Source organism: Uloborus diversus, chromosome 5, assembly GCF_026930045.1.
Source record: "Uloborus diversus isolate 005 chromosome 5, Udiv.v.3.1, whole genome shotgun sequence".
Taxonomy (NCBI): Eukaryota; Metazoa; Arthropoda; class Arachnida; order Araneae; family Uloboridae; genus Uloborus; species Uloborus diversus.
The window spans coordinates 100,723,480-100,795,568 of record NC_072735.1 but is presented as its reverse complement, the minus strand read 5'-3'; the positions used below and the strand labels follow the sequence as shown (position 1 = coordinate 100,795,568).

Sequence of the window (72,089 nt, the reverse complement as noted above, 5' to 3'; positions counted from 1 at the left end):
ACCGGTTTTTGTGTCATTTTGTTACATTCCCGTTGAACCGACGGTAATTTTTAATTTTTCGATATTTGTAATATGAATCACAGTAATGCAGTCTTTTCTGTATCGCTTCGGCGGAGTTACAAGTTTGGGGCCCTATTTCTCTATCACAGAAGTTGTAAAACATTTATCATAAGCATTTTTGTAACTCCTACGGCCTCTCGCGCAATTGTAACATTTGCTATATTTTAAATCCGCCACTGCACGTCAAAACAAACTCGGGTGCAAGTTTTGAAAGGTTTTTTTCTGCTCAATGTTTGTAATGATTTTGAACTCTATTTTTTACGACTATTTCTTGAACTTCCGAGAACACTTGCATGCCTTTCCTCCCACTCCCTCAATTTCTAAAATTAAACTCTAGTTATACTTCTGAGTTGTTTAAAACTAACACCATTCATAAAATTAGAGATTTTTTCTTTCAAACTTTATCTATTGTTTAGAAAGAATTTAGAGCATTTACGTAAGAAATTGATTAAAGACGTTTTGAATGGTGACATAATTCGGAAATCAAAGAGATTTTTGAATTTTTTTTCAGAAGTGTTGAAGTAGATTCAGAAATTCTTCCGAGGCGTTGGTGGTCGCGGATCTGTACTAAAAAAAAGCGATTATTTATTTTGGTCAAGAAATGTAATTTTGCGTATTTCTCATATTTGTTTCATCTATATTTCGTAATGCGCCATCTTTTTTGCATTATTAATAGCGATCGATTTTTTTTCTGTTGTAAGTTATACGATTTTGATGTATTTATATAAAATCAATGAATAAGGTTTTTTCGTTTTTATAGAAAAGTTTCAAGGATTTTCTATTATGCAATTTTTTTAATTTCAGAAAATTATTGTTAAATTTAAAAAAATAATAATAATTTGAACTTGTTTGTAAAGCTTCATAAAAGATCAAACAATCAAATGGTTCAATATTATGTGTGCTAACATCAGATCAAGTAGTATATGTGTTCAGTTATTAACTTGATGTAAATATTGAGTTTGTTTGTTGTAGCTGCGTTTTAAGAACTTCACTCTTTTAATAACTATTTCCTTTTTCAGCAAAACTTATGTCACTGTTATAGCTTTTAGGAAAATTGGGAACTTTTCTATTCATAAATTTTAAATAAGTATAAAAAATATTCCTATTATGATTTAATATTGCAATTTATCTGTTACCTTTTTTGTTTAATTTGATGACTCAAAATGTCTACGTGCAATCTTTCCACTTTAATTGCATAATTTGTGGACGGTTTCATAGTTTTATTCTTAATGTTTTTTTTTGAATGATTGAACAACATAGTTTAAGATTTTTTAACTATGTTTAGTGTACCTAAATCCATGCATTATTACAATATTACTGAAATCTTAGTTATATGTTCAATTTAAAAAAAAAATCAATTGGTTATTAAACAGTCTCTTTGTTTTTCTTCCTTTTCTTTCTTTCTTTTTTTTTTTGGCTGTTGTTCTTTCTCTTTCATCATACAACAGTCAAAAAAGGAGAAGCATAACTACACCCTATACAGATTGAACGCAGTACGACCCAAAAGTTCGGGGACAAGCTGTATAAAACTTTACCCAGAATAGTTCGCATTACCGAAGCACATCCACCTTCAAAAGGTCACTTTGAGGGACTATGTACTTCTGCCAGTGTTCACATAACGTTTGGAAACACTAACGTCTGGAAGCCATTTTTCGCTACCTTCTATGATGCAGCTTTATCTTCTCCTGAAGGAAGAAAGCGGTGTCCATGCAAATGTTTTTTTTTTTTGCTGGGAACAGGTAAAAGTCACACGGAGCTAAGTCCGACGAAACGTTATGTTATTTCTTTGTCATATCAGAGTATTGACAAATCGAACCTTGCTTCCTCAACATGACAGACAAGGAGGTGCTTACAGGAGGTTGCGAAAAAATGTCTTCCAGGAGTGCTTCTAAGGCTATACGAACATTGGCCTGGTGCATAGTCGTTCAAGGTGACTATTTTGTAGATAGATGTACTTCAGTAATGTGAACTATTAGGATAAGGTTTTATACAACTTGTCCTCGAACTTTTAAATCATACTACGTACGTATGAGTTTTCAACTTACTATTTCATAACGTTTTTGAGTGATGCAAGTTTACGCGCATGAAGACATCACAAGAGAATTTGCGATAATTAACTGAGGAGGCGTTCAAAATGGATATTTCGGTCATCTACATGTTCTTAGGTACATATGCATATACAGATGTGCCGGTAAAACTTGTGAAGTTTAAATTGGGTAATCGTAAAATAGAAATTTAGGTCGAAATCTGATTTTTTTTGTGATTAAAATTTCTTATTCGTAGAAAGTAAGTAAAGTGAAATGAATCAATCATCCTTTAAATCCCTGACAATCTTATCAATTTATTTCTGTTTGATTTTTTTTTTTTTTGCCATCGGCCAACGGCATCGGCCATCGGCCATCGGCAATCGGCCATTTGGAGGAAAACAATCGGCCATCGGCCATCTTTGAACAATCGGCCAACAATCGGCATCGGCCCATCGGCCAAAAAATGCCATCGGTCGAGCCCTATCAGGTATATTGCATGTAGTTCTGCCTTAGCCCTGGCTTAGGGGAGCGATAACTTACTATTAAAACTAACGTCCACTAGACACTAAAAGCAGGTCTTAAATGAATATTGATTTAAGGAATTCAGACTTTATTACAGAATGTTTAAAAACATAAACATATAATAATTTGCCTTATTTCAATTTAGGATTTGATATTTTGGTAGCCATTTTCAATGTAATGGTTACTTTTTGCCAACTGGATACAGCAATTTAAGAGCGTTACGCGTTTGTTTGTCTGAAGTTAGGAAAAGGAATTCTGCTGAGATGGGGCACGGCGAACGCTATAACTGAAAAAAAAAGAAAAAAAAAAGACAGACATTATTTCTGACTCTCTAGAAATCTAACTCAAGACCCAACAGTTAATTCTTAAATTTCTGTAAATAGTTGAAATAAATGTATGTTAATAAAGATGGTTAAGTTTACCCCTGGTAACTACTTGCTTGACCACTCAGCTTGCCATGCAAATGACCTATAAATTACGCCATCTAATCCATCAAAATTTCTGAGCACAAAAATATATTTACACGAACTGACCCGGCAGACCTTGTTCTGCCACATAAATTACACTGTGCGTCAAAAAAAAAAAAAAAAAAAACTTCAAAATGCTTCTGACATTTTGTCGGCGGATTCTTATTCCGAATATGACCTCCGTCCCCCCCCCCTCCTTTACGTACCAATATTTTTTAGAGATGCCCCAAGTTTTTTTTTTTTCAATTTTCCTTAGTTTCAGAGTAATTATTATTATTAATTTTTTTTTTGGAGGTCAAAGGAGCCTTATATTAACTGCTAACATAGTTTTGGCAGGCAAGAGAGGTTCAAAGTTCAAGATTAGGGACACCTATAGCAAATGGGGGGACTTGGGGGGTATGCCCCCCAAAATATTAGAAAAATCACGAAAAACGATCTTTTTATTCTGCTTTTTTCAAAAAGATGTTTATAAAAAAATTTCGGTGCAGAAAGAGAGTATAAGCTTTGATTCAATGACTACCATGTCAAAAAAGTTTTTCGCGATGTAAAAAAAATTAAAAAAAAAAATTATCTTGTGAATGTCGCACGTTGTATACGAGTTGAATCGCATGTCTTCATTCAAAAAGACATTCTTTTGGCTGATTCTTATGGAAAATGACCCCTTGTTTCTAAATACGACCATCTTCCCCCATCAAGCCCCCCTTTATAATAGTGGGTGTATATTCCCCCCCCCCCCAAAAAAAAATAATCTTCCCAAATCTTCCTTTTTGTTATCAGTGTTCATGATTTTGAACATTGAACAATGACTTAATATAATCTCCTTTCTCCCCCAAAAGGAAAATAACATCTAAAATTTAAGAATATTATTTAAAAAAAAGAGCGGAGGAGCTTTTCTACAAAAATTGGTGCGTGTAGGGGGAAAACGGAAATTGTATTCGGATTCAGGGGTCAATTTGCAGGAGAATCTGCCGGAATAGCCTCAGAAGCATTTGAGAGTTTTTTTTTGCTGCTCAGTGTGTTTGGGGGGGGGGGGGGAGATATCCCCTCAAGTTTTCCTTTTTACCACATATGCACAAGATTTTGAGCTTTGCACATCTCTAGTCATTCAGAATAATGTTTATATTTATTGTAATTCTCTTTTTCCCCACCAAATTTAAAAAAAGGCTCTGAATCAAAGGAGGGAGGGGGTTCTAAAAAGGGGGCGTGATTAGAGAGAAAGGTAATCATATTTGGAAACAAGGGGTCGTTTCACACAAGAATCAGCCAGAAGAATGTCTTTTTGAATGAAGACCTGCGATTCAGCTCGTATGCAACGTGCGACATTCACATGATTTTTTTTTTCTTTTTTTTTAATTTTTTTTACATCGCGAATTTTTTTTTTTTTTTTTTTTTTTTTTGACATGGGAATCATAGAATCAAGTCTTATACTCTCATTCTGCACCGACATTTTTTTACAAGCATCTTTTTTAAAAGAGCAGAATAAAAAGATCGTTTTTCGCGATTTTTCTAATATTTTGGTGGGGTATACTCCTCAAGCCCCCCTTTTGCTTTCAGTGTCCAGATCTTGAACTTTGAACCTCTCTTACCCGCCAAAACTATGTTAGCAGTTAATATAAAGCTCTTTTAACCTCCAATAATAATAATAATAATAATAATTGCTCTGAAACTAAGGAAAATTGAAAAAACTTGGGGGGGGGGGACTTAAAAAAAGGTATGTATGGTAGGAAAATGGAGGTCATATTCGGATTCAGGGAATCATTTTACATAAAAATCAGTCGACGAAATGTCAGAAGCAATTTGAAGAGGTTTCTGCTTTTGCTGCACAGTGTTATTTCTAGGATTCAAAAACTCTGTTGGATTATTTTCAGCTTCGTCAGCCTCGCAAACGGTATCGATCGATTTGTATGATGCCAGGTCGTTATCTTGAATTTTTAATTGTCAACCTACACATTTTTTGCTGCCCAAAGGCTCTTTCTGCCAGCCACGCATGATGTATGTATTGTGTGCGTACATCGGGAAACATGCTGTTGATGAGAACATTGTTTCAAATCAACGATGGTCCAGAAATTAGTGGGCAATTTTATGCATTTAGTATTTTCAAAGATAGCAAATTTTCCATCGTCAATATCTAACAATGAGTCTGAGAATTTGCCAGCAAATGAATCTTGTAGCATTTGGACGTACTTGTTTTTAGTTGGACCTTTTCAACGTTACGATACAGTGGTGATTAACGTTTACTTGAGTAAACGTGAATCTCATCAGCGACTTTTGAACGTAGAATGACGGAAATGTTTGTCTGAAATTACTTGAAGAGAGTAACAAAGTGCCGCCGAATAGCTTTTCGCTGTTTTTTAAATCTTTCAGTATTCTGTTCACGCCCCCATAGAATGTTTGTGTGCCATAGTGCATTCATTACAGGTAATAATTTTGCATTGTTTCGGTACCGTAACCATGAACAATTGTTATCTTTTGATGCATACTGCGCCTGGGTTATTTTGAATATTCAATGGCAGCTTGCATGCTGAATGAGCTGTTCTACTTCCATATAGTAAAGTTACTAAAATGCCAAATGATGCAACGGCCAATGCAAGATCGTATTTCGGCATGGATTGGCAAAATGGGAAATGTTTAGCTAGTTTCACATGGTGCATCCCCCCTCCCCCCCCCCCCAAAAAAAAGCACTTTGTCCCGCTGAAACTGTCAAACGAGTAATCGGGATGTCACTATCTTGTTTTTTTTTTTAATTAAAAAAAATACTTATAACCCCAAACTTTTACCCTTCTATTTTTTAAACGCAAATTTCAAAATTATCAAAATACCCCTGTAAAAGAATCAAAGAGTAAAATTGAAAATCATCGCAAAACCTCGCCTAAATTATTCAAATATTTTATTTATTAACAAATAGCAGATGGCAACAAATCAAAAATTGAAATCTTTGAGAGCCTTTTCCGATTCCAATATTTTGCCCGAGGGCCGCGTCATTTGACATTTAGTAGGCAAAAAAAAAAAATCTAGATGGGGACACACTAATTACCTATCGGTATGATAGAGTAAGTGCTCCAGTAGTCGGCCAGTCTCCAGTAGTCTTCCACAAGGAAATTAAAATTGCACATAAAATTGCTTATAAATAGAATATATATAACTCAAAATCGAATATGATACATTCCCACATTCCATTAATTGTCCCCACTTATCATCCAGCAACAGTGAAGTTGTAATTACTTTTCATTAAGTAGTAATGAGTCATTTTATTTTAAATGGTGTGCACATCATCCTAGTTTGCGATTCTGCTTATTTTTTTGTTAAGAAGACACATCGTCTTTAAATGTTAAGTACTTTTCCTTTATTCGTTCTACTGTAAATTTGCTTTTACTTATGTTTTTATGGATTGTATAACATAATGTTTCAATTAAAAAATAAACTCCTTCTTAGACTCAATTATTTTTAGAGGGGTGGCCGACCACTGGTTACTGAATTTTTATGCATTTCCAGTAGTCGGCCATGGCAGATTGACCATTGGTTCTATACTGTTTGGTTGATGTACGCAGTAGTCGATTACGTACTTAATATGGATTTTCTAAAGTTCATCAAATAGTAATTAAAATAAAGTATTGACGCAGTGGCAACTTAGCTGCTTTGAGTAAAAATTCCTTTTCTAACGTTATTTCTTCAAAAGAAAATGTTTAAATGATGTGCCTTAACTTGTTTTTGATAAATAGAGTCGTTTCATCATTTTACTGCTTCTAATGTTGATTTTAGTGATGACTTCTGGAAAGAGGGTTGAAAACAGATTGTAAATTCAGTCCGTCGTTGCGTTTAGAGCATAAGCTCTAATACTTAACTTGTCATTACCAAATGGTAATTTATCGTTTTTTTCTTTGTTTTTTTTTTTTTAAACAAATTATGATGCGTTGATGAAAGTGATAGATATAATGATCTGTCTAAAATTGGTATTTAATCGGCAATAAATAAACATTCCCATTGTAAAGAATTAAGAAGCAATACTTCAATAGTTACGTTAGCTCAAATCGTTACAATGAGCTTTAAACCTATGGTTATTCTTTTTATTGCTCATTTTGCTAAACTATTTACGTCACTAAAAGTTCAAGAAACTTGTATTCTATTCAAACTAATCATTCCAAATGTGGGTACCACTTCCTATTACTGCTTCTAACCAAATATTTGATTCATTGGGTTTTCTTTACAAGGAAATCAAAATCTACTTCTTGTTTAAAAGTATGCCGAATTTGTGAATTTGTTTTAAAATAACATGGTTTCAAAGCTGCATTGCTAACCACTCCATTTTAGTTTATTTATTGTTTACTAATATTCTGCAAAAATCTGTAAGAAAGCTGTAAGACAACCTTCATGACATCCCCCATTTCTCAATTTCAATTTACCAACATACGGGACCGTCATTTGAGCAATAAGGGATGGGAGGAAGTTGACCCTCTGTATTTTCAAAGCATAGTTTAAATGAATTTTTGCTTGTATTTTGATGTTTTTTTCCTATAAAATGCAATGAGTTTATAACCTTTGCCCCTCCCCCCAGAAACCAGAAAATACGGGCCTGCCAACATAATTCGTCTTACTGCAGTTCGTTCACAATAAAGGAATTTTTTTAACGATAAATTTTGTTTTAAATGTGCCTACGATCGCCAGTCTATTAAGTGCTTTTTGAGCAGATTTTTACTTGCTTTGTTTTAAGGTGAAATTGTTTCCTAAACTACAATTTTAATTTTATGTACTGTATGTTCAATATTCACTCTAATGAACATGGACCAATCAAGTGCCAATCATATTGATCATTACTTCACTCGTTATCGAGAATTCTATCAACTCTTTTATTCAGTCTGTATCTTAGCATATACACAGTTAAAACTTTTGCGCCAGGAGCGAGGGGGAGGAGGGAGAATCTAAGTTTTCACGTTTTCAAAATTCCTTCTTCAAAAAATCTGTGTCTTTTCCATTCTTTAATTTTTATTTTCGTAGTATAAGATACGCAGTATATGATTTAGTAAGTGATATGTATAGAAGATAAATAATGAAAAAATTATTGCATGTGATGTATATTCAAACTGACTGCAAATTGAAAAACAATACAAAGGTGGATGTCACGAAGACATCAAGAATGCAGAATTCTTTCGTAGTTATTGTTATAATTAATTTTGTTAAGTACAATGCTGTACTGTAAGTTTCGCATTAAATTTTGTTTAAATTTATTCACTCATACCCCATAAGAGTAATGAAAATGAAACGGCCGACTATTAGGCTCATACATGGCCGAGAACTGGATCTCTATGACCGACTACTGGAGCATTTTCTCGTGTTAACAATAGGCTAGTTTTAAAATAAAAATGTTTTTATTTCTCAAACAAATTAGTGAATTATTATCAAAAAGGTATAGCCTTACAATGTTTTTGTTGTTGTATTGATTGCTGAAATTTATAGGTTAACAAAAAACAGCAATCGCTGTCTTAAATGGCCGACTACTGGAGCTCTTACCCTATATACTTTACAACCTATTTTTATACCTGCCAAATACACATAAAAAATTTCATAAAAATCGGTCGAGCCACTTCGAAGGAGTTCAAACACAAGCATCGTGACATGAGAGTTTAATAGGAAAGATTTTTTAACCTATTTTTTTTTGTATTCCTTTTATTTGGCGTCAAAAGTGCCTATATTCTCAAAATTTCACTTGCCTACCCCCGTTTCCATTTTTAATCGCGAATCCCCCTATAATCAAAATATTTCCGCAGAAGAATCAAGCAGCGTAACTGAAGTGAAAGAATTGCTTAAATTAATTTCAAACATTTTATTTGTTGCAAATGGCAATAAACAAAATTTTAAACCATTGAGAGTTTCCGATAATTTGTGGAGAACCCCGAAAAAAAAATCTGGGCAGAGACACCCTGATTACTTAGCGACATGAAATATACTTCATGTCCTATTCTCATACCTAGCAAATACACATAAAATTTTTTATAAAAATCGGTCGAGCGGTTTTGGAGGAGATCAAACACTAACACCGTGACAGGAGATTTTTATATATTAGATTTGTTTCATTGCCATTTTTTTAAATATCAGTAAACTTTATTTTAAAAGCAGATAATCGTTCTAAAAAATAATTTTCACAAAAAAAAAAAAAAAAAAAAAAATCATCCAAAAAGCATAACAAAAGAAAAGTAGGATTTGAAATGAAGTATAAATGAGATTCTCGCAGATGTTTTTTCGTATAGTAGATCAGGTTTTAGTTAGTTATTTATTATAATAATTTTTATTTTTTTGCATTTGTAAAATATTCATGTTATGTGTTTCGGCCTTGTAGTTCTGGGGTTAATGATTTTTAATCGGTCATGAATGAATGAAGAAGTGGATAGTAATTCCATTTGTGTGACACAATTAATTTATGACTTCTTTCAAAATCTATCAGTAATTTTTTGATCGATGTTTTTAAAACAACATTTGCTCTATTCACATGCTTTAACTCTAAACAAGAAAAAAAACCCATTCCATTCATGAGTAAAAATCAATAAATGTATCGAAACAAATTTTGGTTGCATAATTACAAGTGAATTAATTGTTGTTTTAGAATTTGTTTATTTTATAAAATGTAATATTTTGAACACAGTCTTGATAAAATTTCTTGTTTGTGCCAAAAATACCTCCGTCATTGAAATAATTAAATTTTCGTCGTGAAAAAGAAGTTAAAATAGAAACTAAAATAATTTTTCTGCGTAAATTTTATAAATTTTTCCTGGGGTTATGGACTACCGTGAAAATATATAATCAAAATACAATGGTGTTTCATAGTGGATCCAACTAAAACTGTATAGAATGCATTTTATAATTGAAATGCAGCTGATAAATTTTTTTCTGAGCAAGAACTTTTAATACTCGTAGTTCTTGATTCATATTCAAAATAAATAAAGATATAACTAAAATAATGGTCTTTACTCATTTGTAGAGAATAATTTTAATAATTACGTACTAAGTACAGCCCTCTATATCTTACTTGAATCGATTATTTCAGAAAGGGCGTAATTCCAATGGATTTCCTTAGGACTTATGCTCACTGAAATAGGCTTGTCAGACGTCCCGGTTTGACCGGGTCAGTCCCGGTTTTCAGCCAAAATCCCGGTGTCCCGGTCAGTTTACTTCACGTCCCGGAAAAGATAAATTTGATTACAGATGATCAAAAATGTCCAAAAATAATAAACTGTGGAGGATATTAGGATAGGAGGATTATTTAGGATAATTACTTTCATTTGAAACATAGACTTGTAAAATTACTATACGATCTGCTTGTGAGGATTTTTACAAGATAAAAACCAAAAAAAGACTTTCTAAAAAAAGTCTTAGCGAATAAAAAATACATGTAAAAATGTTCAAAATTTTATTTCTCATTCAAATTACTCTTCTTACAAAAGTAAGAAGAAATATTTAAACATGTAGGAAATAAAATGTTTGAATTTATCTGCTTGTGCCATTTATTGCTACCCCTGGTTGAGGCTCATAACTCGTTACCATTTATTCTTAGCATTAAGAATGAAACACTCGAAAACTCGCTAAAAATCAGCCAGGGGTGTGTTCCCTTTTAAATACTTGCGACGGGGGTAAGGGGGAAGTATTCTGGAGTCCCGGTTGAACATTTCAGAAATCTGGCAAGCCTAACTGAAAGAATCGATTCACTTGGGTTCATTACAACATTTTTTTTATCAAGTTCATTTTGCTGTTGCAACAACATTATCAGAATGTTTCCTGATTCCTCAAGGAACAGAGTGAATTTTTCTGATGTTCAAATATTATTGCCAATTTTTGCTAAAGTATTGCTTCCTGTGATTATCATTTCACTTTTTTTTAAATTTCCATATTGTAACTTTTTAACTAATGACTTTGTTTTTAGCTTTCTAAACATCACTATCGAATATTCGAAAGTAGCAATGTTGAAATAGCGTTGAAATTCAGGTTTCCGGGCTCAAAGCAAACAAAAATGACAGTTTCGATTTTAACTGATACTTTTAAGGAAATAGGAAGAAGAGTGTTGCTCAGTTCAAAAGAACACATTTTTCTATCGGAACTATGTAAACGACTCTAAAAATATTCTTTACACATAGAGCACACGTTCAGTGTTTCGCCTGTGAGCCTCAAAATATAGGTCTGTGCCTCTTGATTGAACAGGAGGGTGACAAAGTAAGATCAAAATCATGTTCCCAGAGTTCGAAAGAAACTTGTGTCCGGGGCTCATTTCGTCGTTGCCATCAGCAACTGCTAACGGCGCAGAAGACGTGCCACGAGATAAAAAATCGCCTGCAGTCAGTCCCGATTACGTCGTTGATTGAGCGGAATAATGGAGCAAAGCGTCGACTTTTTTCTTTCCAAAGCGATTTTTTTTTCTGTCAAACTGATTTTTGAGAGAAGTTGTTCTTTAGTAGGAATGTTGTCTCCTAACTAATGGCGCGGTTTCGTTTAATGTGTACGGCTATTTCACATTTTAAGTGAATGAGATGGATCATTAATCTCATGTTAGAATTTTACTTTTGCTAGCCGAGTAAAAGAGATAACCGATTTCTCGGTCCAACAATATGTCTAACAGTTGAAATTGCGAAAAGTGTTTTTCTTTTCTTTTTTTTCTGCACTGAAGTCATTTCGCAAATTTTCTACTCTTATTTTCTTTATGTTTGTTTGATTTAAGAATCAATTCTTTAATTCTTCAATGTTTCAGTAATGAATATTATTCATTCTTGTATGATCAGTTAAAGTGCAATGTTTCGTCACCTAGCGTCATGCAAAAACTGTTTGAAACAATAAGAAACACTAATATAGATAAAAATTGTGAATTTACAACTACCACTAGTTTCGGTGCATTATATTCAAAGAGAAAACCGTTATTTTTTTTATTTATGTTTTACTTTTTGCCATTACTTCCTACCAGCGTGTAGTAGAAGGAGAACGCCGTTCTCCGCGAAACGTTTGCTTTATTATTTTCTTGAATCATTTTCGTTAATCAACTTGAGTCTTCAGATGCAGCGTTTTTTTTACCTTTTTTGACTTGCGGACCGGCAACAGCGTTTGAAAACAAATTGTGGTTCAATAATGTTTTCCTTCTTTTTTTCATTTTCTTTTTCAAAAAAAAAAAAAAAAATACTTGCATTTGAGAACCGTTAAAAAACATCTAATATATATATTTTTTAATTTTTAATTTAATTTATTTTTTTTTAGCAAACCGGTGAGGTTGTTTTTTTTTATCAGTTTTTTTTTCTTATGCAAGAAAAACTGCCTACTCGAAGACCATTAAATATTTGTGAAAAAAATTCCGCTCACGGCTGAAGTCTTTTTTTTTTTTGGTTTTTTGTTTTTGTCCTCCCCCTTCCCTTTTTTTTCTTTTTTACAACATAATAACAAAAACAAATGGATTAATAAATATATAAATAAAACTTTACTTGGTGTTAAAGAACTAACAAAAATTTTTAAATTTTGAGAATAAGATAAGTAGTTGTTGTAATAAGTATACATAAGCAATAAACATTTCTGAAAAACCATAGAAAAGTACGAAAATTGATTTAAAAAAATGCACGTAAAAGATGTCGTAGAGGTAATACTTTAATAATTATAGTGTTTTCTTTCTTTCTAGGTTTTTTTTTCAGTAAGGTTTTTTTTTTTTTACCTTGAACGAGTAAAAATCTCTGAGGACCGGTCAATTTTTTCCGCGGACCAGTAACAGTCTGCTGGACCACGGGTGAGAATCGCTGGTTTATTATATACGACTGAATTACACGTCAAGTGAATGCGATAGGTCATTAACCTTACGTTGGAGTTTTACTTTCGTAAGATAGCGCTAACCGACTCCTCAATTTAACAATGTTTCAAATGGTTGAATTTGCGAAAAGTTTTTTTTTTTTTTTTTTTAAAAGCTGCGTGCAAGTAGGCTTAAGTTATTCCACCAGTTCTTTACTCTTATCTTCGTAATGCGTATTTTATTTAAAAATTAATTCAACAATGTTTTAGATAGATGAATATTCATGCATGATCATCTAATAGCTCAGTTAAATCGGCACTTAATTTCACGTAAAAGGGAACAAAATAACGGAAGAAGGCCAATGTAAATGAAAATTGTAAATGGCATTCACTATCTTAAAAAAAAAATTAATAAATTGAATAAAATCTCTCATGATTTTTACTTTTTGCTTTTCTCCATATCTTCTATTGTATTCGTTTTATTAGAACATTTTACTACTTTTTTGGAAGAAGCACTTGAATGATGATTATTTACTGCTTTACTCACGCACACAAGCCGAGTTTTTTCACAAATCACTAAGGTAAGTTTTTAAACACGTACTGCATTAGGTTTTAAAAAGCTTATAGTCATTTCTAAAGGTATCAGAAGTTAAACTAAGTAAGTAGTGTGGGCATTGAACTGATGAGTATTCATTACCGAAAATAATGAAATGAGAAAATTATACATACATAGGTTTCAAAAAGAGGTTTTACAAAATGAGGGAGATGTAATTGTACGCATCAAGGAAGAAAGTTTGGAACATAACATGAAATTGCACTCTGCAATCAGCCTCACTGTAGTTTCCACTCTGTAAAACGACAAATGTTTTTACGTGCATGCCAATTGGAAAAGTGGTAAACAGACAAACAACGCTGCTTTACGAGAGAAAACTTGCTCCGTCAACGCTTAATTTTAACAACCTGATTTCTCTTGTTTTCAATCGGTTTTGGAGTAGATTATTCCGAAGACAAATGCCAACAATCATGAGGTGGAGGTGAACTATATAGTCCAAGAGTCTATGAGTGCCAGACCTACGTCATAGTATAAAGGCCTAAATTTTTTTTGCGTAAACACGTCATAGTTAGATAAGAAAGGTTCGCTATTATTTAAGCTGAGTCACTCTGGCTTTGGCATGAAGGGTGCGTAAAATTGCTGCAATAAACTAAATAACATAGATTCATTCACGTGACCTGGTGGTTCCCATCTAACCATCTCCGATTTAGTTGACGTTTAAAAGAAGTGCAGACATGCATTTGAAACTAACCTATGCAAAGTTTCAGCTTCCAAGACACAACTAGTGAGGGTCTAGGTTTTAGGATGTCTCAAAAAGAAAGAAAAAAGTGGGCTCCAAAATGGTCTCCAATGGGGGGCTTGCCTAAACATGTCAACTGGTTTGACGAAGCTGATCCGCCATTTTGGAGACCTTTTTTAAAAAAATTTTTATTAATACTAAATCTTTAAAATTTGGTTCTTAGAAGCTGAAAATTTTTAAAGGTTAATTTCAGAGGCATGTCTACACCACTATAAAATTTCGTTCAAATCGGAGATGATAGAGTGGACACGACAAGGTCACTTGACATAAAATGACTCAATGATGCTTGGCTTTCGACGCACTTTAGCTACCTGTTTCCCTCCAAAGCCAGAGCGACTTAGCTTAAATAACATCGAACCTTTCTTACCTGCTGTGATGTGCTTAAGCAGAACAATTTCGGGCCTTAGTACTAAGGATGTAAAATTCCCGGAGTCACGAGTCGGTCATTTTTCCAGGGTCGATAAGAGGCCATGTCGGCCTAGCCGGAAACTAGGCCCACGATCCTTGAGAGAGCCCAGCTAGTTTAAGTAGCAAAAATTTTATAAGTTTTAGGGGAGGGCGGAATCCCACAATAACAAGGAGCTCGCATCGACTTTCGACGGCCCTGCGTTTCTCCTCCGAAATTCGCAGCCCTGCTTCAACACCAGCGTGAATTTTTAAAATTTGTTTTTTATTTATGATGGTTTAAAAGACACTTTTGAACGTTGGGCAGTATGCATTGCAGAAAAGAGACTGCAGATACGTAATATTTATTCTATTCTGCGTCGTATTTCTGACTTTTCCAGGCTGGTTGCCGCTCCTTTGCACTCCTGACGACAGAAGACATTAATTATTTCAGACTGTTACAAATATTAAACTTCAAATTTGGCAAATTGGCTGATTATACACATTAAATTACTGAAGATAAATATAATCGACAGATTACTGATTAATCAGCAGTCGATTAATTACAATACCGTTTCAATTGCAGTACCACTTCACCGTTTCTTTCGCTCTTTTTAAATTAATAAGTTCGTCCCTTTCAGAATTAATTAATAGCCTTAATATTTCTGTGACTGATAATTCATTTTTCTCCATTTTCATACTTCTTTCAAGAATAATATTTAAAATGAATTTCAATTTCTATAAACTAATATTTAAAATTACTTTTACCAGACATGAATATTCAAACATTTATTTAGCCATGATCAATAGACATTTTAAATTTAGTAGCTTTTTTAAAATTTTTATTAGCCTACTTAATACAGGACTTTTATTTTTTATGATGATCATGAACTTTCGTTACAAAATTTTCGATAATCCCTTTTCAACAATCACGCTTAAAAGCCCGTCTGTAGCTTGAAAACAAACAAGAAGTTAGTCCATAGAGAAAAATACTAATCAACCAAATACAGAGCTGTAAATTAGGGAAAAAATACATTTCAAGTAATTATTTAAAATAATTTCCGTTACAAAGTTTTCGACAATCTCTTTGTTCAATATCTCACCTCAAAAGCCCGTCAACGCTTAAAATCAACCAAGACGTTAATCCAGAGAAAAAAGTATCAATAACACAATGGCAGGATTTAGATGTCACCTATATCCCGCTGTAAGCAGAGCCAATAAGCCATGAATCATCGTACCATACGAGCGAACAATTTGTGGAGTTAAACACCAGGTTCCTTTGTTCTCAGTGGAATTCTGTTATAACATTTTGCAACTGCAGTACGTGCTTTGAAAGAAAAAGAAACTCTTCATACTATTGTTGGTCACATACATCTCGCCATAAGCAAGCATAGCTCGATGAATCCGTATTACAGCGGCGTTCATCTAAAGAAAAAAAATGTATTATAAAAGAGAGCTTAAAAAAACTTCCGCTTGACCTCTTGTCTGAAAGCTGGCGTTGTAAACCGCGCTTTATTTTCTTTGTGAACTAACTTAAATTCTTGCTCGCGCCATTTTCAGAGCTGTCCAAACTTTCTCTTTTTTTTAGATTTGTATTATTTTTAAATGCGGGACCCGGTGAGTTTGGTGTACTTGATGGACTGCTCTTTCGACTTAAACGCGGTTCAGAAAATACTGTGAATGTGTTTGTTAAAATAAATTGCGTTACATATTTAATGTTACCGTTCGGGATTTTTCTTCTCTACCACGAAGAAAAATGTCTAATTCTCCCATTAAACTGTGATTTATTGAATTTAACAACTGAAAACTATTTTGAACTATTTATGATTTTCAATCCACTTTTTATTCCACAATAAGAAGATTACTGATCGTACAAAGAAGATACCAGAGACATGTAACATCCAAATTTTTTACAAGTTAACTTCGAAATTGCAACAAGTATTCTGCTCTGAAAGGATGCTAGGGGCAGTGGCAGCGTGGCGTGAAAATTGGTGGAGGAGGTGCTCAGGCGAAAGAGAAGGGAGGTTAACTTTCAAAATTTTACATTCATGAGAAAATGTTCTAATGAAATGGCATCATCCTGTGAGCACAGACATCGAGTCTGGTGGGTCGATAGTCAACGAAATCACGTCCCTCGAAATATTAAAAAAAATCATAAGAAATTTTCCAAATTCGATTTTAAATATTTTCATGTTTGGTGAAGTTCTTTTTTCAAACTAAGTTTTTATCCCTAACCCCCATTTCCGTTCAAAAATGACACTGATTATCCCCCCTCTACGAAAATGACCCTTTCAAAAATCAGAAGCTGGATCCACCCTTGCCCCAAGAGAGAGACTCCCCTCTCCCCCTCCCAAAAAAGAGAAAAAAAAACACTTAAAACAACCCCTCTAAAAATTTCTATGTCGCAGTGTGCGCCATGATCCTCCTAAGGGGACACCCCTAATATAGAGCAAAATATGCAATACAGGACAAAGCAAGTTGATTTCTCCTTAGAAAAGGAGAAATGGGGAAAGATGCAAATGATAATTAGTGTGCTCATTGCGTGAGGTCATCTTCCATTGTTCTGTTCGGAGCCTTCTAGAATGCCTTAGATAAGCTCATTAAAATTATTTACTTGAAGTGCATGAAACGCAAATGCTTGTTCTCGATTGTTATTTTTTGGCACCCCGTAGTAGGAGGTATAGCGTGTAAACAAACGAAAAATTGTTTTATCATCAAATTAAGCTAAATGAGGAGGTTTGGCCCGAGTCAAACCTCTTCTGGGGACTAAAAACTGATGGGGGTCAAACCTTTCTTTAGCAGATATTTTAGCAAAATCGAAAAGGAAAATAAAATAAAAAGTGAAAATAAAACATCTTCTTTAGCATATTAATACGAGTACGCAAATGCTTCAATTTAGTTTTGTGTTAGTTAGCGACAAATAGCACAGGAGAGAAAAACTGAAAGAATTTTTTTTTTTTGCCTGAAAACCTATGCCATGTGATGGCTCTTTGATTCTACTTAAAAAGAGTCAAAGAAATTGAAGCAATTTTTGATTATTCTTAATACCATGATGTCATCGGCTGCTCATCAATTTAATAAACGCTTAAAAGCGAAGTGGATAGAACCTTCATAGGGTCTCCAAAATTTGACCTAACATATAATAAAATAATAAATAAATTTAAAGAAAAAAAAACCGTGTTTTTTAAATACACACGATAGAAGTAACTTTTTCCCCCTTTTTTTTACATTCTGAACTGTTCCTTGACCCGCTTATTTTCTATCAAGCCACGCTCTTGTTCTTTTTTTGCCTGTCTTAGGCAGATTCACGACAACATTAAAGATTTTAACGAAGAAAATAAATTATAAACAAAGGAGAAAACTAAACAATACTCGAAATCCGCTTTTAAATTGTTGCCAAAATCAGTGAAAAATAATATTAATAAAAAATAATTTTGTTGACAATTTTTTTTTAATTTTATTTCCAATGGCACATTTAAAGACAGTTGAATATCAAAAGGATAACAACAAAACTATAAATGAAAACGAGCAATCCAATAGCGTTCTCAGATGGATGTCCGAGGGAGAGCAGGACATCTGGACAAATGAGGCATGTCCATTACTTCGTGGAGATCACACAAAGTGCAGAAAGGGTCAGGAACCACGTTGATACTACAGAGATGTTTTCGTAGGCAATCATGGCCAGATTATAAACGAAACATGGCGACAGATTTCATCCTAGGCCAATTAGGGACATTCAGAATCAGCTCAAACCATGGTTTATTGCTGATGCGATTTTTGAGTTCTTCGTGAAAAGTGTCTTTAAATATTTTCTTTATTAAGCTTTTGATGTTACTAAATGGAAGCTTAGGATTGGTTCTCTGAAGAACCGATGCTCCGTTTTTGGCCAAAAAATCGGCCATCTCATTACCTTGGATTCCACAGTGGGCCGGAATCCACTGAAGAGCAACTGTCTTATTATTTCTGGCAAGCCGGTTTAAGGAGCTTCAAACAATTATCGGTGGTTAAAGTTCGGGAGTGGCTAGGTGTATCGATAGCTTGGAGTGCAGCCTTTGAGTCCGTTAATACAACTGCTTTTGATAAAGAGTCTAAATGTGGCTGGAGCTGTGACAGGGCCTGGCAAATGGCAGCAATCTCGCCATCGAAAGCTGATCTATGGTTGCCAATGGGGGTGTAAAAGGAAAAAAAGTTCACTGTAAACACCAGCACCAGTATTAACACATCCATTCACTTTAGAGCCGTCAGTATATATTCTCAACCATTTCTCTCTGGGGTATCAGGATTCTATTGTTTCGAGAGCAAGAGCTCTTAACACTACATCATTTGTCTCCGCTTTGAACACATTCTTGATCAAATTAAGACGAATGGAGAAACCTTTTTCAGAAATGGGGTTTATGGAGGGAGGAAATTGTTCAGTCTCATATTTTAAATCTAGTTTAGAAGAAATATCAGCTACTCCCTGGAGAAAACCTTTTATGTTGACAAAAGTTGACAAACTAATTTCAAAGCTGGTTTTAAGCATAGCGGGTTAATCTTTTAAACAGATGACTTGACTTGATCAAAGAAATCTTCGAAAAACAATATTATTTTTAACTTAAAAAATGCCCAAAATCCATAAATAAGGAGTTTACTTTCAAAACGGATTATATCCACTTTTTTTTTCGTTTTCAGAATCTCTAATATAAGCCCTTTCCAACCCATGAATTTCTTTCTTCTTGAAGTGATTTACATCTACTGTTAAAAAATGTTTTAAACATTGGTTTCACCACCTAAATGGTGTATACAAATCCCCTTATTTCTCTCCAGGTCTTTTACAGCAAAGTGAACTTATCTCTCATTTGCCGGTACCCACCCATTCATTTTCATATCAAAAGGACACGCATCAAAATTTGAATTTGCCACTTTTAATTCAAAAGCAGTTTACAAAGCAGTTTTTCAAAAAAAAAAAAAAAAAAAAAAAGAAAAGAAAAGAAAAACAGCGGAGCGAAGCACTGGCTAAGCATTTCTAATCAAGGTGATACCCATCCGTATTAAGAGATCGCAGCACCTTACGCAGTGTGCAAGTCTGTTATTAGTTAGGCAAGCGCGACCTCATATTGTAATTTCTAAATTAATATTGAATAATTAACATTACTATTAAATTGTAGTTAATTAATGATTCAATTGTGATAAAAAATATGATCTATTAATACATACAACGTTGTCATTTGAATCGACTTGGGTGGTTTTATTGTTTGTACTTAATTGGATCAAAGGTTCTTTTTTTTTAATGTTCAAAGAAAAGAATGAAAAAAGTAGAAATTATAAAGTTGAGTTTAAAAAAAAAAATTTGTTAAAAAATGTTAAATATTTTGTTTTAATCTAAAAAAGTTTATTTCTGATGCAAATATATTTCTTGCAAAAATGATGATATCCACTGTTTCACACCAAAAAAGGAATATAATCCAAAATGAAATTGGTAATTCAGGTCTGGTAAAATTGAGGAAAAATTCCAACAATGTAACATTCTACACGATTTTCTTCCGTCTTATACCAACAAATACAACAAGACAAATTAAAATGTGAGAAAACAAGTATGGGCGTAGCCAGAGGGGCTCCTTTCTAGGGAGGGGCGATTGCCCCTCTCTAAAAGAGAACCTCTGACTCCCACGTCCTTTCCAAATGTCCCCAAAGATAATTTAAAATTGCAAATTTCCAGGAGAGAGTCACATAATCGCTTTCTGTGCCCTCATCTGACCAAAAATAACAAAATATTTTTTAGGGGGAGAGGAGGACTATAATATTAAGCAACTTCCGAGGACCGTACTTGAGTGGGCGGGGACTGAAATCAAATATTTTGTTGCGCCCATGCTTGACCCTTTCCTAGGGGAGGAATCCTGGCTACGCCAATGAAATTAAGTAAACATACAGGATTTGTGGTTCAAAGTTACACGGAAGTACTGTACCTTTGCCTTTTTCTTTTGCATCTGAAGAATAGTCTTTTCTTATTGCTAACAAATGTTAAACGATTCCTGACAGTTGTTTTGTAGTTAGTAAATTAAAGTGACACAAAAACAGAACTTAACATTCACGGCCAGAGGCGCGACGAACTTTTAAGTTTTGGGAAGGCGAATATTCTCAATTTGCCGAATGGAACTCAAATTTTGCCGAATGAAAATGATGATAATTTTGTCAAATCAGCTGACAAAATCTGCCGAATATGGAAATTTTTGGAAGGTGACAGTGACCTCCCTCGTGCACCCTTGTTCACAAATTTATTCCTAACTGCCGTTTCAGAGAAAAAACTGAAAAAAGAAATACACCTTGGGAACAGCGCGAAGGCATTCTCGCCTTGAACTTGATTCTAAGAAAATAATCATTCAAAAGAGATTCGAGGATGGTTTCCCCCGTGCTTTCAAACTCGTTATTTTAGTTATTTTTTCAAAATAGGAATTCGACTTTTCAATGATTTTGATTGAATTACTTTTTTGTGCGAATTAGCATGTTTCAATTCCAAGTTTATTAACTTTTCATCTTTGATTCGTATTTTTTAGTGCTGCCATCTATTTTTTGCAATGTGCAATAAAATCTTCTGCGTCAACTCGCTGATGTGGATGTTGCTTAATTGTATTAAATTTCGGTGTATCCAGGGGCGGACTGGAAGGCAAGCCCAGTGGCACTCAATCAGTATTTTGCCAGATTTTTCGAATTATATCAGTTAACTTCTACTTATCTATTTAATAGAATTAGTTTAGTCAATTTATACTTTCATTCCTTAACTTCTTTACGCATTTTCCCCACTTTTGTATCATTTTCTATAATTAAGTTCTCCAATCTGTTTTCACGGTTGTGACATCTTCACGAATATACAAGCAGTTATCAAAATAATGGAATCATCTGTGAATAAAAGTGACATTTTCGACTGTGCTTCGTAAGTAATACAGAATAAAACTAGATATCTGGTTTTTTTATGAATAGCAATGTACATATTCTGGTAGTACAGGGTGACTCAATTGAAGTTCTGGAAGTCTTGGATTTTTTTTCAAGCGCATAAAACGTCGGACCTCTCAAATTTTAAAAGAGGACAAATTGTTGGAGCACGTCTAGGTAGAGCAGGGGCAACTGAAACGTCTCAACTTTTTAGCTTTTCTAGAAGTAGTGTCTTAAGCCATGCCAGCATGGACACAGAGCGGTAAGACAAGCTCGGTAAACCAAAATAGAGTGAGCGGAAAGAGGAGTTCAGTGAAAGAAACCGACGGGTATTGAAGTGGATTGTAATGTCTCAAAATCGAGCAAAAGTGACCACAGAACTCAATCACCATCTAGATTCACCAGCGTGAGTGATTACAGTCAGAAGGCACCGTTATTAACAGAACATTTACGGCAGAGTAGCGATTCCCAACTCACTTGTCACAGAGTGTTTCCATTATTTTGATAACTGTCTGTATTTGTACTTTATTAAATTTCACACATTTTGATTTTTTTTTTTTTTAACTTAATTTTGAAGAAAAAAAAGTATCGAAAGCTTTGCTCAAACAGCTGGTAAAGGAAACTTCCGTCTAAAGGTTATTTCTAGCGAAAGAAGTTAAAAAGCTCTAGACTCTTCAGAAATAATTTTCCGGCGTTAATGATTTGAATTCCTTCTATGAGGAAGTTGACTTAAAATTGGAAAGAAGTGCAGGGGATGATTTCCTGTAAGCTTCAATGCACATTAAGCACCAACTCTTTCAATGCACATTAAGCACCAACTCTTTCAATGCACATTAAGCACCAACTCTTTCAATGCACATTAAGCACCAACTCTTTCAATGCACATTAAGCACCAACTCTTTCAATGCACATTAAGCACCAACTTCCGAAACGTTTTCAAGGTACCCAACTCCATTTCTCAGGTGTGATACTTTCACGAAAGTATTTGAGACAGTGAGAAGCAAAGGGATGTACTGTCCAACTACGGATTGTATGGAAATGGCAAAAGTCTAATTAAAACGAGTCTATCTGAATGAGAGGGAAAAAATGAAAATTTGATGCGCATGATCCGCTCATTTGAAAGAGAGTGCTTAATTTAGAGGCTAAAATACATCTGCAAAAGCTGACATCTCTAAAATCTAATAGATACGGTCATTTCCACCTGTAAACCGGATGTTTGCCTTCCCATACAATCTGTGGTCGGACAGTAAGTACTCTTTTTAAAACTTGGAGTAAAACACATTTCGATCGTCGGTAGGTTTTCATTAAAACTTTTTTTTTTTAAATATTGCTGTTTTTTAATAGTAGGGGAACATGGGGCAAAGTGAAGCAGCGGGGCAAAGTGAAAAGGGGAAATATTTACTCGGCTTTTAGCACCACCTATCTTGTATTATTTTAACTATATAGTACCACATGTAGTCTGTTCCAGTCAAGAAAAAAATACCGCCAGAGAGTAAAGCATTCAGTAATACTGGCGATTTAAAAAAATTGATACTCATATTGTACTACACTGCTCAAAACAATTAGGGGAGCAAGCAAAAAAATCAAGAAAACCGTGCGATACAGCCGCGTATTGGCATAAAATGGGTAGTACACGCGTATCCATGTGTAATACAGAGAAAAAAAAATAAAACAATGTGAAATTAAGCTTTAATTATTTGAAAATATGGGAAAAACATGAAAAGATGATTTAGGGCAACAATTTGGTTGCATGTAAACGATAAAAAAAAGGCTCTGAATTGACATGATGCATGAGTTTTAATAGGCCGTGTGGTCTCCTCGAACAGCTAAGACTGCTGCACACCTGTTTGCCATGGATGCGATGAGGTTATCGATCAGACTTTGGGGAATATTGTTCCATTCCTCAAGAAGTGCAATCTCCAAGTCTGGGACAGTCACAGGCGGCCTTGGCCGCACAGCAATGCGTCGTCCGAGCATGTCCCAAACATGCTCAATTGGATTCAGGTCAGGAGAGCACGCTGGCCATTCCATACGTTGTATTGTTTCAGCTTCAAGCATGTTCTCCACCAGACGAGCTCTATGTGGTCTGGCATTATCATCCTGGAAAATAAAGGAATCGCCAATGGCTCCAGCGTAAGGGATGACATGAGATCGCAGTATCTCGTCTGCATACCTGCGGCCCGTCAAAGTGCCATTCCGAATGATATGCAGGTCCGTACGTCCGCCTATGCTGATTCCACCCCATACCATCCAACCAGCTCGTCTGTATTGTGACCTTTCACGAGCGAATGCGGGGTTATTTCGGGTGCCCCTCTCCCGCCATACCAGAACGCGTCGAGTGTCACACTCCAGACTGAATCGGGACTCGTCTGTAAACAGCACTTGGCTCCAATCATGTTGCTGCCAATATCGATGTTCAGCACCCCATCTTCTTCGGGCCGCACGGTGGCGTGGGGTCAACGGAATGCAGACCATTGGCCTACGTGCATAGAGCCCTCCCCCATGAAGCCTATTACGTACTGTTTGGCTGGACACCCTTCGTCCTGTTGCCAAGAACAACTGTCTTTGCAGCTGAGTAGCATTCTCTGTTCTGTTTCGACGGGCTGTTAACCGTATATACCGGTCATCAGTTACTGTAGTGGCGCGTGGCCGACCTTGCCCTGGTCGACGTCTGACATTTCCTGTTTCTTGGAATCGGTTCCACAGTCTTGCAACAACACTTCTGGCGACTCCAACAGCGTCCGCGACACTCCGTTGTGTTTGGCCTGATTCCAGTCGGCCTATGACACGCCATGCCATGGATTCAGGTAAATCACGTTGTTCAGACATTCTCTTAAGCTTGTCTCAAAAACAGAAAGACTGCGCAATCAAATCTCACAGTTACGGCAATAAAACAGACGTGTCTGCAACATCCCGATTTCTGGCCTTATCTTCTTTTTCTGGTTTGTGACGTCATGAACTTTGATTTGCATATAAAGTTTTCTTCTTCCGTTTATTGGCAGGCTGTAATTTATGGAGGATTCATTTTATGTTACTTATTGGTAGACATCTTTGCGCAATTCTGTTAAAACCATGTGCTCCCCTAATTGTTTTGAGCAGTGTATTTTGCCGTAAGTCAAAAATTATTTTTGTTACAATAAAATGATAAACTTCTTGTTATTAACATTTTAAATATTAATTTGAACCTCCTAATATTCAATGCAGTACTAATTTAGTTAATGTTAAGTTTATTTGTATTTTAAATAAATTATACAGCTAGTCTAGTACATGCGGGGCAAAGTGGATGGGGCAAAGTGAAATAGTTTGTTTTATTTACTCTGTCAATCATTTAATATAAATCACTTACATTTTCATCTACTAATGAATACATTTACATTTCTTCATTTAGTAATTCACTTATATATTTATTCATTCATTCACTTGTTTTCTTATTTATTCCACTTCTTTTGCTCGCTCATTTATTTTTCTTCACATATTGATTTATTAATTTAGTTATTTATTCATTGTTTCATTATCTTTTCATTTCTTCATTCAGCCCTTTATTTACTGATTTGTTTGATTAAAAAAATGTTTTATAATCGAATAGAAAATGTTTCATTAGAAAAATATTTTATTTTTCACTTTGCCCCATAAAAAAAGTGAAAAATTTCCACTTTCTTTAAAGGCTCAAATTGACTGCCAAAAACAAAAAATTCTGCTTCAACGCAAGTTTAATTATAAAATACAATGTTCTTTCTATATGTATTGTAATTTTCAAAACAAATTTCCAATTTTTTTCATTTTGAAAAAACTCGGCCATCTTCCATTTCACTTTGCCCCACATTCACCTACTATCTCTAGCCCCAAAACAGCGCCCCTCCCCCGTACAAATAACCCTTTTATTTGTACGGGTTATCTCTAAAACTTTAATTTTGTCAATTACATCTCTGTGCTTCTCATATCCTCATTTGTGCTTTACTCATTGAATTCTGTACTTTGGTCTTAATTAGTTATGTGTTTGAGTATGAGGAACTAATATGATATTTTTTAAACTGTCACATATTTGAAAAAAAAAAAAATAATAATAATGATTTGTATTTGCCGTGGATGGGACACCCGCTGTTCTTTATGTGAGGTATGAAAACGTAACGTCATATCGCTTAATTGTACGTTCAAATCCAGATCATAAAAATTCATCTCCATTTCCATTGAATATGCTTTCACGAGCGTTCAAGTGCGGATTCAAAGAGTGGATCATGGTGATCATGACTTTCATAAAAAAGCAAAAAAAAAAAAAAAAAAAAAAAACCCTAAAACCACGTTTTTGGCACTTCAAGTTTTGAGAAATTAAAGGAGGAAAATTTTAGTCCCCACTTTTTTTTTGTAAGCCAAGAAAGTATCTAAACAATAAATGAACTAGTGGATAACTTAAAGTAAGAAATAATAACGTCAAAAAAGCAGAAACTGCGGATTACTTAATTGCAGTAATCTGCAATTTGTGCTTTTTTGACGTTGTTATTTCTTACTTTACTTTTCAGCACAAAGATATTTATTTATCTTAGTAGATAACTTATCTACTGACACATAAAGACTATCAATTTAAACAAAGGTAAATGTAACTAAGTGTTGGCAATTACGCTAATCAATATTACAGGCGAGGTTATAGAAAGTAGTTAATTGGGAGGCGAATGATTTTGAAATTTTTAGTCGCCTCTTTTTCTTCAGTCGCCATGTGGCGAGTGCCAACCACTAATCTTGATCTTTAAGAAAAGTTCATGACTCTCCTGTATACTACGTGAATATTACACTTATGACCCCATCCCTTCCATTTTATGTGATCATATTTTAGTAATGATCGCCTTCAAAACTGAAAGCTGGACCTGTCTTTGCGATCATTGGTTGCGCTATGAGAAACTTTCTTTTAAATATCAGATCATGTTCTCGATCCGAAAACCAACTGTTTCCTCCTCCATTGTCTCCACAGTCAAAGCCATTTAGAATATCTGCCATAGCGAATGCGCATGTTGCGCGCGGACTAAGCTCATTAAAAGTCTTGCTTAAATTAATTGCAAAAAATTTATCACCTAACAAATTACTGCAAAGCACGGAAATCCACACACGTATTTCATATATTTTCAATTCATTATGTATTGTTTGTGAAAAATTCATTAATTTCGAAAATAAGCAAACTAATAAAAAAGTGCTATTTTTCGCTTTCAATTAAAAAGTTATATGTGCCGTATTCATATACGTACAGTTTCATATAATTTGTCGCGTAAAATATTGTAATGGTTTAACCCCAGTTTCGCGCCGACATTTAAAATTTATTCCCTCCATAAATATATCAAAACTGAAAAACAGGAAGAAAATAAATTTTGTATCGGCGAAACTGGGGGGGGGGGGGAGGACAGCATTCTAATCGCATTCATTAATTTGTTTCTCTGCTTAAGTATAAACAAACAACATAGAATCTGAAAACAGAAAGCCCAATGAGCTAAGTCTGCTCGCATGCGCAAACTGTAAAAAAATTCCGAAACGTTACTGAGTATTTCCGAGTTACGTTTCGGGATTTTAATGGTTTTCCCCCACTTCCTGGAAAAATCAAGTATCCGTGTCAAAAAGTTTCCTGAATTGCTATCAGTCGCACGAATGCAGACTTTTCACTGTTGTCAAAAATATTTTTAGCTCCCAGTTTAAAGATTAACTAAACGTATTTATAAAGAGCATCGGCTGCAGTTCAATCACGGCCCGTCCATGCTAATTAAGCTTCCAAAGGGAGCGAATAAGTGTGGACTACTTTGCTTTGCAAGAATTGCAGGCGGGAAAAATTCGCGTCATTTACTTGCAATTCTGGCTTAGCTTTGGCCATGTTTCCAATAATGCTCTTGGAACTTTATTCTGGAAGATGCCGAGCTATTATATTATACATTCCTAAGTTTATTCTAAAGTTTCAGAGACACGACTGGCTTCTAACGGGAAGATTTCTGAATTTTTCAGGAAGCTTCCGGGATACTTTTAGGAGGGTTACTGAATTTTAGCAGAAAATGTTCCTGGTTTTTGCAAGTCCTGTTACTGGCAGAAATTAGGCACATCAACTGCCCATTATTTTCCAGGAACGTTTCTGTATCGTTTTTACAGTGCAGTCGCTGTGGCAAATTTGTGATATCCGCGATTTAACGTCTAGTTGCAACTGTTGGATATGTTTTAGTCTTGATTGAATTTCATTTCCTAAGACAACTTTGGAATAACTGTTAGATCTGTTCTAACCTTGCAATTGCAGTCCGAGATAAACAAACCCTATGAGCTGAGAGTAAGTACATAAGAATTTAGAGAAAATTAGTGATTTTCTAACTTTAATTACTCCGGCCCATGATGTCCCTGGGGGTTGATTTTTTGTATATGTACTCAATGGCCTCCCAAGAATATGTATACAAAAAATCATTACCGTAGCCCCCCGGGGGGGCTGTGATAGAACCCCGGGAAGGTACAATTTCGGGGCTAAAAACGAGGGGGAAGGGGAGGGGGGTTAAATGGCACAAAAGGCACATCAGTAGGGCACAAGGAATGTGTGTGCGAAATTTCAGCTTGATTCCTTTTTTCGTCTGGGCTGTAGCCCTGTCAAAGAAAGCGAAAACTTTTTAGAACAGCGATTTTATAACTTTAATACCTCCTCCCCCTGATGGTCTAGGGGATTGTATTTTGGTTTACGGCGTCAGGGGCCTCTATAAATTGAGTGTACCAAAAATCAACTCCGGGGGTCTTCATGGGGCTGAGATACAGAGGGGTGAAAAACCCAAAAAACCCCAATTCGTTCTGTCGCGTAATCTTGTTCTTGGTCGCTTTATTTTCTTTCGTCTTTGGCGGTGGATTTGCTTCTGTTGGCTGCTGACGTTTGGTTTCTTGGCGGGGCCGGGACGCTCCCGCGTCCCGTGATCTTGTCTGAAATTTAAAAAGACTTTTTTTTTTTTTAAATCTGCAAGTTTTGACGGATGAATGGGTATTTAATGAATAGCGATTCTGATGCAGAAAGCGATAATTGAACTCAAATTAAAACTTTTTTTTTCTAATTATTTACATGACCTGGAAACTAGAAACATCTCTCGTGCAGCAGGCGGTAAATGACACAGTATTTTCTTCTTTCTATAAAGTCGAAAGAGAACTATTTCGAGGCAGGTACTAAGGAAATTGCCAAACCTGAATTATTACTCAGTACTTTAAAATTTCAAATAAGTCAACAATATAAACCTTTTCGAAAATCATCACATAATATTGAAACCCTGAAAATTGAACTTCAGAAGAAACTGTTAGATAAGGTAAGTTAATTTTGTTAATTTACAATTTTTGTATGCTTTTTTCGCACCCCGATATTACGAATAACCCCGATTTAATGCATAAAGTGTCAGTCCCGTTGAGTTCGTTAAATCGGGGTCCAACCGTATAAGTTTTTTTAAATCTTCCTTCAGAAATACCAGGAAGGATATTAAAACTTCAGGTGATGTGGACGGCAAAAGTTGGAAAACGGTTGCATTGAAAATCTTTGCAGGATTGGAAATCCCGCGGATTTTTACTCTCAATCCCGCGGGATTAATCCCGCTAAATATAATGCGGGATTCGGTATCGAGATTACGGGATTGGAAACCTTAGTCTGGATCCGAGAACCGCCAGTTGCCTACTTCATTGTCTTCGTGATCAAACTATTCAAAAAAAGTTATTAGTTTCAGAAAAAAGTGAAGATTTGACAGTTAAGAAAGACAACAGATATTTAAGATCAAAATATTTATTTGATCATCTATTTTTTAAAAAAATGCGTTTCTAACATATTTGATATTTTTAATGCCTCATCTCACATCTGTAAGAATGAGTTCCCTCGGAGAGCAAGCAAGAAAAGCAAAGCCCCTATGCTAGATATTGCTGGTATCAGTGCACCTGCTCCTCCGTAGCAGCTTAAATAAGATGACCCACAGGAGCCCCTTTTGGGGCAGCACCACTCGCTTACTGTGCTAGAAGGACGTTTACAACATTGCTGACCATTAGGACAGCACCCAACTCGATCAGAGCAACAGGTTGCTCGGGTATAGTCACAACAACGATCATAGCAGCAAGTACCAGAGCATAATCGGCAGACATCTACGTGATGCATCTCCTTCCTCGATGGTGTTCTGTTCATGTCATAATTAGGTATTGGTATTCCGGGAAAAATGCTTTTCTCATCTTTTCCTACGTCACAGCATTCGTATTCCTCAGCCGACTTCGCACAGCAGAATTTCCCTGTAAATTAACAATAAATAATTTCAGGGCCGATTTATCAATAGACTGCTTAAGGACGCAGGTCCTGAGATTGCAATTTTTTTTTTCTTTTCTAAACAATTATTTGATATTTGCTGCTGGCAGAGAAAGTAAATTACAAAGGAACAAAAAAATCTAAATTGATAGCAGCATTAGCATTTTTACCTTTTTGTAAATTTTAATATTTTTATTTAGAACAGTTTTCATAAACCAATCACCTTTAAAATAAGCAGTACTTTTTGAATCATTACCATCAATCACACCTAAAACTCTTTGTATGCGAAGATATCAAACAATTTTACGGGTATAAAATAAAATTTTTTATCTTTTAATGAATTTGAATATTTTGCATTAAAACAGTTTACACAAATCAGTAAATTTTAAAGTAAGAGTAGGAGTGAAATTTCGTCTCCCTTAAGCTTTTTGGTCTCTGAGTAGCATATATTACAATCAGTTAATCCCCCCCCCCCCCCGAAAAAAATTATATAGCATCACTAACTAAGCCTACACATGCTATTTTACTTAATTACATAAAGTACTATCTGTTTTTGATCTTGAAAAAAGTTTTTAAAAAATATCCTTTTACCATAATTGAAAATTGTTTTCCTATTTTCACCCCCCCCCCCTTCAATACATCCTCGAACAGAGAGGATAATGGGTTAAAAACCTGGCAATAATAATAAATACGATTGAAACTCCTTTCAACGAAAAACAGCACAAACTGTGCATGTTTATACAAAACATTTGATTTATAAATGTAAAATTGATTTATTAAGTCTCCAAAACAATCGTTATCAATGAAATTGCTTTGTTCTCCAACCCGGAGCACATTTCGTGTTTGCCACGAGGTGCATTGAGCCCAACGAACCTATATACACTCAGGAACATTGAAAATAGCGCCCCAAGAAAGAAGAAAGGTACAATCGTGAAATTTTGCTTATAAGAAGAGTGACATCTGATACGCAAATGATCCAAGTTTGGTGTGAATGCGCATGACCATTTACCCTACAGTATCGGTGAAATCGGGAAAAAGGTGCTATATAAACCAGTGCATAATTTAAGATTTGTAAATATTACGATTACAGCCGGATTTTCGGAGAACCTTAATGAGTAAAGGATGCAAAGTAGACGAGTTAGAAAACGTTTCTCACAGTTAAGCGAGTTCGAGAGAGTTTGATCATCGGCATGAAAATTGCGGGCTGGTCAACGAGCCGTGTTGTTGCCTTATTTTTATATATATATATTACCATTTAATTTTTAAAATAAAAATAATAAAGGATATTTTAATTTTTTTCATAACCTTAACAAATCGTCATCTTGCTCCAGTACTGGGGCAAGATGACTTTGACCTTGGGACAAGATGACAACGTTGAAAAAGGTTGAACATATTTTGTGTTTTGAATATATTACTTAGTTTTACAAATGATAACTGTGTTTTTACATCTTACAAAGGATCAAATTAAGCGTAATGCATTGTAAGGTAATGTTGAAGTGTTAAGTTGTGCAGCTAAACAATAGACACAAATAAAAAGGCCATTCTCATAATTGGAACATGCCTCATGCCACCACTCTTGACTTTTAAAGCACAGAATCCATTCTTCTGTTGGATGGTCACAATATTCCTTTTTACAAGCAGGGCATCTTATAACACCATTCTTTGAAGTTGATTCAACTGGATCTCTTCGAATGATTTGTATAGATTTGAGCCTACAGGAACTTAGTTTGAGTTTGTTTTACTCCCTTTTTAGCTTTACGAGCTTATTTTCCCTATTTTTTTAAAACAATCCTTTTTTCCCATCCGCTTTCCTCCTTGTTCTGACACTTCTTTGATGGTTGTGCTTGTAAGAATGTTTAAGTTCAGTTTTCTGCTTTTCCTTTTTGTTTTCTCACATTGTGTTTTTTTAGCCAATGCATTAAAATCAGAAACAGTAACAGACTTCTTTGGTGCATCGGAATCAGCATTTGCCCTAACTTCTGCTTCGTCTGGAGTGTTTATATGTTGGTTTTCTACTACTTTCTGACGATTATAGCACTATTATTTTCAGCTTCATCGCCAACAGCATCATAGTCCGCTAAAAACAAGCGAATTATAAATCTCGATCCCTCATTCTTAAAACCCGTTATCGGCATTTCCAACTGTAGTTTCTTTGACGTAAGCAGTGCTCAAAAGCTCATCAATGTTTTTGTCAGTGATAGTTTGTCCTAGATGATTGGCCATAAAGTTGTCACATCCTTGGCTACAGTAGATTTTTAAAGGGCAGAAAAATGACGCATTAGGAGCTAGAGATGATGCGATGTGTGGGGTGGGAACCCAACCATGATAATGTTTTTTCACTGGGATATAAGATAGCCTGCGAAGTTATGTAAGATTCATGATTGTTAATAATCAAAAGAGCAGGAAATTTGCTGCTTGGTTCAATTCAGTCAACTAGTCATTTGGTCAACTAGTTTATAAATAGCCTCTGGTCACCCGCTTTCGAGCGACACCTCCCTTGATTAAATGCGTACTTCAGACCCAGAGGAAATAGAAGCGCAAGGTGGTCTCGTGGAAAAACACACAGACAAATAAGCGTTTAGAGGATTTAATAAAATGGACGACGTAGTTAGTTTAATAAAATCCGAAACATGTCGGCAAGATGACGAGCTCGTCATCTTGCTCCGCGTTTCGGCCTGTCATCTTACCCCGGTTTGCCTGTTTGAACGGATTCTTCTCCATTGTGATAAAAGAAGGCGATTAATTGACATTTATTGATGGTAGTAGATAGTACAGTAGACCCTCGTTTTACGCGGGAATCACGTTCCACGGAAATGCCGCGTAAAACGAAACCGCGTTAATTGGGATCGAATACTAGTGTTAAAATAGGAGTTTGGTTCCGTAGATAACAAAATACTTCATTCTGGTGATGACTAGTTGTATAATGAGTTTAATGTGTAATTATATCAACTTTTAAGCACAACATGCGTAAAGAAAACATAAATTAATTTTGTGCTTTGTTTATAAAGAGGAGCTGACTATGATAGTCTTTTGGCAGTCATTAAGAATTTTTCTCTCTAATTCTTTGCAGAGCATTAACGCATCTATGATCACTTGCATCATTTCCGTGATAGAATCTTCCTTCACTAACAAATCAGAAAGAACATTCTATTGTCTAGGAATAGCTCAAAATTTTCAATGTTAACGTGTTTGGTTGTGCGCCAGTTTAATAACTTTACTTCTGGAGAGAGCTCTGGAACCAATCGCATAAAGTGTCTCCAATGTCCCAAGCTCGATTATTAGCACGCCAAAAAACAGTTAATTACGCATAATCTGCAATCTTTAGGAGTTTGGATTTTGAAAGAGGGAAAAAATTTATCTGCATATAATCTGCTAATAGCATTGCCGCATCCGCGTGAAACCGAAACTCATCCGCGTAAAATAAAATAAAGGTGTCAAATCTTAAATCGCGTATAATCGAAACCGCGTAAAATAAACCCGTGTAAAACGAGGGTCTACTGTATTTAAACTAAGTTACTCATAAATACTAAAGAGACTCGATATATAATATCTGTGTCTGTAGCGGAACTTATATACACATGCATAAAAGTTTTCCGTGGCAACAATAAACAATCAGAGCTTCAGAACTAACACAAATATGGCGATTTCAGCTTCTCTATACTATTGCTGAACGAACAGCAGATAGGAGAGGCAGTAGTACGCGGTTGATGCTGTTACAGTGGAAAACAGGAAAATTAAGACATTCGTCATCTTGCCCGGCTCGTTATCTTGCCCCGGTCTCCCCTACCACTAGTAATGACTACAAATTATCCATCATATTTTAGAGGAACTTTATTTTTTGTTTTTCCTCATATGTGGTAACAGTTTTTCGGTGATTTTTTTTTTCCATTTAGCATTTTTTTAATCAACAACATAAAACCATTATTAACATAGAATAACCAACATCGACTAGATAACATCAACTCTAATAAATGTATAATAGAAATGTAAATGTTTTTACAAATCATTCGATGTTTTGAAAGCACTGTATTGATGTCATACCCGTAGAGAGTGCATATGTGAAATCGCTGCAAATATTCTTATTATTAAAATAGAATTTGTATGCTAAATACTTTCGTTTTTTGGGGGGGAGGGGGGATGTTGTCTAATGGGTGTTATTAATAATGTATAAATATTTTTATTGCAGCCACTCACACCACTCGATTGAAAAATGCAAGATATTACCTTTTACCAATTTGTAAACATATTGAAATGCTTTTGATTATAATTGTACTTATATTAGGCGCATTTTATTATTTTGCAATTTAACTTCAACAGTTCTGCTAAAAAGGGGTACATTCAAAAATTACTCTTTTTTTCTGACTAGCTTTTGATGCTTCAAAGAACTTACTGTGAATGTTTTACCTCAAAAAAAAAAAAAAAAAGAAATAAAGAAAACTTACCTTCAGGACATGTGGATAAATCTGGGCACATTATAGTATTTGCTGCTACCAGACATGGCACAACAGCGAAAATGAACAATAACCGCATCTGAAATAAATGTCTTTATCAAAATTAAAATTGCCTCTTGCATTTGTTACAAATTAGTATTATAATGCAGATATGAGCACACACATAAGCAATAACAAAATGAGTTCTCGACGAATCTTACTACTATTAAGGTAGACCGGGGATTTTTTTCAATGAATTTTCTATATTTTTTGTTTTAACTTAGGAAATTTTAGACATTGCGGTTTGATGAAGCAGTTAATGGAGTCAAAATTGGTATATTCAGTTGTTGCTCAGTTTGTATTTTTAACCGTTAAACAAAATATGTTTGAGTCCAAGTTGGTTGCGTAAACTTGCTCCGGACACGGGGAACGTTTAGGTGGTAGTTTGCCTTCTAAAACACTCCAGTGTCCTTATAATATGACAACGGATTGTCGGGTTAAGAATATATCATGTGAAGATATTCACATATAGAAATATATGTGAAGGATATAATCATGTGCTGCACATATATCCACAAATTGTGCCCATGAGCGACAAAAAAAAAAGAAAGAAAAAGAATTCCTTCTTTTCTCCTTTTCTAGGAATTGGTAGTAAGCATGGAATTTTTTGTAATGTTCTTGAAGTTATCAAATGTGGTTTGATATGTATTGATATTATAAACTCTTTCAAATTGTTTTAGTTTTAGAGTACTTTTTAGCGTTTTTGTTTTCTATTCTGCTTGAAGTAATCTTTTCCCAGAGTTTTCCTTATTAGGGCCCACGTGGCAAATCGCTTTTTTTCTTTTACTAAAACTGCTGAAAATAACTGATCCTTAAACTTTCATTTCGTTTTATTTTCTTCTTAATTTTTGTGAGTCATCTGATGAGTATGCACAAGCCTGAGCAATTGAATTATAAAAGAACGAGATATTAGGTTTTGAACCGTAGGGTAGCCTTATTTGGCACACTTACGTATTTACATCAATATATATATATATATATATATATATATATATATATATATATATATATATATATATATATATATATATATATATATATATATATATATATATATATATATATATATATATAATATATGTATATATATATATATATAATATATGTATATATATATATATATAATATATGTATATATATATATATATAATATATGTATATATATGTATATATAATATATGTATATATATGTATATATAATATACGTATATATATGTATAGTAAAGTATGTAGTTTCACATACACGGGTAGCACAGAATTAAGTGTATGTAACAACGAAGATAAACAACAATAACAACAACAAAAATGAACATGGAACGTTAAAAAATAAACTAGGAACATTGAAAACAAGAATTGATGAAATCATGGGTATTAAACTGCTGCTACGTTTACGAAGAGCTGGAGCAGCTGGCATATTAAATATTCTGCAAGGTTTCTGTGCGGGTCAGTATCATACATGCAGCAAAATTAATTAGAAGTAAAAGTATATGTATTTGAATTAACGACCTTATATGTGTAGCTACTTATAAGGCTTAATACAGTAAGCAGGAAAATTATAAAACGTTATATATGCTTATTTTTTGGATAAATGCAATAAATTTTACATATATAAATAGTATGCTTATTAGTAATATGCTGTCATGTATTACCAACCCCCCAGCTCTGACCTGCAAAATAAAAGAGAAAAATTACATACCACATGATTTCAAACATTTCGTCGACAACAATGTCTATGTCTAGGTATCCATTTGCCAGAGACGAAAATCCGATGCCTCGCCAATCGAACAGGTCGCTGGGGCAGGGCATCCAAAAAGCACCTTCCTGTCGAAAGGATTTCAGCGCTCTTTATCATCAAAGTTACCCAGTTACACTGTTGCCAAATCGCAGTTGTTTGGGTGGAAACTAAATCTGTCCTTGTTGAAGAAAAGATTTCTTGAACAAATTAAGATAATGAAATGTGAAATTGGCAGGATAAAAATTGTAATAGTAGAGATTTGCAGCAAATTTGAAGATTTGTTTATTAAATTGAGAATTGTTGCTACAAATTTTAAAAAATCTGCTGAGCTGTCCAATTATAATATTAATGAAGATCTTTTTATGTAAATTACTGTACCAATGTGGCATACTTTTTGTGTAAAAATTGTAGTTATCTTTTTTATCATAAATATTTGTAATAAGGTTAGAATCAACAATTTTGAAAGAAATGTCCAGAAAATCGGCAGACAGAAAGTTGTCATTGGCTTTAGTGAGTTGTAGATTTTGTGGATAGATTAAAGGGAAAATGTCATCCATACTTTTGTTGAAGATAAGGATGTCATCTATATACCTAAAAATATCATGTTTTTTATTATACTGTACTGTGTATTTAAATTCATAGAAAAAGAGATACAAATTAGCAGCTGTGCTGGAATAGTTGGTGCCCATGCCAATTCCATGTATTTGTTTAAAAATAAAGTTGTTGAAAGTCACGAAATTGTTAAAGAAACTGAAATGACAAAGACTATTGAAAAAATTCCTGTCGATGCCCAATTCCTCACCAATGCAAAATACGTCAAAAAGTTTTAACAAAGTTGTATATAAATCTTCGATGGGAATGTTGCAGAATAGATTCAAAGCGCTGTAGCTCAATATTCTTTTCATTGCATATTCTTTTCGTTGAGACCATTAGAAAAAACCGGACAAAAATATACGTTTTTTTTCCATTGAATTTTGAGAAATTATTGGAGGATTTTTTTTTCTGGTCACCAGAGGCGAGTAGAAGTCTTCACTCTTTTTTTTTATAAGCGAAAAGGTCACTAAACAAGAAATGAGCTTTTACACATCTGCTAACACATAAGCGTTATCAATTTAAAAAAAAAAGGTTAGTGTAGCTAATTGTTGGCATTAACGTAAATGAATATCACAGGTGAAATTGGAGAAAGTGGCGAAATACACTGAAGTTTTTTTATTCCGCCGCGACGTGGCGAGTGGAAACTGCTAATTTTTACCTTTAAGAAAAGTTCTAGACTCTTCTGTATACTGCTCGAATATTGCACTTGTGAAACCATCCCTTTCAATTTATGTGTTCATATCCTCATAGAAATAACAGCCAATGATCGAGTAACGACCCAGTCGTCATCAACAATGAAACTCGCGCCACGGCATGACATTTGATAATATATTTTGGCAATGTTGAACATGCAGGGAAAGGATTTATTGCGACAAGATTGAACTGGATCCGGTTACTTAACTGTTTTACTGGTAAGTCAGTGTCATTTCAGGGGAATGAAGAAACAAAAAAGTGGTCAACAATGAACGCTATCTACTGGAGTTTAGGCTTAATCCACCGGAGATAGGGTTAAAATTTCAACTATCAAAATAGTACCAAACAGGCAATTGCTTCGTTTAAATGTAGGAGCAGTTTTCACCCGTCATATCTTAACCGGCGATTTTCTAGTTTTATAAGAATCCCCTTCAAAACTCGAAGCTGGATCCGTAAGTGTTTATTGGCTACGCTTTGAGAATTTTTTTTTCAAATCTTAGAATATGTCTGGATTCTTGAAACACCCATTGCCTAACTTCATCATCTTTATACTCAAAGCCAATTAGAGCAGTTGTTAGTTTCAGAGAAAGGAGACGATTTAACGGTTAACAATGACAACAAGCATTTAATTCCAAATTATTTATTTGGCATTATGATTTTTAAAAAAAATATGCGTTTCCAACACATTTGATTCTTTTCAGGCCTCATCTTACATCTATACTAATGAGTTTTCTCGAAGAACTAGCAAGAAAATCAAGGCCCCTATGCTAGATATTGCTGGTATCAGTGCACCTGCTCCTCCATAGCAGTATCCATAAATTGACGCACAGGATCCACGTTTGGGGCAACACCACTCGCTTTCAGCGCTCCCAAATCGTCTACAGCATTGCTGGCCATTTGGACAGCAGCTTACTGCATCAGAGCAACAGGTTGCTCGGGTATACTCGCAACAATCATCGTAGCAGCAAGTACCAGAGCAGAATGCGCAGACATCGAAGTGTTGCTGCCCCTTTCTTGATACTGTTTTGTTCATGCCATGATTTGGAATTGGTATTCCGGGGAAAATGTTTTTCTCATCTTCTCCTATGTCACAGCATTCGTATGCGTCGTTTGACTTCCCACAGCAGGTTTTCCCTGAAAATAAAAATAAGATCATTGCAGTATCAATAAGTTGTATTTATGGGCGCAGATCCTGAAAGCGACAAAGTTTTCTTTCAACCGCTAAAGCCAGATTTTCCCTGCAGATTTTTGTTTTTCCTTTCTAAACATTTATTTGGTAGCTATTGATGGCAAAAAAAAAAAATCACAGAGAGACAATGAAAAATCTAATTTTATAGCAGCATTAGAATTTTTATCTTTAAAAAAAATGAATATTTCAAACTAAAATAGTTTACACAAATCGATCACTTTCAAAATAAACAGTATTTTTTGAATTATTGCCATCAATTACACCTAAACCTCTTTATGTGTGAAGATATCAAACAATTTTACGAGTATAAAATAACAATGCGACATATATGATGAAGCATCAAAAATTCAAGGGATCGGTGCAACATTGAAAAATCGACGGAGTTTTAAACATTTTCTTTATCTGACTTAGCTACTTTTTGTAAATACATATGTACAACAACACTAGGGTTATGATTTAATTGTTTTTTGTTTTTTTTTTACCTTTTATTTAACCCCCAGTGGTTTGCATTTGATAACGTTTTATACCGTGATGGATAAAAAGACTGTTCTTGCAGTCCTGTCCGAAAAAAGAATTCTCTTACCAACTCATTTTAAGTTTAGTGTACTATATGTGCATTGCTGTAGCCAGTAGAAATTAAAAACTTAATATATATATAATCAAATTGAAAAAATGGCTAATAATATGTGTTGATAGCTTTGAAAAAACAGGATTTAAATTTATATGTGTGAGTAAGTGATAACTCAGAGAAAAAAGTTTCTCATCTCTAGTCCTCCGAGGCACTTGACAACGTGGACGTGAAGGATCGGCTGATGATTGCTGCAGTTTCAGTACTACACCGTGGCAAAAAGAACACCAGTTAGAGGTGAAAAATTCTTTAGTTTTTTAACAATTGAAATAAACCCGGGAATGTTGGGAGAAATAACTTGTCACTATGAAAAACACTGAAATTTAAATGCAAACAAATTCTATCCTATTACTATTTCATATTAATTTTAAAACCTAACTATCTAAGTTTCTCTTCAGACGATATCATTTCTAAAAACTTTTACTTGCCTTCAGTAACAAGCTTTTGGTTGAGGGTCAATCCGTTTGAAATCTCCCGCAAAGAATATAACTTGTTGCTTAACATTTTTAATTTTCCGAACATTTTTACCATTTCTTTTAAACAACTAAATGAGTTTAAAAGTATTGAAAGAAATGTTTTTCAATTTATACTTTTTTACGCGTCATTTTAAGCTTGCTTTGTAGACTTTTTTTTTTTATTTTACCAAAAGTACATTTTACGTAAATGCATCTAATTCAGACAATTTTGCAGCTACCAAGTCAAAATTAAATCCTGCATGATCAGTATGATGCCTTAAAAATGTTTCTATTACTCAATACTACTTAAGTGGTGAAAAAGGTGAAGAAAAATATTTATAACTACAAACTGAAAATTAGCATAAAATAATAGTTTTAAAACTCGAAATTTTTGAAGGAGGGACTCAGCCCACTTTTTTTCCTTGCGTGGATGTAATGTCGGAATACTTGTTGTAGAAATTTTAAGCTTGAAAACTTTGCGTTCTTTTGTATAATTTTTCAAAAATAGCAAAAATCGTGAAAGAGAAATATCACAAAAAGGACTGAGTGAAAAATTATAAAATTAATACAGATAATACTTTTATACGATATTAACCTGTGATAACAATTTGGTGACTAATATTCAACTGGTAACAGAGTTATAGTGCATAAAAATTGGCCAAATATTGCATTATACATAAAAAAAAATAACATTTATTCATGGGAAAAATAAACTTCCCAAATATTTAGTAACAACAAAAGTGTCTGTGATTTAATAAATTAAACTCATAAAATAGAAATCTTCACAAAAAGAAATAACTAAATAAATAAAAAACATGGGCAAGCATTATAAAAAAAATACATTATGATATAATGAAAAATATGTTTTTTTTTAGATCATTTTATTGTTTATGTTATCTGTCCTTCAATGAATTAAATTCAGGCGATAGAAATTTGCACTAAATAAATAAATAAATAAAATAATTGTTCAGTCTCGAATGTGCGAGAGACTTCAATTATTGTGCCAGTTTAGTTGTCTTCAGCAATTTATTTATTATCGTTTGCACTACATTTTAGTTGATAGTCTGCGACGAGAGCTTATCTATTGTTGCTATGGTAAAAAAAATCTTTTTTATGCGTTTAACCATTTTGTATTCTAGTGTTGTGAGTTACTGTTAATTTAAATTTTGTGTATTTTAAGTTAAAATTGGTCTCAGTAGCTGCTATATCCTTTCTAAGTATACAAATAGCAGAGTTGTGTACAAAGTTTTCCATCAGTATATTTCTCAACTTTATAGAGAAAGAGGGCCCCAAAATGTATTTCCACGGGCCCCAAAAAGCGATACAGAAAAGACTGCACTACTGTGATTCATATTACAAACATCAAAAAATTAAAAATTCCGCTTTCGCCATCTCATATTTGTTTCCAAGTTGGTCTCCAATTCGGCGATATATCACACCAAATGATCGTCAGTCATTGGCGCTGTATTATTTTTGCATTGAAATAAGTAATTAATAGCCACACAAAAAACTGAGTAAATAGGCCTTTTAAAACACCCGATTGAAAACAAAAAGAAAGTGCACAACTGAAACGTTCGCAGATCCCACATACGGAATTTTTACCTTCTACAGCTTACCATTTTTGAGTTATGACTTATGAGAGACACATTCGTACATCAAGCTGCAAAAAACAACGCAATAATTAACTTGTTTGTACCTGATTGCAGTATTAAAAATTCTTTCAGGGGTGAATGAAATAGAATTTCATACTGAAATTTAAGTAAAAAAATTTATATGAAAACAATAATTTCCTTTACTTTGTATTAAAAAGTAAAACAGCAAAGATCCTTTTTTTTTTTTTTTTTTCGAAAACATCTGCCAATTCCATCGGCTTTTCGATGTTTTTAGGCCGATGGGCCGATGCTTCCTGCAAGTTAGCATCGGCCGCCGATGCCGATGGCTAAATTGTTGAAGCATCGGCGCCGATGCATCGGTCGTGTCCTATTAAAATGTACGACATTTTAGGAGCTTATGTCTACACCAGAGAAAATTTTGAAAAAAAAAAAAAAAAAACAATTGCTAGAAGAAAAGCTGTTAATTATCAGAGAATCACAGGCGTCAAAGACCTGTTTTGACAGAAACAAGAAAGAGAAGAAAATAAAAGAGACGTAAACCTTCAATAAAGAAAATGATTCAAAAGAAATCGATGCTATTTGGTACTGTCACACACTTGTGAGAAGATAAGATGAATGACATGAGACTATATCTAAAATTCGGCAAGTGGTATCATAAGGAGTACATCGGTGTAACAGTCTATGAGAAAGATAATTTTGAGTGCCCTGACGGTTGTTAAATAAAGAATTTTTTTGTTACTTTGAAGAGACTTTCAGCATGATTAATTCATATGCATTACAATTGATCTCAATTATCAATGTTAGAAGGTTATTTTGATTATTTAAGAGTATTAAAGTTCTTAGGCCTTATTATCCTACCTATACCCATAAGACCTAATGACATGGTTTAAAAAAATGTTTTATTTCATGCTTGTTTTCTGCAAAACTGGTGATTTTTGTTAGTTTCTTGTAGGGGGTAATTGATCCGTATGTTTAATTTATATTACAATTTGTTTATTCGGGCATATAGTTTTTATTTTATTTCAAATCTGCCTTAGGTAGGCCTTATTACCCGCACCTACCTTATATTCAAATATAACTTTTTTCACCTAGCCTTCGATGCTTCAAAAAACTTACTGTAAATATTTTACACAAAAAAAAACCGCTTACCTTCAGGACATGTGGATAAATCTGGACATATTATAGTATTTGCTGCAACCAAACAGGGCACAACAGCAAAAATTAGCAATAACTGCATCTGAAATAAATATATTAGTTAAAATAACAATTGCCACGCGTGCATTATGAAAAGTTAGTATTATGATACAGACGTGTACACACACGTAAGCAATAGCTGAATCATTCTTGTGTGTTATGAATGTAATTACAGCAAAATTTTGGGCAAATTGCTATTAATTAATCATTGAAAAAAATAGCAATTTACCAATCCCCTTATATATAATAACCGATGATCGAGTAATCCGCGTGTTTCAAACATGTAACTCGCACCACGGTATGATAATTTGATAATATGTTTAGGAATGCGTTCGTTGATCAACCGGTAGCCTACCGGTCGGTTGATCACATGACGGCTGTCACATGACAAATAATGACGTCAAATCCAATACTTTAGCATGCGCTGACGTCATTAGCTGTCACGTGCTCAACCGACCGGTCGCTACCGGTCAAGATTGTCGAACGCAAGCTTAGTAATGTTTAACATGCAGTTAAAGGCTTTATTGTGACAAGGTTGAACTCGATCCGGTAACTTCAGTTTTACTGGTAAGACTATGCCATTTCAGGGAATGAAGAAACGGGAAAATTATCAACAATAACCGCTACCTACTCCAATTTAGGGTCAATCCACTGGAATTAGGGTTACCATTTTAACTATCAAAAAATCACCAAACAGTCACTGGCTTCGTTCAAATGTAGAAGCAATTTTCACCCGTCATACTTTGACGGGTGACTATCTAGTTTCCAAACTTTATAATGATGAATCATTATAAAGTTGGGAAAGTTTTAAACTTCTTTTCAACTTGTGCAGGGGTCAGCAAACTACGGCGCGCCTCAGAAGCATTGTACTTGTGGCTTTTGAGTAGTTAAATAGTTTATTCGTTTTTTTTTAAAGATGTTGAATTATTTGTTCTGTTGCTACGCAAATTAAATGCTTTAGTTTTGCGGTAAATACGTTTCATAAAAAATAACAATTATCTTTTCCCCCTAATATTAGTGAAACATGTATTCATGTTTGACTCTTTCAAACAGCATTTTACTACACCTGTGGAAATTTCGTAAACGTTGCCGATTTTGTTTAAAATAGCGGTACCCTGAGGTAGTTCAAAAATACGTGCAAAAAAAATAATAATAATTTGAATTTTGACCTCTTGAATTCAAATTATATTTTTCGCAATCACGTGTTTGTGTGTGTATGTAGACGTGTGTGTGGGGGTATGCGTGTTTGTGTGTAGGGAGCATGTGTGTAGGTCTGTGTGCAGGTATGAGTGTGTGGGTAGTTGTGTCTATGAGTGTCTGTGTGTGTGGGGGGGGATGTGTATGTGGGTGTAGGCATATGTGTTAGTGTCTGTGTGCAGGCATGAGTGGTGGGTAGTTGTGTGTAGGTGTGTGTGTGTGGGTAGTTGTGTGTGTATGTGTAGATGTGTGTATGTGTGTAGGTGTATGTGTGTGTGTAGGTGTATATGTGTGTGTGCGTGTACGTGCGTGTATGAATTCGTGTAAGTACAGGATATTGACGCAACCTGGAGACAGTTTTTGCTAGAGGAGCAGCATCGTGAGGCGGCCGACTGACGGTGGTGCTGCACAGGGAGGCGGGGAGAAAATAAAATCATAGGACATCAAAAACGGTCAAGTGAGACAATAAGCAATGTGATTGCTCAAAAAAAAAATCTCCTAGACAACGGGAGACCCCTCAATATTTTTAGACTTTTGGATAGCAATATACTGGAAGAATTTTAGCTTTCTATTTCAACTGAAAGAGGGTGCTCAACCCCCTCGCCCAAACTTCAACAGTATGGGGAGGGAAGTTAAAAAATACATCGAACTGAAAAAACAATGCTACATACTGTAATATACACTAGAAATATGCATATACATTGCAATAAAATATTTATGTACAAAAAAACAACATGGGAAATTAAATATTTCTCAATTTCTGGCATTTTCTATGATACGGCTAATGTTAAATTAAAGGGTCATTGAGCACCGTCTTAAGATTTGAGTAAGAAGCTAAAACTTTTTCAGCATAATACTATTAATAAGTGTAAAAAAAATAGGGAGTGTCCTGGACTCTAGCTGAAAAAAAAGTTTTTTTGAACCACCCTACGGTTTCCGGTATTTTTAAAAACGTGATACCGGAGTTAATACCGGTATTAGAAATTTCTCCAAAAAAAAGGATCAAATGCATATAGTTTCGTTGCCATATTTCAAAACTTTGTGCAAAAAGTGCATTATTTATGAAAACTTATTATGAACAAACATAAAAGGAAGGAACAAATCTCAGAATAAAAAATCTACTATAAAAAGATACATAAAGTACCTACTGAATTTTCACTAAGCCTGCTCTTCATTTTAGTGCCCAAATTTCCTGAAGTTGAAAAAAATCCTTCATTTTCAAATAATTCGGTCTCTTGCTTGTTGGTTTTGGATAAATAATTTTTGGGCGTGTTTGTGTGTGTGTTTGTATTGTGTTCTTTTTTTTTCTATTTCATTATTATTTTTTATTATTATTGTTATTATTATTCATATATTGTTAGTTGTAATTTCTCTTCGAGAGACAACTCTCTTCAAATATCAACATCAACTTCAATGATTCCCTCTTGATCACGATAGTTTTTTGTTTCCTTTTTATTAATCCCTTGGTTTGAAGTTCCAGATGAACGAAAACGAATTTGATATTGTTAGTTTCTTTTGTTTGTTATCGTTTTCATTTCAAAATTTCGTGCCAAATATAAAGTTCGGTACCGAGACAGGACAGCACACTAATAACGATGACAACAAATTGCCACTTGTTATACTAATAAGAAAAAGGTTTCTCAAAATGTAGTACAGTTGAGAGAATATTTTCAAAAAATATCGTAAACTGTTGCTGCAATTGATGTTTGGAATAAATTATTCATAGCGCAAGTATCACCGTTTCAAGTACATTATTGGTGTTTCATATAAAAAATGGAAATAAAAAAGTTTTGGAAAGGAAGAACAAAACAAAATTGATAAAAATAGCTCTTACTGACTTAATTTTTTTTTTTTTTTTTTTTTTTAAATGAAAAAGGCTTAAAATAAGTGTAAGAATTCGATTCTCGAACACAAAATTTGTTAGCACAACGCTATGTGATAGATTTTAATAACGTTTACACAACCTGCTTTTATCATGGAACATTCAATTGTTTGCTTTTTTTCCATCTAAAGATTGAATTTAACTCAGCTGTGCAAAAAATGTAGATCTGAAAATGTATGTAATCTTGTTAGAATAATGAAAATCTCCAGTTTGTTTAGCTTCATTGTAAGAAAAGGGTGTAAGCAGAGCATGAAATACGAGAGTAGAATATGTAGTTGCTAATGTACCTCCCTCGAAAAGATAAGAAAAGAAAAGTAGTATTTGATCTTCAATAACAATGATTTTTTGTGTATTTCTGATAAAACTGGTGGCTTATCAAATTATCTTACACCTGTCCCGAGGCGAAATAATTTATTTAACAGGGTCAGCTCCTTTCTTTCCCGTGGTCCAGCACGTCAATTTGATTAGCCTTCCAGAAACAATATCAGCTGGGTTCCTGTTATTATTATTATTTATTTGCTGTCATACAACCAGGATACGCTTTTTTTGCTTTGAATTTAACTTGCTTAACAAAATCTTTCTCTGTTACCTTAAAGTATAGGTATATCTTGAGATGCATATATTTATATACTATGAAATGTGTAGTGTATACATAAATATACAACGGGTAATGGGTCAAAACTTCGCTGCCGAAACTTTGTCGAACAAAACTTCACGGACAAAACTCTACCTGGACAAAACTTCGCACGGTCAAAACGTCGCCTGGACAAAATTTCGTTTGAACAAAACTTTGTGTGTGCAAAACTTTACACGGACAAAACTTTGTACGAAAAAATTTGTGGATACTTGAAAAATCAAAATAGTTTAGTAATCAAAGAGAATTTCAATTTGTGAACTATAGAACATTAAAATTATTATAATCTAACCAATAAATTTCTCTTTTCTTCTATCTTTTTTGGAAAAGTAATCAGTAAATTTTAATTTAATCTTAATTAAATTTATACCTTGATATGCTTTATTTCATTAACGAATTAATTAGCTATCAATTCACTCATTATTAAAAATTAGTTGTTTGTATGGTGTTGTAGTGTTGGTGGTTATGTCAGAGGTGGTATATTCACTACATAACTCGGTTTTAGTTTGTTCACTGTTTAATACACATATTTCCACGTTCACTCTTCCAGTGACAATCTTGCTCTGACTGCCAGTGCTGATTTTCAGTTAGCCTTGTGGGCGTTCAAGTGTTTGCGCGATTGGGGTTTCCATAGTTGCGCAATTGGGATTTCTCCTTTTGCATGAACTGATCTGATGAATTTATGGGTTTCCCACAGAGTATCCCCCCAGTGACTGAGGGTTGTTAGCCCAAAGGAACGATTTTTTTTTTTTTTTTTTTTTTTTTGAGAAACAACACTGGAAGTCATTTCATATTGTTAAAGAAAACATAAAATATATACATATATAAAAATAATTGAAAATTTGAGATTTACATATATATACAAAAAGTTTCACATTTTTTTTTTTTTTTTTTTTTTGCAGTGAAAAGAAGATATTAGGTTATATAAGTTTCTAAGTTTTTTCGAAAATGTACTCGTCTTCCGTATCTGGTGACATATTTTGCAGGTTCGTTTGTAGGTGTTTTATTGATTGTTTTTAGTTTTGTAGTTGCTGGAGGTGGAGAATGGACAGTTTCCGGAATTACATGAGCCGGTTTAACGCGGTCAAGAGAAACTGTTGTGCGTCGACCATTGATGTCTATTGTAATTGTTTTCTCCGTTTTGCTCAACACTTTATGTGGACCAGTATATGGTTGATGTAAAGGAGGTTTCACATGATCAACTCTTAGAAAAATATGCGAAGATGATTTTAGCAACGGATGGATGTAATACTGATCTGTGCAATGCGCAGATGTCGCAACAGGATTCAGCTGTCTCATTCTGTCACGAAGATCAGTTACGAAATCCGAGTCACATGCAGGAGTGACTGTAGGGTCGATTATGTCACAGGGAAGACGTAAGGTTGTGCTGTAAACCAGTTCTGCACAAGAAGATTGCAAATCCTTATATATTATTTCTGTAGCCTGTTTTTGGTTTCTACGCTAGATTTTCCTCAATTCTTGATCGATTTCTTTGATTTACACCTTATTTTAAGGCTTATGGTGCTGGCTACTGACGAAAAATAGACCCACGGTCTAAAAATTGTTTTTTGAGCCGAAAAACCTGTTTTAAAGAACCAGAATGAGACTTTCGGTTAAACTTATAACTTTAACTTGCACTATGACCGACAGAGCTGAATAACTTGATCGGCAGAGCGTTCTTATCGTAACCAGGAGAATGAGTGTTCGGGCCCGCGTCCGGACAAGCTGCATCAAAAAATTAGAGAAATATCATGCATTACATGAATACTTAATTAAGTGAATAACAAATATGAGGGAATAGAATAAATGAGTAGAAAGCGCACTTTCTTGTTATGAAAAATTGATGTGGTTTTGTGCTAAAGTACTTCTGAATTGTACGTTTTTTTTTTTTTTTTTTTTTAAGCTTTGGCTCTGGTAAGAAAATTAAAGCATAATGTAAGTGAAAATATAAGTAACAAGTTTAAGATTTCAGACTACAATAGAATTGTTTTTTGTTCAGAAAAAAATAATAATAAATCGTATATTGAAATATATATTCTTCTAATGAGTTTTTGACTCTTTGTACAAATAAAAAAATTACTACCTCAATTTGATGGGTAAAATACATATTTTTTTCTTTTTTTGCAAAAAAAAAAAAAAAAAAGCTTATCACATTTTTATTACATTCGAAAAACTACACTTAAAAAAGAGCATAGTTCAATTTATTTTGTATTTTAACCGTGCTGTTAAATGATGAACACGTGCTACCATCTAAGTTATAACGGTTCAAGCAGCCTGCGGTAACAAATTGTAAAACTTTTCAAAAATAAAAACATTTCTCTTCAATATCTTACTTTATATATTATTCCCCTCTCATTTTAAAATTTATCAGGCTGGCTAACGACGAAAAATAGACTTACGGTCGAAAAATCAAGTTTTCGAAAACGCTCCTTGCTGTTTCAAAACCTTGATGCAGCCTGTAGTTCTTATGCATTTTTTTTAAAGCAAAGTTCTAATACAGTTTTCCAATTTTTTACGTCGCTTTCGGCAAAAAAAAAAAAAAATGTGTGTTTATATTTTAATAAAGCTTAAAAGCACGGGACTTAGTTGTTCGGTTAAATTGATAAGTATTTTTCGGTAGAGCGTTCGGCTATAAACTATCTGAACTTCGGGCAAGCTTGGGCTGTCCGACATAATATCAAATTTATATTAGTATTACGCATTACATGTACTCATAACATACACACGTAATAAAATAAATGCAGTGGGAATGCAATTTGGTATTTCGATTCCTTTATGCAGGCTACAGTTATCATTCGGATAAGTTGACTGTTAATCGAAGGGTGTTCTTCCTTTTTTTAAGTTTTGACTCCGTCCAGACCACTAAACATAATGTAGCATAAAAAAGTATTATATTTACCTCAAGGGAATCCTTTTTGTGCAGAAAAACATTTTCTTTGTACGCTGAAATGTAGATTTTTCTAATAGCAGTGTTCGACCTTTTATGCAAGTGAAAAAAATTCTACGCCAAATTAAAACTCCGAGTTTCACCCAAAAAATACATTTTGTCTACGTTCGAAAAATTACACTTAAAAAACGGACTCCAACTGGTTTTGGTTTTGAATTTTAAGTGTTCGATTAAAAGAGAAACATGTGCGTACATTTAAGCCGTAACGGTTTAAAGCAACCTTCTATGTGAAATAGTTCAATATTCAAAGATAAAAACACTTGTTTTCAATCTAATTTATTACTTCTCTAGAATGTTTATTTCTATCGCTACGTGAGATATTCGTCATTCTTTAATCAAATGCCATGCTTTACGAATAATTTTAAATCGTATCATGCTGGTTAATGACAAAATGTAGAAGCATGATCTTATTATTATTATTATTATTATTTTGGCAAAAAGCTTTTTTGCTGTTTCTTACTACGCATTCCTTCAATGAATAGCTTTCGAAAAGGAAGGCGCAATTGCTCGGTTTGTTGGGGTGTCCGGCTGTTAATCAGAATGGCGCCAATTCGAATCCGTGCCAATAAATATCTCTTTAATGTTTCTCTTTTTCTTGTCAGATGCTCACATGGGCAGGACTTTATTTGACACAACCTGTTTTTTTCACATGCACAATTATTGCTTTTTCACGAGTCATTACTTAGCCACTTTTAATGATATTTATGTTTGCATTGAAAATATGTACGACCAAAGGCGAGCGATGATCAAATTATCACAACATTGTATTTAACGAGGTTTTATTACTGATGTCTTTAAATTACATGCCTTCTCTTCTGCGCTTACTTTTTTTCATTTCTTCTTCATAATGTTCTTTCTTTGAAATTTTTAAAGAGAGAAATGCCTTATGAAACGATTCGAAGCTCAGTGCGGTGTTCCGCACGGGTCGACTAGTCTTCCTTAATGGCTGTTCGGATACCCAGAAAAATTACGGGTATTCGTTCTGACCATCTGTCAGTATTTTCATGAGCTTTTAAAGCAGACTTTATATGCCAGTGGAAACGTTCGACAAGTCCATTTGCAATTGGATGATAACTAGTTGTTCGGATCTTTTGAGTGCCCAGTAAGCGAGTAAATTCAGTGAACATTGAAGAGCGAAACTGGGGTCTTTGATCAAAAGTTAGTATTGATGGATTTCCGAAACGAGAGATCCAAGTGTTGAATATTTCACGGCATACGGTTGGTGCTTTAATGTCAGATATGGGTACTGCTTCTGGCCATCTGGAAAAGCGGTCAGTCATAGTGAGAATGTATGTTTTACCGTCAGATGGTGGCAAGGGACCCACGATATCTACATGAATGTGGAGAATCTGGCATCAGGAAGAGAAAATGTACTTTGAGGCATTTTGGCGTGCCTGTGTACTTTTGATTTTTGGCATGATTCACAGCACTGCACCCACTGCTTAATTTGGCACTTCATATTAGGCCATACATATCGCGCACAGATGAGCTTGGTTGAAGCTGCGATTCCTGGATGTGCCATGTTATGCAGATGATCAAATATTAGTTTACAAAAGGAAAAAGCAACGAATGGACGTGGAACACCTGTTGAAGTATCACAAAGTAAATTGCAGTCCGCAGTTTGGCATGGTTTGAATTCCAATTTTAAAGAAGATGTATTGTCTTCGAGAAATTTTTGAGTTTCTGGATCACTTCTCTGTGCATTTGCAAATTCTTTAAATTTTAAATTTGCAGCTTCGGTAATTGACTCAACTTCGATTAGCGAGAGTGTATCTGATACCACATTTTCTGAACCCTTCACATGCCGAATGTCTGTGGAGTACTGCGAAATGAAATCTAAATGGCGTAATTGTCTTGGGGAACATTTATTTGGATTTTGTTTTAAAAGCATGAGTAAGTGACTTTTGGTCTGTATATATTACAAAAATTCTGCCCTCTAACATGTGTTTGAATTTTCTAATAGCAGAGTAAATTGCGAACAATTCCCTATCATAGGTTGACCATTTTTGTTGACTTTTGTTTAGTTTCATTGAGAAAAAGGCTATTGGTTCCCACAATCCATGCGATAGTTGAGATAAGGTTCCGCCTATAGCAACCTCTGAGGCGTCTACATGTAAGCTTAATTGAGCTCCTGGAATGGGATGTCTCAGAAGAGTGGCTTTAGCAATCGCGTTTTTCGCGTCAATAAAAGGCTTGTTCCGCTTCTTCATTCCATTTAAGATTCAAGGCCCGCTTTGCGAGCCTTGGAATGAGATTTCTTTTTATTTGTATGTCCTTCTAAAAGTTGTACTGTAGGAGCAAGTATATGCGCAGCTTTGGGTATAAAACATCGGTAAAAGTTGAACATACCTAAAAATCTACGCAACTGGGTTAAGGTATCAGGTTTTGGAAAATTTTGGATACAATGTACTTTATCAGGTAAAGGTTTTATTCCGTTTACCGAAAGATTGAATCCTAAGTAGTCTATACTTGACACACCAAATATGCACTTTTGTACGTTAATACAGAGACCGTATTCATCTAATTTTGAAAATGTTTTTCAAATGTTGGTGATGCTCTTCGGGATTTTTAGATGCTATAAGTATATCATCGACGAAGGCGTAAACTCCTGGTAATCCTCGAGTAATTTCGTCTGTAAAACGTTGAAATGTAGCACTCGCGTTACAGAGGCCGAACTGCATCACTGTACTTTCAAATAGGTCAAAAAGAGTACAAACTGCAGTTTTGTGAATATCGTCCGGATGAATAGGAATTTGGTAGTATGCCTTTATTAAGTCAATTCGACTAAAAATTTTTGTTCCGTGTAATTCAGCTGTAAAATCAGCAACACAAGGGATGGGATATTTATCTTTTACTGTTTGAGAATTTAGAGATCTAAAATCACCAACTGGTCTCCACTCTAAAGTTCCTTTCTTAGGAACCATGTGGAGTGGCGAAGCGTACACTGTAAAAAAAATTCGGAAACGTTTCTGAGTATATCGTGCAGCTGCGGTTCATGAAATTTTCAAAAACGTTTCTGAGTATTTCGGAATTCTCTTTCTGTAATGTCCGGAAATGTGTCTGAGTATTTCGGAATCCTCTTTCTGTAATGTCCAGAAACGTGTCTGAGTATTTCGGAATCCTCTTTCTATAATTTCCAGAAATGTTTCCGAGTATTTTGGAATCCTCTTTCTGTAATTTTCAGAAACGTTTCTGAGTATTTCGGAATCCTCTTTCCGTAATTTCCAGAAATGTTTCTGAGTATTCTGTGCAGCTGTAGTTCATGAAAGTTTCGAAAACGTTTCCGAGTATTTCGGAATTCTCCAAACAATTTTCAAAAACGTTTCTGAGAATTTCGGAATCCTTTTTCCGTGATTTTTTCTAAAAAAATAATTCTTTACTATAGTATTGCATGCCATATCAGTTTCAATTCTTTCATATCTAAGAGCAATGAAACAAGCAATTTTAGAATCATTCGTGGATCTTTTTTTTTTTTCTGAATTTCTAATGACAAATAGCATGGTTAACAGCATAACATATGCACAGTTATAAATTTTTGAAAATTTATGAAATAATATAGTAGTTTTATTCATAATCACAAAATCGTCGGGGGAGGGAAGGGGGGAGTACTTTCTCAAAAGTGGGATTGTTTGTTAAACAATATTAAACTTCAGTTTTTCTCTCAATATTTTCAAGACAAAATTATCAACATATTGTATTTTTAATGCAGAACTTAAAAACATATCTTGTATCAAACTTGATAACTTTTATTTTCGGATAAAATTTGACAGAACTTACCTAATCTTCGCGTTCCGAAATTCGTTCACGTCAAGTCAATTTCTTTGACGAACAAAGTGTACCGAAAAGTACCAACAGAGAAATTGATGAATTTAAATATGACACCAAAGTCCCCCTGCTGGAACCATTCGGGTTTATTCTTCTGTTCTTGCCTATTTCCAGTTTATCACAAATATAGATACTTAATCAAAATAGGTTACTGATTTTATTTTTAGAGTGTGCGCAAAATGCATTATATATTTTATTTATTAAAACATTGAACTCTATTACATGATTATTCTATTTCATATATACGAGAGTCCCCCCCCCCCACACCATAGGAGTGATGGTGCACCCATAAAATGATATAAAGCGCCCCCCCCCCCTTAAAAAAAGCAACCCCTTGAAAATGTCAATGGCACAGTCTTCGTGGTGAACGCCCCTCGTCTTCTCCCCATATGTGCATTGCATATTAATAACATAGTATTTAAAAAATGATCACTTTTAAAACGATGACATGAAATAACATTACTTTTTATTTCGGCATGTAAATGCAGCTGTTCCATTTTTGCCACTGACTCATTCCTCCTGACTGTCCTACATTAAACTAGTATATCCACGAAGGAAATGTTATTTTCGGAACAACTAATGTCAAGGAATTTTTTTATTGTTAACCACATTTAACAAAATCAATAAGCAGATGAATTAATTGCATAACTATGTTCTTACTAATAGATAATATGGTCATTTTCTAATGGTATAAATATTTTTAAATGAATGAATAAATTATAATAAAAAAAGATAATACTGGCACATTTTTTGTGAAGCATATTACAATACTAGAAAATATTTGCATTACCATATTTTTAATGAATTAAACAATTGATTTTTTTTTTATTTTTGAATCAAAATGTATGTACATCCAAGTATTTCGAAATAACTTTTCTGTGATTGCTTCTCAAATATAAATCTTATTTCTTTTGCGTAATTAATCAGTTTCAGTTGGTTACAACAAATAGTACACCGCGCACATAGGTATGTAGGATAACTTGAAATTAATTCGATAAACCCAAAAACAGTTACAATTTTAGCCTCATCAAATGCAAATCAACAAAAATATAAATGTATATAACAACATGTTTTAAAATATTCATTAATACTTACAAGTGAACATGAGCGGAAGAACTGCATGATCATAAGTTGCTTCCTGTGTTGAGAATATTTGTATGCGATTTCAGTTATGCATAACTACTAGAATCCAATTTTAATGAATTCGTCATTATTTCACTAGTAAAGGAATGACGCTTCAGTGACTTTATAATGCTGAGGGTACAATCCTAATCAAACTTATTTTCGTTTCAGTGGACCAATATTTTTTTCATACAGCCCCTACATATGCAGTCGGTCCCCGATTTAACGAACCTCTATTCAACGAATTTCACGATTTAACAAATTTTTCTTTTTCCTCGACTAAAATAAAGGCAAAAACCCCTATTTACCGAATAGTAAACAACGAATTAACGAAATATTTTTACAGCCGAAAAACATTTTTATTTTTATTTATTTATTTATTTATTTTTTTGTTGATTTTAGTTAGGAAATACTGGATTGTTTTCCAAGTATTTTATCCATATTGTCCGAAATAGAAAGACTTTTCTTGAAACCAGCAATGTTTGATGGGCGAGGGGCAACCAACGAATATTGATTTCGATGCAGAAAGCGATATGAAACTCCTATTAAAAATTACTTTTTCAAATGCTTTACATGGCCTGAAAACTGTGAAAACATATCTTATGCAGTAGGCCGCAAATGACACAGTATTTTCTTCTTTTCATAAAGTCGAAAGACAACTATTTCGAGTCAAGTATCAAGGAAATTGATACTTAATCAGTAGTTTAAAACTTCAAATTAACTAGTGTGTAATAAGTCGGGAAATGCTGAATAAAAAGTGTATACATTCAAATTATGGATATTTTAGAGCAGTTGCTAATTAGGGGTTTTAAATAAGGTAAGTGCAGTTTTTAAAAAAAGTTTTTCACATCCCGATATTACGAATAACCCCGATTTAACGTATAAAAGTTTCGTCTCCGATGAATTCGTCAAATCGGGTTCCGGCTGTATCTATACTTATAAAAGGTTTCATGGGATTCCACTCACTTTTATTTTTTTAAACTAAAAAAGCTCAAAATGACTTTTTATAAGAATGATCCATAACAGTAATAATATGAGTAAAAACAGAAAAAAAAAACTCCTCGATAAATTACAACAAATGTGATGTGGCAAATATGTTCACATTTGGAAACGCATTCCCTTTCAGTTGTAAAATAGTAAATAATCAAGTACCAAAAAAGAAAAGGAAATACTTTTTAATGCAAGATTTAAAGACCCTTAACCATCAAAGGCCCTCATTAAGTACCTCACTAAGAGTCACGGAAATCAGGACCTGATCTTTAAAAATCTTAAATTTTTAAAGCTGAAACGTAAGATGGCCCTTATTACTTGATTTAATAACCTTGGACTAAAACTTTTTCAGTTACACACACTAGTAGACTTCGTGCAAAATTTTGTAAAATTACTTGGGTGGGTTCCATTGGACCGCTTGACCTGCAATGCCTCTTTTCAGTATGGTTAAATATATTAACAATAGGGAGAAGTTTATTATCTACCAACTATTATAAGTTGTCCTTTATGGACTTGTATTAATTGCAAAAAATACAGTAAAAACTTCTGCTCTAACTTCGTGTGCAATTTTAGAGAAACACAATAAATACTTTACTTAAACTTAAAAAGTTAAAAAATGCTAATCAGAAAAACTGCATTTGGAAAACAAACTTGTTTAACACCTGTTAAAGCACTAACGTGACAAAAAAAGCTTTTTCCACCAAAATTTTTAATATCAAATTTTTACGAAGCAAAATATTGCTTACTTTTCAAAAATGGCTTCTAAATGGCGCGAAATAATAAGCGTTTCTGGTAACTGATGCACGTAGAGAATGTTAAATTTCTTATCTAGGATTGATTTTAAAGTTCAGCAAAGAGGAATTATCTCTTCCAATGAGATATATTGCGAGTTCGGTATCGTTTTTGGAAGAATTTATTTCAAACACCTACTAATGGAGTAGATAACAGAATTATTTGATTCTATATTTTCATCGTTCATAAACTATAGAATAAAAATAAAGATTCTAGTGCTGGTAATTTTCTCGAACAGATGACACGTTTCTTACTTGAGGCATGCATCCATTTAATTTGGTTTTAAACAGGGCAATAGAAAGATGCTTTGATGTTTGATCACTGCGAAAGTATATTGTTTTACTGAAAAAGAACAAGAGAACTACAAGGTTATGCACGAGTAATTATGTAAAATTCCTGGAAACATGTTCTCAAGACAGTGTTCCCAGGTAATTTTTAGAGAAATATTCCCAACGTTTATATAGTTCCAGGAATTTATGAGAATGTAAGAATGAAGTCTTTCACGGCCGGTGTCAATGATATTGTGAGATTCCGGGCTGTTATGCCGTGGTCTGAATGTTGTTACCCCAAACGTTTCGACCGCATCTCCGGCGGTCATCTTTAGTGTTTTTGTGGTCGAAGCTTCCAGGAAAGCGACTTCCAAGCAACTGATGCAGATTTCGAAGTGTTGTCAATATTTATGGCGGAAGAGCTAGCTCTCCCTTCGTTTTGGGCTTCGCGCTAAAAGTACTTTTAGTCAACCGGAACAGCAGCTAGTCTCCAACCAGAGTGAAGAGAGCTCAAGTTTCAGCCAACCAGAAACAAGGACGAACGTTCATCAGCCAATCTTGGCCCAAAACGAAGGGAGAGATAATTCTTCCGCTATAAATATTGACAACACTTCGAAATCTGCACCAGTTGCTAGGAAAGACGCACAGAGGGGCATTTGAGCCAAAAAGCTGGCCAAAAGTCGAAAATGCAAACTTTAATGAGTAGCTTGGACCTTAAATTTCAGAAAAGGTAGATAAATTTGGCATCACGTGGAAGTGTTCCCTCTGCACTGAGACTAATCAGTCGAATTTACCAGCAGTCAGAACTTAGCGCTTTCGAAATACGGCTGTCTTCGTTTGAGTCATTACAGTTTCTCAAAGTTACTTCATTGTACTATTTTCACGTCAGAAGTAACTCTAGTGAAGTAATTTACTATGGACGGGGTTGAGCAAGGTTTGTGCACTATTATTCATCAGTTTTTATTTATTTTAAACTACTATTTTTACATTAGTACGGTTCGTCAAACTTCACAAAAATTATATCTGTTTTTTTTTTGCAATTCCTAAAAAAGTGAAGGTTTTTAAACATGTTGTACTCATTTGTACTCATTGAAAACTATACCCCGTGATACTTCAGAATCTCTATTTTGATAATCTGAACTAAAAGTTTGCCCGAATTTGCCCGAAAAAATAATAACGCGATCAATAGAACAGTTGTGATTTTTATTTATTTCTCTTTTTTCGGTTGTTTTTAGGTTCACAGGCTTCTGTTACATCTATGAGTCGAATACAACTGCATAAGATGTTAATTGGCAGTACAGAAAGGTCCTTTGATGGAAAGTTTACAGAACTAATTAAAAATCTAGCTAAAATTACTAACTGCCCTTGCGAAAAATTGTCGGAAGTTAAAAACACCATTAACAGTTTTAAAATTGTTTACACGCGAAAATGGATGGCATGTAATAGAATGGAAAGCCGATTTCTAGAAAACAATCAAAATTGGTTAAAAGAAGGGGTTATGTTACTTACCTACTCAGTTCTGGGTCTTTTACCATTAGGAAGACCCAGTAAGGATTTCGGAGAATCGAGTAAAAGAACGAAGCGCTGAAAAACATCGGAACTAAGAAAAAAAGAGGCTTTAGCAATATTTGTTGAAGCTAATTTGTCTAGGAGTCAGTATGAAGTCATACAGCAGGCTAACAAAGATGTTTATCCTTGTCATAAATATGTACAAAAAGCAAAGCGAGAATGTTATCCGAAAACGTTTGTCGATGAAACTTGTGCTCAAATACAGTTGTAAGATCACAGAAAGTGAAAATCTACTAAAAGATTTAGTAGATCACACAGTCATAAGATTGTGCATGTATTTAAAGCCAGTGTTCCAAGCATACAGTCATGAAGAAGCTGCAGATTTTGTGTTGATTTTTAAGTGGGGTTGTGACGGATCAAAGCAAAGCCAGTACAAACAAAAATTTGAAAATGAGGATGGCACTGATGCTCACATTTTCCTCAGTTCTCTTGTGCCTCTTAGATTAATGTCTGGCAAAAATGTTATCTGGCAGAATCCTTGTCCATCGTCACCTAGATTTTGCAGACCTATTAGAATAAGGTTTATTAAAGAGAACAAAGACATCACAAACGAAGAGATTTGGTATATAGAAAATCAAGGAAAAAACTTAGTTCCAACAAATGTTAGTGAAACAATTAAAATAAAACATTTGTTACTGCCTACAATGGTGGACGGCAAAGTGTGTAATGCGGTCACTGACACTGCATCTACTATGCGCTGCTATATATGCGGTAGCACGTCAAAAACCTTTAATGACTTATCAGCAAAAAGCACAGAAGATCCAGAGACTTTTAAATTCGGGCTATCTATTCTGCACGCTAGGATTCGGTTTTTCGAATTTTTATTACATTTATCGTATAAGATAAAAGCAGGAGTATTCAAAGATCGTATTACAAAGAAAAATGAAAAAGATCAAATTAAGGCAGCCAAAGTGATAATTCAAAAAGAATTCAAGAATAAAATGGGATTGCTGGTTGACGTACCTAAAGTTGGCTATGGAAACACGAATGATGGAAACACGTCTCGTAGATTTTTTGGTGACGTGAATGAAGCAGCTGCCATTACAGGGATAGATTTAGAACTAATTCTCCGATTTAAAATAATATTGGAGGTGATATCTTCGGGTTTCGACATAAATGTGGAGCAATTTGGCATGTATACCATGGATACTGCGAAGTATTATGTAAATTTGTATGCCTGGCAACCTATGTCACCAACAGTCCACAAGATACTAGTTCATGCTCCGAGTATTATATCGCATGCCTTGTTACCAATCGGTCAGTTGTCCGAAGAGGCCGCAGAAGCCAGAAACAAGCATTTTCGGCAGTACAGAGAAAAATTCACCAGAAAAATTTCCAGAAAGGATTGTAACGAAGACGTTTTAAATAGACTCTTGTTAACTTCTGATCCATATTTGAGTAGCGTTAGATCATCTAACATGAAGAGAAAAAGGCAAACGATATCGAAGGAAGCCATAAAATTTTTAAAATCTTTTTGTTTTGAAGATAGTGATACTGATGACAAAAGTTTGTAGACTTTCATCACCATCATCCCATGTACGTGTAAAACAGCAAAACTATAATTAATTTGCTCTGCTTTAATTTTTTGTACATTTCACTGTGTCGAATGTCTGTTTAACAGTTAGTAAATATGTACTTCAACATTGTTAAATTGTTTGGTTTCCTTTTACATATCTAAGCCAGTTAATAATCGGTATAACTTTTATGGGTTGCGTTTGAGCAAGCAAAATTAAGAGTATACATATAACTTGCCCGAGTTTATTATTAGCAACCATTTTTTAGTGAAAAACTAGCAGAATAATCATTATATTTGGAAAATTTGATTTATGGCCAGCTTTTTGGCTCAAATGCCCCACTGTGAGACGCTCCCCTGGAAGCTTCGACCACAAAAATACTGAGGATGACAGCCGCAGATGGAAAGTCGCTCCCCTGGAAGCTTCGACCACAAAAATACTGAAGATGACTGCCGCAGATGCTGTCGAATTGTTTGGGGTAACAACACTCAGACCACGGCACATCATCGTGGAATCTCACAACATCAATTTATGGGAAATTTTAATTTATGACATTAGTAGTTGAAAAGTACCTTTTATTATATCATGAAGCAAATTTTTGTTAACTAATATACAGATATCATCATGATTGGACGAAAAAAATTCAAAAACTTCTTAAGCTCATAAGTTAAAATTTAATGAAGGAAAGAAATTATATTAAAAGAAAATATTTAAAAAAAAACAATTAGTGATAACTGGAACTTTATTATACAACAAATGAAATCTAGTTGCAACATAAATACCAAGCATAAGGATACATAAAACTGCATTTTTTCACGTATTTTATCCAAAGACTTTCTTCTTCTAATCATCTAAGTTTTTGTCTGAGTACTCTCATCAGGGACAGATCCAGCTTCTGGCTTTCGAGGGGGTCTTTATTGAGAAGGGATTGGTCAAAGGGCAAGATTGTGCTCAAATAGGGGATTTGGGCAGATTTTTTTGAAATAACGGTCTCTAAAATAAAGCTTCAGGCAATATTAGGTCGCTTTCAGGGTTGTTATGCCCCCCCCCCCCTCTCTGAATCGACGCCTGCCTTACATCTTATAAACCTCTAACTAGTTACTGTCATTAACATCCACTATACTTTATTCTTCGACACCAACATAATGCTCTTCTTTTTCTATTTCAATCTCAGAGGTGATATCAATATCCGATCCTCATCGATATCACCATGGCTTTTATATTCATTAACATCGTCCCTTCACCTAGTTCAACTGGATCGTCTGTATTACATTTGGTTTGAACTGAAGATGATAGGCTCATATGACTTTTCTTCTGATTTTTCTTTGGTTGATTATTCATAAATTTCCACTTGTATGAAAGATAAGTGAGCTTAGCTGTACGCTCTGATACAAATAATTCTGCAGAGTACCTTTAATTTTTACCAGGGCTTTTAATTTGACGCTTTTCTTAAAATTTCGGAATACTTTAGGACCTTATATCTCGATAACGGAAGCACGAGAGAAAATAATTTTTGCGTCAACAAAATGTCTAAATACTCTTACGAATTATATATATATATATATAATATATATATGTAAGGATCTCGGCTGGTCTAGGGGTATTCTTCACACAACAGAGCATAATGACGACATCGTACACTAATAAACATTTAATAATTGACAGCACAAGACGAATACAGGAACATAGAACAGTAAACATTAAAACATCGAGAACAACACGTCTTCCACCACACTTTCCATCATTCCTTCCTCTTCAACCCGCTAAAACTGGTCGCGTCGCGCACAATCTCACTCCGCGCGTAGGAATAATAAAAACATAGTTCACAAGAGTTCGAGTTCTTAATAAAGTGTCTTAGAAAATAACACATCACCACACTCGTCCATCCTGATTATTCACGTCCTCGTGAACTGGTAAAATTTCGTTGAGAGAAAAAAAATGAAATGTTCTAAAAAGTTTCTTGGAAAGAGGGAAAAAAAAAGGTCTGCAAATCCTTTGGAGTCGGGCTGGCATCAAGTCGTCGCTCCTCCATCGTCATCAGCATCATCGTTGTCGTAATCTTCATTATGGTAGTCATCAGCATCGTTGTCGTCATCATCATTAGGTGGGTTTTGAAGGCAGCACGACGTCAGTTGCACGCTCCGATCATCATCAAAAGCAGGATTTGAACAGGAACACAAAAAAAAAAAAAAAAAAAAAAAAGAAAAACACTAATATTTTTTTCTTCCCTTTTTTTTAGGGACAAAGTTAGTCGGTTGGAGTTTTTGTCCATTTTTTCATAAAGTCAGCAGCAGATGAAGTCGAGTAAGGGCCTTCGTGTGTGCCAACTTTGGTGACCTCATACCGATTGTTTGGGTTGACTTTCGTTACTCTGTAGGGACCAAGAAATTTAGGTCGTAACTTCATACCTGTACCTAACTGAGTTCTTTGTATGGCAACAAAGTCGCCTATTTGATACTGAGTAGCAATTTTTCGTTTTTTATTGAAATTCTTCGTATTTTCCTCTTGAATTTTAAGTATGTTTGTTTTTGCTGTGTTACGAAGCAATTCTCTATCATCATGAAATTTTTGTTCATTTTCTTCTTCAAGTAAACTAAGTATTTCTAGATCTTCGTTCAAACGCATTTTTACACCTGTCAAGAGTTCGAATGGTGAAAATTTTGTGCTTCTGTGTTTTGTGGAATTCAGGATTTTTTGCAGTGCTGGAACAAATGTGTACCATTTTGTGGGATTATTTATCGAAAGCTTTGCAAGAACGGGGATCAATGTACCGTGGACTCGTTCGACCTGTCCATCTCCCCGCGGTATTCCAGTTGTGATTTTTACATGTTGAATATATTGTTTTATACAATAATCGCTAAATTCTCTTGACGTAAAAGCTGGGCCTTTATCGGTAACTATACGAGAAGGATTTCCAAAAATACTCTCCTGAAATTCTAATTTTGAAGTAACGTAATTTGTTGTAGTTGATTTTGTCGGGTATATCCATGTAAATTTTGTAAATGCATCGATAACAGTCAAAATGTGTTGATAGTTCTTATTTGTAGACATTAAAGGTCCTAAGAAATCGACGTGATAAGTGCTTAAAGGGCGATCATCTTTTGGAATTGGATTCAAAAATCCATCTTGCTTTCCACGTTTTTTATTTACCAAAATACAATGCACACAATTGGAAATAACAGTTTCGACAGCTTGTTTAAGGTTAGGGATAAAATAATTTTGTTTTACAACATCAACAGTTTTGGCTACTGCAAAATGACCATTTTCATGTACATGTTTGATAATCTCTGTTTGCATACCTTTGGGTACAACGAGCAATTCGCGATCATTTATCAATTTGTACAAAACACAATTTTTAACTACATAGTCATTTACTTTATTTACCTTGACTAGGGCAATTATTGTTTTTAAATTTTCATCATTTTGTTGAGCTGCAGCGATTTGATCTGTCAAGCAATTTTGAGTTATCATCATTACAGGATATCTACTTAAGGCATCTACATGATTTATTTTTGTTGCGGGGACATGAATTATATCGTAATTAAATTCTTCAAGCAACATAGCATATCGGGCAATTTTAGGTGATATATCTTTCTTAGATAATGTTTTCTTGAACGCGTCACAATCAGTAACAATCATAAATTTAGTATTCAAATAATGTCGAAATTTTTTAATTGCTTCAATGACTGCTAACATTTCAAGTTCATAGCTTGAATAATTTTCCTGCTGAGGGGTCGTTTTTCTACTAAAGTAGTAAATTGGGTTATAGTTGTTATTCGAAGATTCTTGTAGGAGTATAGCACCAAATCCGTGTTTACTTGCATCAGTGTGTAACTGAAGTTTTGCGCCAGGACGAAAAATGTCGAGAACAGGATAAGAAGTTAAGTTTTCCTTTAAAACAGAAAATGCCTGATGTTGTTCTGGTCCAAATACAAATGGAGCTGATTTCCGAAGCAAATCACTGAGTGGTTTAGCAATTAATGCATAATGCTGAATAAATTTTCGGAAGTAACCAGTAAGTCCTAAAAATTTTTGTATGTCTTTCACATTCTTCGGCAGGGGAAAATTTTGAACTGCAGAGGTTTTGCAGGAAGAGGGCATTATTTTTCCATTTTTAATCACATGACCCAAAAATTCTATTTCTCGCTTGAGAAATTGGCATTTCTTAATATTTTGGTCGAGTCCATATTCAGAGGCAATTTGAAGGACTTTTCTCAACTTGTTTACACCATCCACTTCATCAACGGAAGGAATAAGAATATCGTCCATGTAAATAATGACGGTCTGATGAATTAAAAGTTCACGAAAAATGCAATTAATATATTTCTGGAATAATAAGGGGCTTCCTCTTAATCCGAAGGGATATTTCTGGAATTCATACTGGGCATTATGAGTGACAAATGATGTATACTTCTTACTGTTTTCTTCAATATCAATATGAAAAAATGCATTTTTCAAATCCAATGTAGTAAATGTCTTTGCTGAACTCAAAGAGTCTAATATTTCATCAATTAAAGGTAAAGGATAATGATCTTTAATTGTTTTACGGTTTAGTTTGCGGTAATCAACACATAAGCGATATGAATTATCTTTTTTCTTACAAAGTACAATCGGTGAAACAAAGGAACTACGACTAGGTCTAATAATATCTTTTTCAAGCCAATCAGCAATCTGAGAATCTAAGATTTCTTTTTGGAAAGGGGATAACCGACGGGGTTTGCTTACAACAGGAATCTCATCTTCTAAATTAATTGACATCTTTAAATTGGTCGTTTTAATTTTATCAGGCTTATAACTCCTAATTAAATGACTAACTTCTTCACGTATTTGAGGGGTTTAAATATGTGCAAGGTCTAATTCAGGTTCATTGGCACAATATTTGCGACATTCAACAAAAAATTTTCATGTTTCCTCAAGTTACAACCATTTTTATCAACACATAAAATACCTTGATTAATAACATCAGTACCAATAATTGCATCCACATTTAAAATATCATCATCAACTACATAAATCAATGTCGAGAACATACAGTCATCAATTTCAATATCAGAAAAGAAAGTGCCAATGGGGCAATAGGTTTTGTTTCCCAAGCCGGAAAATGTTGCACTTGTAGGTTTTAAACTTATATTTCGGAAATGTTTAAAAATTTTATTTGAAAGCGCGGTTAGCTGTGATCCAGTATCAATTAGAGTAGTTATAACTGAATCATTTATTTTAGCTGACTTCAACATGTTGGAGTTAATTTGGAAAGAATTACAAGTTTTATGAGCATAGTCGGTCGTTTCCGTGGGTGAAAATGGAGTCGGATCGGTCTTGCATTTCGAAGAATTCGAAAAAGATCTCTTATCAGTTGTTTTCTTTTCACAATCTTTACTAACATGGCCAAAGCCTGAACAAAAAAAACAACGTTTTCCTTTGTTTTTTGTTGGACAGTCATACTGCAGGTGGGAATCATTTCCACAAAGAAAACAAAATTTGTTCATCTTTCTTTCGTTATGTTCGTTATATCTGGCTCCTAGTGAATTTTTTTCCGATCGAGTTGAAACTGGGTGCTTATTCCAAACTCGAAATTCACCTTGCGAGATTAGTTCTGATCGTCTCACTAGATGGCGCTATAGGGAAAATCACAGTCTCGCAGAATAAATCTCGCAAGTTCGTATTCTAAGCTCCAAAATAAGGGGAAAAAAGTGACTTTTCGCGCCTTTACTTGCGAGCGAAATTTCGACTGCTCCGAAGTAGGTGAGATTATGCGATTTTTGTGATACAATTATGGGAGTTTGTTTTTCTGAAAGGTATTGGACCGAGGAAAACGAATTTGGATGATGCCAATCTTGGTAATGGATCAGGAAGCGAAAAGGGGAAGGGGGGGGTTTAAAACTGCACCGCGGGGGGGGGGGGGCAAGTGGTTTTCTATTCAATTTGTGATACAATTGCGTGAGTAAGTTTTCTGATAGGTATTTATTGGCAGGAGGATAACAAATTAGGAATTAGGACTTTGCCGACGCCGAAAATGGTGCAGGGGGCAAGGGGGGGTCGTAACTGTACAGGGGGGAGTGGTTTTCCGTTCCATTTTCGTGACGCAAAAACGGGAGTTAGTTTTCCGCTTTCCAATACATTTCAGAAAAACTAATTTGAATGTTGCGAACACCGAACATGGTGCAGAGGGGGGGGGGGGGTGCAAATGGTTTTTAGAGGAATTTTTGTGATAAAATTACGAGAGTTGGTTTTTCTGAAAGGTATTGGCACGAGGAAAACGAATTAGGATATTGCCAACTCTGAAAATGGTGCACGGAAAAGGGGGGGAGTCATAACTGCAATGAGGGGCAAGTGGTTTTCCGTTCAATTTTTGTGACACTAAAACGGGAGTTTTGCAAAAACATTTTGCAGGGAAGGAAGGGGTGGGGGGGGGAGGCAAAGTGGTTTTCGGTGAAATTTTCGTAATAAAACTACGGGAGTTGGTTTTTCTAAAAGGTATTGGTACGAAGGAAACGAATTAGGATGTGGCCAACCCCAAAAATGGTGCAGGGGGTAGAGGGGGGGGAGAGTTATAACTGCAAACATAAAATAGGTATATATGCAACATTTCTCGCTTTACAACAAGTTTTCAATGCTTAAAAGACTTAAACCCACTTTCACAACATTATAATGCACAAATATCCAAATTTAATTGCAGACACGTGTTTTGGAGACATTAAGAGCTCCCTTTTCAATGTAAAAGATGTCAGTTTATGAATAAAAATGCATTCTCGGCTAAGGTTGTTTATTTCCATGGATTTCATTTTCTTTTAACCAAATCCATCACTTAGGAAATACGTTGGGGGGGGGGGATCGGGGACTTCCATTTTCAAGAAATAATGCATTTGAAAAAATTAAGGAGCTATGAATTTTCTACTCCCTATTATTCCCCGCTTGACGGCCTGCACAAATGCGTCTAGGGCAAATTATATAAAAAGCGTTCATAATTTTTATTTGTCTTTTGTACATTATCCCACTTAAAATTTAGTTGTTTCACAAAAGTACTATTTGTTTCTGAAAATTGTATGAATTTCAAGCTTACACAGAATATACAATCTCCCTTTTTTTGCGTTTAAGGGGGGGGGGGGTGACATCACAAATTACCGCCCCGTCTGTCACCCATGCTAGGTACACCATTGACGAATGTAATTTTTTTTCTGTCTTCTTTTGCTGTAAAATCCTCCTCCCCCTTTTTTCCCCTAAATTCTTTATTTGTTACCTACTGTTATTATTCAATTTCAATTGAATTTAATTTGTAAGAAAATTTATTTTTCTTTATTGAAATTTGATATTGATTAACTAATTACAAAAAAGTACAAAGCCTGGTAATTTCTGGGGAATTGCTTCCAAAATTTGATTTTCCATTTCGCCCCGATTGCTCCTTTTTTCATTTCTTCTTCAATTTAGAATCTTTCCTTTGGGTTGAACATTTAAAGTTCTTTATCAGCAGAAGTGAAACGATGATTAAAAAATCTTACTCCCTTTACGAATATTTTTCAATATACATTTACAGAAGCAGAGTATTTATTTATTTTAAACTGCTCTTATAACCAAGATTGCTGTTTTGGCTTTTCAATCTTGAAGATAAAGATGAAATTATGTAATCATAGTTACAAGTTGCTTGTTTTGAAAAGGCAATCTAGAAAAGTACTGTTTTGAAGATACCTTAAGATTGGGTCTTGGAAAACAATACCTAGAAAATGGAATTTGAAAACAGGAATATTGAAGAAATAAAACTTTTTATTTAAGCATATGCTTATTAAATTATAATTTTAAAGGAAAAGAGAAAAAAACTGTGGAATATGTCTTTGATACTGAGATTGTTGCTATAATTACAAGTTACAACTGAGCGGGGGAAAAGGTTGGTTTTTACATAACCAATCCTATTATGGAAGATTGTATACTCTGTTATGACTGCTCTCATCTCCAAAAGCTCAATTAGCCCAACAAACCTTTTACATGTTGCAGGGGTGCCCCTCCCCCCAAATATCGCGAAGACTCCCCCCTACAAAAGCAAGAGCCCAGGGGCGGCATTTAAGCATTTCGTTTGGGGGGGTCGAGTTTCTTGAAAAAGAATTTCCTCAGTACGGTATAAAATAAATATTGGTTAACAGGAAGGAATAATAAAATGGTTTTAATGCTAAGAATATTTCGGTTTGCTAAGAACAATTAAAATTTCTGCGACCAAAGCTTTAAATTTATTTTTTAACAAGTTACCTCAAAAAATATAATAGTACTAGTTTTTATTTTTTAGTAAAGTTTTAGTCTGCTATTTTTGGGGTCAGGAAGAACGGAAAATTTTGTAACTATATTTAATCAATATCCATTTGTTTTGCTTTATTTCCAGTATAGCTAAAGATGAAGGTCTTGCTCGCCACATTGCGCTTCGAAAGTAATTTTCTAACCTCCTGAGACACAAAAGTCATCTTTAAAATAACTAATCAGATTGAAACATACAAAAAACAATAAAAGCAAGAAACTTATGTTAAAAAACACACTTCCTTCATATTTCTCTCTTTAAAATAGCCAATAAAGCTTTTTATATTGGGCTAGTATTTATTTTGCGTCATTATAAGTACAGTCGTACTTCACAAAACAATTTCTCTTCCCTGATTCTATAAATGTTTCCTATAAGTGCAGTGGCGCAGCGAAGGGGGGGGGGGAGGAGATGAAAACACTTCCCAGAGCGATTGGTTTTAATATAACCGCAAATTCTAATGCAGTAGTTTATGCATATGAAAGTGTTTTGATCAAAAAAATCCCCTTCAAAAGGTAATTTTCACCAAAAAATTCCCTCCAGAAGGTATTTTTGATCAAAAAAACCCCCTCCAGAAAGAATTTCTGGCTGCGCTAGTGTATAAGTGTAATATTTTCTTTTTTGATTTCTATAACCAACTTACATAATATTGAACTTAATACCAGAAAGAAATGTATCTCATCAAATCCTGCCTCAATTTCTGAAGAAACTGAATTGATTATTTTATTCAAAGTATTAATTTAATATTTTGACTACAACTTCACGTGAGTTTTGTCACCTCTTCTACATTGGCATACAGCAAAAACTGTTATAGAAAGTTCTTTCACAAAGTTCCACACTTGGTTCATGTATGCATTAGTGCGAAAATTATTAAGAGTTTCAATTGTCAATCAATAATTGAGATTGAAATTTTTATGATAGAGTGTAGCATTGTTCAAAAAACGCTCCACGGGAAATAAAATAAACAAAAATTCAAACAGTCATACATATTAAAATAACATTAGATTTTCTATCATTAGAGAAAGTCGCTTTCCAGTAATTCTTCCAGGAGCCTTTATAGGTTTAACTCTTGAATACCATTTGTATTACTCAGAGATTGTCAAGTAAAGAGCCTCAAGATATATTTGTTGATATGAAAGTATCTTTTGATGTGGGAAATTTTTCAAAAATAGCATATTTTTACAAAAAGTTTCTATGAAAGCATATAATATATCGAGTTGCTAAAATGTGTTTCTAGTACAGGGAATTAATGAACACTTACTAGCTAAACATTAAGTTATAATATGAGCATTAAATTTATGTAAAATGCATGGAGCTTGCGTGTAAAAATTGCGCAGTCTCAACACTGTACGGGCATCTCATACAAGATGCACCATCATAACATAGATTACACAATTTTGAAATATTTAACCCATATGATAATCCAAGAGATTACTTCTTTAGTTAAGGCAAACCATTATTCTCCATCAGTTTTTTCTGTTCTGAAAATGCAGGCAAATGATTTTTTAGTTTATCTAAATTGAATTGACCCATTTTTCTTATTCTCAGTGAAAAATTTGGGGGTGCAACTGCCCTCTCTTGACCCCCCTATTTTCCGCCCCTGCAAGAGCCCCCCCCCCAATAAACAAATACCCCTCAAAACACCACCACCATCCCCTAAAAATTTCAATAGCGCAGTCAGCGCCATAACCTTAGTAGTTGAAAAGTACCTTTTATTATATCATGAAGCAAATTTTTGTTAACTAATATACAGATATCATCATGATTAGACGAAAAGGGATTGGTCAAAGGGCAATATTGTGCTCAAATAGGGGATTTGGGCAGATTTTTTTGAAATAACGGTCTCTAAAATAAAGCTTCAGGCAATATTTGGTCGCTTTAATGTTGTTATGCCCCCCCCCCCCTCTCTGAATCGATGCCTGCCTTACATCTTATAAACCTCTAACTAGTTACTGTCATTAACATTCACTATACTTTATTCTTCGGCACCATCATAATGCTCTTCTTTTTCTTTTTCAATCTCAGAGGTGATATCAATATCCGGTCCTCATCGATATCACCATGGCTTTTATATTCATTAACATCGTCCCTTCACCTAGTTCAACTGGATCGTCTGTATTACATTTGGTTTGAACTGAAGATGATAGGCTCATATGACGTTTCTTCTGATTTTTCTTTGGTTGATTATTCATAAATTTCCAGTTGTATGAAAGATAAGTGAGCTTAGCTGTACGCTCTGATACAGATAATTCTGCAGAGTACCTTTAACTTTTACCAGGGATTTTAATTTGACGCTTTTCTTAAAATTTCGGAATGCTTTAGGACCTTATATCTCGATAACGGAAGCACGAGAGAAAATAATTTTTGCGTCAACAAAATGTCTAAATACTCTTACGAATTATATATATATATATATATGTGTGTGTGTGTGTGTGTGTGTGTGTGTGTGTAAGGATCTCGGCTGGTCTAGGGGTATTCTTCACACAACAGAGCATAATGACGACATCGTACACTAATAAACATTTAATAATTGACAGCACAAGACGAATACAGGAACATAGAACAGTAAACATTAAAACATCGAGAACAACACGTCTTCCACCACACTTCCCATCATTCCTTCCTCTTCAACCCGCCAAAACTGGTCGCGTCGCGCACAATCTCACTCCGCGCGTAGGAATAATAAAAACATAGTTCACAAGAGTTCGAGTTCTTAATAAAGTGTCTTAGAAAATAACACATCACCACACATATATATATATATATATATATATATATATATATATATACTTATGATATGAATGAAGAATATTGAAAAGACCGCACCAAAAGCCCATAGATGCGCTACGCAGCAAAACTAAAAAGCTAAGTAAATATATAAAATTACATACAGTCCATTTATAACATTAAAGCCAAAATAAATTCGGACTGATTTTTTCGGACACGGATTTGTTTTGTTTTGAGTTTAATGTTTATAAATGGACTGAATATATACCTGCTGAATACTGGATTGGGTTTGTTAGCTTCGGATTTCAAGGTAAAATTATTTAAATTATTGACAGGTACTGTCCTGTGGAAGACTAATTATCAAAACTCGTTTTTCCTAATTTGTCGAGGCAAAACCCTCTGCTTTTAGTTTTAGGTTTAAGTTTTTGTTTGTTTTTTACAGTGTAACATGTGGTACGTTTTGCCCAATGTTATTCTGTTGTGCATATACTGCAGCTTAAACGCTCTCTTTTTAATTTTCTAGTTTAACTTTTTAGTCTTTTGACCACATTTATTGAATCCTCCACAGCTGATGAGTTCTAGATTCCACCTTTCAACTTTTTCTATTAATTTCTGCTTGTATTTTCCTTTTTCTCATCATTATTTTTCTTAAAAAAATTGTTTAAACTTGTTATTTGGCTAGTATATATATATATATATATATATATAGTAATAGTGCAGTATATATATATATATATATATATATATATATATATATATATATATATATATATATATATATTACTGCACTATTACTATTCGTGTGGATCACTGGTGGGGTAATTTTTAGCTGCCAGTGGGAGAAACCAATTCTAAACATGCAAATTAGTAATTCTTAAGTGAACACATAAATAAATTATGATATTTGATACGATAATTTCTAGCTTTAATCCTATTCAGTGTCTAGTCAGTGTTTTCTTTTTTTTTTAAATTGGATCAGATTTCGGAACTTTTTTCATAAATAAGTTTTAAAGGATTTTCTCTCAAAAATTTCCTTACTCATGTGTAAAATTTACAAAAATAATTTATCGTTATGTATAAATATTAATGCAAGTAAATATTACTAAAAACTCACAATCAATTTAAGTAGCATTTCCTTAATAGCAAAAGGTTTTCTTTTTCTTTTGGTAAACAAAAGAAGGAAACAAAAAACCCACCTGTCCACGAAAATATTTTCCCAAATTTTACCGGTCCGCGGACCAGAACTAATTTTAGAAATGTTGATATATACTTTCAATCAAGGAGTGGAAAGAAAAGACATATACCTCGTTTTAAAAAGCTAATTGTTATGGCAATTAAGATATAAAAACTTATTCCAAAAAAAAAGGGAGAAAAACAAAAAAGTCACTATAGTTAGTTTTTTCACAATCGTTTTCGTGTTTAAAGATTCAGTTACTTTATTTTAAGAATCAAATGTGACTTCATTAATATTTTCCTAGGAAATTATAAATTGTGTTTAAACATAATTAAAAATTTTTGTTTCCAGAACAATTGCTTTTAAAACACAGATAAAAAAGACGAGATGACAGCCTATAAAATCCTAAGTATCTACCAACTAAAGTGCTAAAAGCAAATTATGTTACCCCGTTAATACGATGCAATATTTTTAAACCCAATTTCGAGATTATCTCAACAACACATCACAATTAATCAATAATCTGATAATCTACAATTTTCACAAAGCTCTGGCTTATTTGAATTAAAAGAACTAATGTTCTGAAAAGAGATCAGCATTGTTACAAATTCTGTAAATAGTAATTATTGTAGTAACGTAACCTGTAAATAGTTTCCCGTAATGAATATACAACCCCTTTTCATTCGGCTAAAGTATACGAACCCCCTATTTCGTTTTTGTTCATTGATAAAATTTGATAACGGTCTACTATTTTCCAGAAGCGTTTGGAATATTTGAGAGATTTCTTTCGATGTTTATAAGGGCGTCCCGCGTGATAAAAAGTTGAGTTTCGATTGAGATTTCGAACGGAGAGCGTATT

The 72,089-nt window shown here is 34.2% G+C and overlaps 2 protein-coding genes across 3 annotated transcripts; both read right to left on the bottom strand.

Moving 5' to 3' along the window:
- Window positions 1-29,254: 29,254 nt before the first annotated feature.
- Window positions 29,255-34,257, bottom strand: LOC129223443 (progranulin-like). The gene is made up of 2 exons (XM_054858057.1): window positions 34,165-34,257; window positions 29,255-29,709 (listed from the first exon to the last, which is right to left on the bottom strand). The coding sequence occupies exons 1-2, from the start codon at window positions 34,250-34,252 to the stop codon at window positions 29,285-29,287; spliced, it is 513 nt and encodes a 170-aa protein (XP_054714032.1). The 5' UTR covers window positions 34,253-34,257; the 3' UTR covers window positions 29,255-29,284.
- A 3,627-nt stretch (window positions 34,258-37,884) lies between these two features.
- Window positions 37,885-55,728, bottom strand: LOC129222818 (progranulin-like). Of its 2 annotated transcripts, XM_054857368.1 has the most exons (4): window positions 55,657-55,700; window positions 44,659-44,702; window positions 42,269-42,356; window positions 37,885-38,368 (listed from the first exon to the last, which is right to left on the bottom strand). In XM_054857368.1, exons 2-4 carry the CDS (start codon window positions 44,683-44,685, stop codon window positions 37,950-37,952), a joined length of 534 nt encoding a protein of 177 aa, XP_054713343.1. In that variant the 5' UTR covers window positions 44,686-44,702; window positions 55,657-55,700; the 3' UTR covers window positions 37,885-37,949. The 2 variants fall into 2 exon arrangements, 1 of the variants encoding a protein (XP_054713343.1); XR_008580616.1 differs by lacking the exon at window positions 44,659-44,702 and having other exon boundaries at window positions 55,657-55,728.
- Window positions 55,729-72,089: the final 16,361 nt, after the last annotated feature.

What these genes read in the sequence shown, in the direction of transcription:
- LOC129223443 (XM_054858057.1), bottom strand. Translation starts at nt 34,252, where the DNA reads ATGCGGTTATTGTTCATTTTCGCTGTTGTGCCATGTCTGGTAGCAGCA. An exon ending in TTTATCCACATGTCCTGAAG is followed by an intron (nt 29,710 to 34,164) that starts GTAAGTTTTCTT and finishes GTTAATTTACAG; the next exon opens with GGAAATTCTGCTGTGCGAAG.
- LOC129222818 (XM_054857368.1), bottom strand. Translation starts at nt 44,685, where the DNA reads ATGAAGAGCAGGCTTAGTGAAAATTCA. An exon ending in GCAGGCTTAGTGAAAATTCA is followed by an intron (nt 42,357 to 44,658) that starts GTAGGTACTTTA and finishes TATTTATTTCAG; the next exon opens with ATGCAGTTATTGCTAATTTT. An exon ending in TTTATCCACATGTCCTGAAG is followed by an intron (nt 38,369 to 42,268) that starts GTAAGCGGTTTT and finishes TTTTATTTTCAG; the next exon opens with GGAAAACCTGCTGTGGGAAG.